The sequence below is a fragment of the Hakea prostrata genome, chromosome 5 (assembly GCF_041222555.1).
Source record: "Hakea prostrata isolate BN-2017 chromosome 5, UWA_Hpros_2, whole genome shotgun sequence".
NCBI classification, from domain to species: Eukaryota; Viridiplantae; Streptophyta; class Magnoliopsida; order Proteales; family Proteaceae; genus Hakea; species Hakea prostrata.
In genome coordinates, this window is record NC_142604.1 from 6,692,438 (window position 1) to 6,763,426 (window position 70,989).

Consider the following 70,989-nt stretch of genomic DNA (forward strand, 5'->3'; position numbering starts at 1 on the left):
TTATAGTATATTTGTAATAATTTTTTTTATTTTGAAGATAATTGATATAATTAATTGCAAATTTAAGGAACAATATGTAATTTAATTTTTCTTATGTCTGAATCCATCAATCGTTTTTTTTGACAAATTAGAGTACCAAACCGACCAAACACCGCGAACCAACCCGCCACGCGAACGCCAGCCCCCCGCCCCGCGGAGGCGAGAGACCGCCCGGCCCCGCCCCGCCCCCCACCCCCCCTCTCCCACCCCCCCCCCCCCCCCCGGCCCCCGACCGGACGCACACCCGGCGCACAGACGAGCACGCACCCCCGCGACCCCACACCACCCCCACCCGGCCCCACCCCCCGCCACCCCCGGCGGAGAAAAAAAAAAAAAAAAAAAAAAACCCCACCCCCGCCCCCCCCGAAGCCCACCGACACGACCGCGGCCCACGGGCACGGCCCACCCACACCACGGGCACCGGAAGACAGGGCCCCAGGGGGAGCGGGACACAAACAACGGGGAGGACACACGACAACCCAACAGGGACAGGGGAGCGACAGGAGGGAGGGAGGGAGGAAACCGACGGCACGCACAGAGGAGGGGGGCGGAGCCCCGGGGAGAGCCCCCAGGGGGAGTTGTCAAGGGTGGGCGGACCATGGGCGACCCACCCCGGGGCAGCAGAGGGCATTTGCCGCCTGGTTCGGTCCGAACGGCTCTGATATGTGTTTGACTTTTAGCTATCTGAATGAAGTCGTCCAAAAAAAAAAAAAATCCATCAATCGTGGCTAGTTGACATTAAAAAAGTACAGCAAACAAACAAAACCTATAATATTTATACGATGAAGACTTGGATGGATCATTCCGAAAATGCTCAATAGATAATTACCATGTGATGACATCACCAATCACTATTTACTTTTATATTTTAAAGTAAGATTTAAAACCATTTACAGACCTTATTAAAAAATAAAAACAAAGAGAAACCTAGCGGAAGTAGCTCCATGGACCATGTCAATTGCTTTATTATTAGAAACTTCCATACCTCGTTTACCCAAAAATTGAGGGAAAAAAATAAAATAAAATAAAAAATACCTCGACACAGTAAATTTTAGGAATAGAAATGAATTAAAATTTTTTTTTTAAACAAATTGTACTGATAGTCTGAAACTCAAAATTGAGGCGTTAAAGTATTGACACCCTACATTATATTTGAAAAACATAGAGTTTCCAAACTTGGATTTTCATTGAACACATTAGTCTAATTTGTCATAAAAACGTTAAATCACTATTTATATATATATTTTTTTTAAATTAAAAATTTTCTGAAGAAACAGTGACTTAACGGTTTTTAGTGACAAATTGGAATGAAAAATTCAATTTTGAGATATTTGTATTTTTCAAATATAAAGTGAGGTGTTAGTGCTTTAAGGCATCCATTATAGGGTGCCGATGCAATTTACTATTTTTGTAAAATTTGTTGATAAATGTAAATTCATTCAATTCAAAAAATTCGATGTACAAAGTCTTAAGTATAGGGAAATGATAGAGACCAAAATATCCTAGCCATAATGAGTCACACCTTGTGGACTTGAGAGTGGGCAAATACATTTTTCTCTAATAAAATTGTCTATTTCTATATATCCGAACAAAAGAGCAAGTGCTCTATTTGGGACGTTGCTTGGGTCCTGCACAATAAATGCGCAGGACCATCAAACCATTCACTTTAGGCGGTGGGGTCAGAATTTCGGTCGAAATTTTGATCTCGACCGAAATTTTGAATCCTACGGCCAAAATTTTGGCTTGATGATCCTACACATTTAATGCACATAATCCAATATTTTGTGCTCTATTTGTATAGTGTTGGTAGATGATTTCATTTTTCAATGTTAAAACTTTTGTACATGATGACCCTATGAGCCTCTCCTTATCTGCTCCTCATCAAAGTCTTTTTTAGTCCACCAAGATTTCTATGGCTCATATGATTTTTGCAAACAAATCTTTTGGATCTTTTTGTTAACTCTTGATACTTTATAGAGAATCCGGATCATCTCCCCTGATGATTATTAACCACAAATTACAGGAGGGCCTACAGAATTTTGGTGATGGATTTTTTTTAATTATTTTTTACTTATGAAACCCTTATAATTTGTGGTTGTAACACTGTTGAGGGAAAACGTCAGAAAAGATAATCTACACTTGTTTGGAGAGACTGTCCTAGAATTTTCAAAATTGAACTATACAAAAATAAATGAGATATTCAAAGTTGTAATAACTATAGGGGCATTAAATTGATGAGCCATACGATGAAATTATGGGAGAGAATAATTGAAACCTATTTGAGACAATTAACTAAGGTTACGGAGAACTAATTTGGGTTTGTGCCTGGAAGATCTACAACGGAGGCTATTTACTTAATTAGGAGACTTATGGAAAGGTATAGAGAATGTAGGAAAGAACTTCATATGATATTTATTGACCTAGAAAAAAGCTTATGATAGAGTCCCTAGAGCATTAATTTGATAAGTACTAGAGAAAAGAGTAGATATATAGATATAGTTAATGATATGTATGATGATTCGGTGACTAGTGTTAGAACAGTGGGGGGACAAAGTAATGAATTACCGATAACAGTTGGGCTACATCAATGGTCAACTTTAAGCTCGTATCTACTTGCACTGGTAATGGATGAATTAAACAAAGACATTCAAGATGAGGTCCCCTGGTGTATGCTTTTTGCGGATGATATTGTGTTGATTGATGAGACCCAAGTGGGGATTAATACCAAATTAGAATCATGGAGAGTAGCTTTTGAATCAAAAGGCTTTAAACTTAGTAGATCGAAGTCAGAATATTTAGTTTGTAACTTTAGTCATGATCGGGCAGATGATGAGGTGGCGATACTTGACGATAAAGAGATTTCTCAGAGTGATTGTTTTAGGTACATAGGTTCAATCATAAGTAAAATAGGTGATTTAGAATATGAGGTTTCCCAAATAATTAAAATAAGGTGGATGAAGTGGAGAGGTGCGTCCGGGGTCTTATGTGACCGACGTATTCCATTAAAACTTAAAGGAAAATTTTATAGGACCGTTGTTCGACCAGCTATGATGTACGATGCAGAGTGTTGGACTGTTAAAAAGAATCATATAGATAAACTCAGTGTAGCAGAAATTGATGCTAAGATGGATGAGTGGCAAAACTATGATGGATAAGATAAGAAACGGTCATATTAGAATTGGGCTGGGAATTGTTCCCATAAGTGATAAACTTAGAGAAAGTCGTTTGAGGTGGCATGACCACGCTCAACGGAGACCTAAAAATGTTCATGTACGGAGAAGTGATATAATCCATATTGAATAAAATAGAAGAGCTAAGAGTAGACCTAAGATAACCTTAGGAGAGAAGTGGTGAGAAAGGATATGTATAGCTTAGGCATTGTATCTAGCATGGCCTCTAATAGAATTTATGTAGCCGATCCCATTTAGTTGGGACAAGACTTATTGTTGTTGATGTTGAACTATACTTTTTTTAATTTCATGAAACTTAAAGGATGCACCTGAAAATTACCCATAATATAGTGACCTGGATAAGAAAAAAAAAAAAAAGAGTTTGTCATTTTTCATTCAATATGTTAATGATAATGTGGTGAGCTGCTCCCCATTCACAGTGACAGATCATACCTTTATAGTTAATAACTTAATACTATTGTTTTCTTCGGGTAAAATAATAATTAAGTACCATTCACTGAGACAAGAATATGCGGAAAGAGAAAAAGTCTGCAGGGACATTTTCGTACGGAAATTTCGGTAAAAGTGAATTTAATTAAAATAAATAACTCTAAGATGCCTTTTTCTGCCAATGGAATGACTCGAAAGAATAACCCTTTAGGCTGGCGTAACGGCTAAAATCCAAAAGCGACGTTTCAACTTTCAACTTCGAATTCGACTCATGTGGGCCAGGGTCAGGTTCAAAGTAACTACTCATTAAATTTGGGGCCCACTGGAAACTCTGATGACCAGTTCTGCCACGTGGAGACCATGTGGGACTGCGGTTGGCTAAGGCAGGAATTTGAGTTATTAGAGTTAAGACCAGAGGTGGGCCCTACAGGGGTCCTACCACCTACCCTACCACGAGTCTTTATCGAGTGCCGGTTGAAGTCTGAACCGTGCTTGGTAGGCTTAACCCCCGTCTCCTTCGTCACGCCCCTTTTTCAGTTTTCTCAGTTCATACACTCTCGCATTAAAAAGTTATCTTACAATCTTCGTCTCGATCGATCATCGCTGTCTTTCAATTCTGCTTTTTAATGCTTTCCTGTACAGTTCATTTGCTTAATCTTCACTTCTCTACTCTCTGGTTGTTCTTCACAAGTTCTTCTCAATTACTTCGTCTCTGACTTGGTCTTGGTTTCTGGATTCAATTTTCTCTTGTACAAATGGAATTTAGGGCAAACATCGATATTGAGACGAAGAAGTAATGGCAGAGAACTGTTGATTTACCTGTTGGAGGTTTTTCTAGGGTTTCAAGATGTCTGTAGCGGAGCTGAAGGAGCGGCACATAGCTGCCACAGCAGCCGTGAATGCTCTTAGAGAACGTTTGAAGCAGAAACGTCTTCTTCTTCTTGATACTGACGGTAGTTGAAGATTATTATTTTTCCAGATGAAAATCTTCAATTTTTTTTGTTTCCTTATGGTTTGTTTTTGTGACATCTCATACTTAATTCTCCTATGGTTTTGTAGTTGCCGAGTATGCAAAGACGCAGGGACGAACAGCTGTTAGCTTTGGCCCTACGGATCTTGTCTGCTGCAGAACCTTACAAGGGCACACTGGCAAGGTACCATTAATAATTCACTTTGTTCGTGTTGAGCGCTGTTATATGAAGTTTAATTTTATCGGTGTAGCTTTATAATATGAATTGGGGCGGACTCAGTGCAATGGTCGGTGGACCACAGTTATAGCCTGAGGTTAAGCCATTGAAACAGCCTCTCAGCAAAGACTGCTGTGGGTAAGGTTGCGTAGGAAAAGTGCGGCACCGGGTTCGCCACAAATTATTTCTGTACACAAAATTTAACTCAAATGAAAAGAGGTCAATAATTCGTCCTATTTTTGTTTAAATCGCTCAACTTCATCTGTCGTAATGTAGTTGTTGCCATGCTAACAATTGGTTTCTGTTTGCCAAACAGGATAAAAAGAAAGGGAAAGGGTGAAATTTCCATTCTAATTAAAATTAAATACTGCATTCTCAATTCTATCAGTTGTTTTAACTGATGCATGGTTTGATTACCTTCCTAGTGCCTGGATGTTGTGCTCTATAAAATTGCTCGTGAGAAGGGAAAAAGGGCACTTGTCTAAACTAGCTTTCCTGATAATTCACGTGTCTGCACCTGCAGCTGTAACTGCTAAAGAATTGTTGGTCCTGGTCGACCTGGTTTTGTTGCGTCTTGTGAAATGATCTTTCTGTACAATTTTTGGTTGGGGTTTTGTTCTGGCTTTTATTTGATTCCACTGGACTTTGAGTGGAATCATGGGCCAGCTGTTCAGATACCAGTGATGTTTCGACAGTTCTTACGAATATAAGTTATTTGTTTCAAGTGACATACGGCTAATTTATCATAGTGAACTACTTTATATAGTTTAACAATAGTTTTTTTTTGGGGGTTTACCTGAATTTTTCTGTGGTGGACTAATTTGGAAAAACTTCTTGGGTTTTAGGCTTAAACTGAACTTTGGTATTGCTTTTCCCAAAAAATCTGGCAGGTTTATTCATTGGACTGGACTCCAGAAAAGAATCGAATCGTCAGTGCATCACAGGATGGGAGGCTCATTGTGTGGAATGCTCTAACAAGCCAGAAAACTCATGCAATAAAACTACCTTGTGCATGGGTCATGACGTGTGCCTTCTCGCCAAGTGGACAGTCTGTTGCCTGTGGTGGACTTGATAGTGTATGTTCCATCTTCAATCTGAACTCTCCCAATGACAAGGATGGGTACCTACCAGTATCCAGGATGCTCAGTGGGCACAAGGGTTATGTATCTTCATGCCAGTTTGTGCCTGATGAGGACACTCACCTAATAACCAGTTCTGGCGATCAGACATGTGTTTTGTGGGATGTCACTACAGGCCAGAGAATTTCTGTTTTTGGAGGTGAATTTCCATCAGGGCACACAGCTGATGTTTTGAGGTACATTTTGAGAACATGAACTTCTTAGGAAGAGTAGGAATCAAGATTTAATTATGTACTCTTATGATCATCTTATCCCCACCCAACAAAGTGGAATCTTCTTGCAGGAAATCCACTCTTTACATTTGCTTGATATTAAAGTTTGTGTATACATTATGAAGTCCCCTCTTTGCATTTACTTGATATTAAAATTTGTTTGTACATTATTGGCTGGGCTTCTAGATATGCTATCAATTAGTCTTGTTTAACTTGGCAACCGAGTGAAACATGATATTAATCAATACAAGAGCTTCGTAAAGTTCGTATAAGCTTTAATCCCTGGTTACTTTTTGCATAGTTGGAGCTGCTTGGTATACAACAACAACAACAACCATAACCTTATCTCAATTCAATGGGGTGGCTACATGGATCTTCAAGGTTTAAGTAAAAGAGACAAGAGAAGTAACAACCTACTTGGTATAAGAAACCATGGAATTAAGAAGGGTAATTTACTCTGCAAGGAGGAAATTTTAATGAGTGCTTTGAGTAACAAAAGCAGGGGTGGGCCTTGGTGGAGTGGTTGGTCGACCATAGTTGTAGCTTGAGGTGAAGGTATTGAGATAGCCTCTCAGCAAAAATATCTTGGGTTAGTCTGCTTAGGAAAATTACCTGTTGGACTCTGCTTGTGCGCAAGCCTTCAGCACTTGGTCTGCCTTTATTTTGAGTAACATGAGCTACATTCGGATTAATATCATGAAAACTTGGTATTCTGTCAGGGGTTTGATGTAAGCAAAACAGAAAAATCACTTGCAGAAATACTACAGCTGATTATAGCCAGGGCAGTGGAGGATTATCTGAAGTTGTATAAGGTTTTAAATGAATTGGGATGTGTATAAGTATTTTATTGAGAACTAGAGAAGACTTACACGGTAAAGTTAATTGAGTCAGAAAATTGAGAATCAAAACTAGGGATCAAGTTGCTGGTATGTCCTATGTCGATATTTTCTTGTGGTTGAAGAAATATAACTTGGAAGAAGAGTACTGGAAGCTATTAATTTGACTTGTAACAGAGATAGGATATAAGGTTGAACAAGAGTGAAGGCTGGATTGGATTGCAGTGCAGCTAAAGGAGCTTTGGATTTTGTAGCTGTTCTATTATGATATATTCTACTTTTGGCCTGAGAAAATCATGACCATGAATGGTTAGTAGAGTTGATTGTAGAAGATTTTGGTGAAACTCAAGTCGATGAAATAAAAGTAGAGAGGAAATGATATTGATGTTGTAGCAAACTTGGGAGGCTCATAGAAAGATATATTGCTAGCAAGAAGGACCTCCATATGGTCTTTATTGACTTGGAGAGTTTTTTTTTTTTATGAAGAGAGGGTGTTGAGTAAATATGTGCATCTAAGCAATGACATGTGGGAGAGTGGCTAATGTAGTAATGTGATATGTGGGAGGCTAGAGCAAGGAATTCCTAATTATGGTTGGCTTACATCAAGGATTACCCCTTAGCCCTTCTTTGTGGAAATGTAATGTCAAAATGGATGTGCAACTACTAGGGAGGATAAAGTGAGAATGAATATATTGGATGTAGTCAACAATTAACTCTTCAAATGTCATTTGAGATGGTTTGTCCATGATGGAGTCTTGGGAATACCCCATCAAGGAGTGATTTGATTCAAATTGAAGGAGTTTAAAGAACTAGTGGCTTGCCTAAATATGACCATCAGTGAGGTATTGAAGAATGGCTTCTTTAGTCTTGGCCTTGTGCCAAGTTTGATGCCAGATAGAGCCTATTTAAGGGGAAGGGTCAACATAGTTGTCAACATGTAGCTTACCTTAGTTCTTGGGCTAACCACTTTACATTTTTAGAAAATTTTCTTTTTTCCTCCTACTTTCTTTTCCCATCGTAAGGACCTCAATTTTTGCAACGTTGTTGCCTACCCCATTTAGTTGGGTTAGGACAGAGTTGTTTGTTTGTCATAGCAAATTTAGAAGAAGAACAAAAGAGTTATTGGAAGAACTAATGCAACCTAAATTTGGTGCTATAGGGCTGCTAGAGTGAAAAAAATCTAAATTTAAAGGTGTGTGGAAATTTTCTATATACTATGAACAATTTAACACCCTATGGGAGAAGAAAATTGAAGTTCAATGATGGTAGAGATGGAGAGAATCATCACACAGCAAGCCACTAGGAAAATAAAATTTCTATTCAATCACATCTCAAGGATAATGGGTGCGCTGCAACCAATTCTAAAGGTAGGTCGGAAACTCTTTAAAGAAAAACTAGATCCATAGGGTTTTTGGGCTTTCTCCTTCTAGCAACTATGAAATCTTTTATTGAATTTATAACTCCCACCAGTTACTTGGAACCTTGGTTGATCTCAAACTTGCAGTAATTTTAAATGAAAAAGTCGGGCAGAAACGAAGTAGAAAATAGAAAAAAGAGAGGATTTGATAGATAGAAGGGGGATAGCAATGGGAGTGGTTTGTCAAAATACAAGCCAGTCAAACTTTCGGGAAAATCTTGTAGGACAGTAATAAGACTAGCCATGACTTATGGAGTGGAATGTGTGATAGTTAAGAAGAGCAATATAGATAAGATGTGTGTAATATAGAAAAGTGATACAGTGGTCTTGGCCTGGCTGGATCAACATGATCCATTTTGGAAACACAGACCAAGGGGTGGGTCTAACCAGATTTATGGTCTGGCAAAGGCAGGAATTAATAATAAAACTAGTATTACTTTATTTTAAGCGTTAAAATTATTTGGGTAGACTACGTAGAAATCATGGTAGAAGATCTCGCCACCTTGAAAAAGAGAGATCTCGACCATCTCGGTGAGATCTCGGTCGAGATATACAATTTTTTGGCGTCAACTCGGTGGCCCATCTCGGTGGGTTTTAGGGTCCCAATTGGGTTGAAACTTGGTATTTAGCTTATTTAAGGCCTTTTGAATACGTTTGTGGCCTTGGATTTGTCAGAAACAACCCTATGTATGATTTCTAAGTCTACCCATAGTGTGAAACCGAAATGTAGTAGGATTAGGGAATGCAATGTTATACAACATGTAATATAGAACCTTTAAAGCATATAAATGAAAAGCAAGTATATCAAATGCATCAACTAACTTAAATGTTATTAAAATTCCATCCATATGAGTATCACAATCTCAATTTTCAAGAATAAAATAATTATACAACCATTAGAAGTTCTATATAAGTCATTAAATCATAAATTCATAAGACAAGTAGAGAATGATTGATCTTCCTTGTTGTAGATTTGCTAAGAGTAGTTGCAAGTGAAAATTCAGCCAAAATCCACAAAAAAAGGCAAAAATTAAGAGTTCCAGCGAGATCCAGGGCGAGATACGGCGAGATACGGCGAGATATAGCGAGATATGGTGAGATATGGCGAGATCTCGAGCGAGATATCTCAACTCGCAGATCTCGACCTCCATCTCGTCTCGCCAATGTGAAAAAACGAGATATCTCGTGAGATCTCGTCGAGATCTCGCGAGATCTCCCACCATGCGTAGAATATCATATAAGTTGTTTCCTTTTCTCAGCATTAGCCTAGTATGATAGTTTCCTATTTCAGCTAGTTTCTGTTCCAGAGAAGTTTCTAAGACAAGTCTTATTGTCTATTTATTATGTAGCCTATGAGGACTTCTCAGTTTGAGTTTTTGAGTTATTGACTAATGAAGTTTAGTAGAGAAATCGTGTATGATTGTCCCCTTCCCTTTCTCCCTCCTATTCGTCTCTCTCTCAGTGCAGACCACCTCAGCAGGCCTTCTCAGGCTCTGTCTCCATAGGGATGTTGAGGAGGATGTGCAGCAAGACCTTGAAAGATATAATAAGAAATGATTGTATTAGAACTGAACTGGAAGTGTACCAATCTGGACAAGCTTTGTGAGACCTACTTGAGGTGGCTTGATCCAACAGAGACCTATAGACGCACCAATAAAGAAGAGTGACCAGATCAGTTTAATGTAGCTAAAATGCCAGTGGCAGGCTAAAAATGATTTCAACCCTTTGTCCTGTCCATTGTAGCATGTGTCACCTAGGGCATGAGGGGCATGATGACTTGATGTCATCCTCACCTTCCTCCGGCCTATGATCGGCAGTTTGTTCAGGGTTCCAAACTCAACGGTGGCAACTAAACACGAGGGTTGTGCTCGTTGCGGGCTATGGGAGAAATATTAAGAAAGGAAATGCATGCGGTGAGGCTTGGTCCTAGTATGATGGCGAATAAAGTTGCTTGGAGGACAAAGATTCGAGTTGCCGATCCCTCGTTGGGGGATGTTCAGATATGCTTGTTTGACTATTGCTTTCCGAAGTTATTGTCTTTCTACTTTCTTTAACTCCCTTTTACTCTTATGGTTTCTCTTTTTTCCTTATACTTTTTGAACCTCCTTTGGATCCATGTACCCCAGCCCCCTTTTTTTTGTTCCGGGGGGGGGGGCACAATGGAATTTTCACCCACGCTTGCCTCTCACTGCCATTAATAACATTAACCAAGCTCATTCTTTTGTCCATAGTAGAACTCTCGAGATCTCACTGAGATCTGGCGAGATATCTCTCTTGTTTCCATTTAGCGAGACAAGATGGTGTGCAAGATGAGATGATGTGCTTAGCATATAGGGTCTCAAGTCTTGACTCTCGAGTTGTAACTTTGATGATTGGATTATCATTTGAACTTTGTAATTTGAACTATGAACATGTGCTGTATACTAGATTTGTTTGAATTTTGAACATCAAGCATTAACATACGAGTATGTGATGTGTACAATAGGCTATCTTAAGGTTTCACTTCATTGTAGTTGCTTGGGGTCCAAATTTGGAGTCACATATATATTGTCTTCTTTCATAAATCCAAGGTCACCAGCGAGGCAGTGAGTTCCGATGGGCTGAAATACGGTGGACAACAAGTTTTATCTCCAAATGACCCCTAATACCCTCGAGTCGGGAAAAAAATTCCTCCAACTCCAGGAGATCTCACTAAGATCTTGAGCCAACTCTCTTTTTTGAGTCGGAAAAATGGGCCTTGATATCTAGATCTTGAACCCTGCTTTTGTCCAACTTGACTTGGCTGTTCCAGCCCTTTTTTCTTTATTTGTTGTGAACTTCAAGTTGATTACGGCATTATAGACTTTTCCTAATTAAAAGCAGTTGCAAAGTAAATCCACTTCCAACTAAATAGCTATCAAGCAAAGAGAGCTAAAATTGGAATGATATAGAGAAGATCAACATGGCCCTTGCTCAAGGATGACATGCACAAATTGAGAAATGGTCCATTTTTTTTCATTCATCCGGAAAAAAGAAAAAGAAAATCAAAGAGAGCTAAAAGTAGATACCATTCGGCTTCTAGTAAATGTGAAAAGAGATCATCGCCAGTGTGCATTTAATGTCTAAAAGCCCTTGGGGTCTGCAGCCAGATGCTTGCAGGTTGCAGCCATTCTATGTGTGCTGGAGAGGATCCAAGTTCAGTAAACCCCTATGTGGGAAACTATATTTCCCTGAATTATAGGATGATTGGAAGCTGTCATTAACCTCCGAAGGCTTCTCCTTGCGTTGGCCACGGGGCCTACCAAAATCAGGAGAAAATTTTCTCTTAGAAAGTTGTACGACGGCTCATCTTTTCCAAAACTTGATTGGGAGCATCTGGTGGAGGGCAGATTTAGCAATCCTAGTTTCTAATATAAGTCTAAAGATTGAGTTGGGTTAGGAAAGGTCTAATGACACACAACCTACAACATACATGCAGAAAATCAGAATTTAACAGCAAACAAAATGATGAATTGTCCTTAGTTCATTTTAGGTTAATTCAGCATACAAGTATAGAAGATTCATTTTAGTATTCATGGAAATTCAATAAAAGTTACATAATAGGTTGTGCCTTCCTTTGCTCTCCCACGAGTTGGAATGCTGTGACCCAGTGTTTAGTCACTTCCAAACTCTAAGAATGTATCCTTAGTTCCTCCTTGCTGTTAATTGATGGATATCCATCATGACTTCTGCTGTCTTCAACTCCAAGTGGTATTCTGATTTTCAACCAAACTGATAAATTATTTCTGAATATTTTCCTGTATTTAGTTCCATTTAAAGTTTCCATAATCCAAAAATTACCCCTTCCTTTTTGCTCTATTCCTTACTATCCTATTTTTTCATTTTTCCTAATTTGCCTTCCCTCCATTATATGTTAACTCCTCACTGTGTCCTTTTTAAATCCCAACATTATGATCCTGCCATCCTTTTATAAAGTTCCATTTATTTACAATCCTGCTATCCACTTATGGAGTTCATTTTATTTATGCATTTGCCTCTGTTACCATAAATCCACCAGATGGAGATCAAGACGATGCATTCTTCTTGGTTAGTATGTTTTCCATAAAATGCAAACAAAATTTTCTAATTTCATGATTGGTATTTGGGAACTTGGCCAATATTAGCAACAATTTCTGTGATTTGATGTCAAGCATGATACAATCATCAGATATTCAGGAGCTTGCTAATATTGACAACAATTTATATGATACAATGTCAAGCATGATTCAATCATCAGAAGATGAATCAGATATTGAAGTTAAAGTGGAAATTGACAGTGACAAACACATTGATGTACACAGACTGATAGAAATTGAGATCGAAGAACTGTTTAATTGTCCGATTTCAATAGGGCAACCCCATCATCAGATTCCTGTTGAAGAGATGTTGTTTGCTAATGACCATTAGCTGGTGGATCATGAGATGCATTGAAGCATTGCCCCATCTAAGTTGATATTCGTGGATGCTGATTGCATGCTGCTGACTCTCATTTTACAAAACTCATGGGCGAGTTTTTCTCAAGACCGGTACAGCTGATGTAGATACAATGCCTTGAGCAGACCCCAAACATAAGTGGGTTTCCAGACGAAAATGAACTGGGTCCAATTTGAGTCATGGATCTAGTAGAACATTATGAATTTATTTATCTTGGTAATAATAATGATATTGAGTCAATTTTATGAAGTAAGATATGTTTGGAAGAGTTAGAGTTTGTTAGGAAACTTGGGGAGATTATTTCCTTGTTAAATACTCCAAGTTCTCTTCAACTTCAATGAAGCCAATGACAGATCAAATCTTGGGTTTACTGAAGATATTGTATCAGAAAATATTTGTATCAGAAAATATTCTAAGTGGTTAATGACAGTCCCTAGATGCTTGAATAGAATTGTGTTCTGTTTGCATGTTAGACTTGCATTTATTAACTGTTAATTGTTGGCAAGTTACTTATTATGCTGTCTCTTGCAGTGTATCAATAAATGGAGCAAACTCTAAGATGTTTGTCTCTGGCTCATGTGATGCAACAGCGCGGTTATGGGATACCCGCATTGCAAGTCGAGCAGTCCGGACATATCATGGGCATACAGGGGATGTCAACACAGTTAAATTTTTCCCAGATGGCTACAGATTTGGGACAGGCTCTGATGATGGAACATGCAGGTTATTTGACATGAGAACTGGGCATGAACTTCAAGTCTATCAACAGCAGCATGGTGGCAATGATGTTCCTATAGTGACCTCGATAGCCTTCTCAATATCAGGGAGGCTTCTATTTGCTGGATACTCTAATGGTGACTGCTATGTATGGGATACTCTGGTGGCAAAGGTGTGTAGATCATAAACTTGAAGCCTGCATTTTACCCTGTTCATATGGGATAGTATGCTTCCTCTTAAAGACAATTGCAAATGATTTGACATCCACATGGGGGTCCTTCATTCTTCTGGTGTTCTGATGCAGTTGCCTTAGACATTAGTCCCATATTGATGCCTATTTGTGAGTTTAGAATGTCTGGAGGAGCAGCTGGCAGTCAATGGGTTCAAATGAAGCTTATGGGTTGGACTTTTTAATTATTTGCTGGAGCAGACCTAATTTGTGATTCATAAAGAGGTGGTAAAGTTAGTACCCGGGATTAGTAATTAAGTATTTGGTTTGATCATGATACTTGACAGTTTTTAATGCTTCAAGTCTATTTCCATTCTCAGCTGTCAAGGTATTGCCTAAGCATTCAGTCCCTTCTTGGGTCCAAGGCAAGTGCACCCTCTACTTGATTCAAGAAAGACAACTATCTTAAATGTCTCAGCCTAGATGACTGCTTTGGATGCCTTGGCCCAGGTGTCATGATGCAGGTGCATATCCATGGTTGGATCATCTTGGCTCAGCCCTGCAGACATTGTGAATTATGGCTCAGGTCCAAACCTGGCAGGGCTATCTAGGATTCCCCCCCCGTTAAATAGGATTTTTTAATTTTGAAAGTATGCTTAGAAAAACTGTTATTGGTGTTACTTACGTAGGGTCTAAATAAGCTTGGAACTCTATTTTTAGTCTTTCTAGAGTTTAATTCTGGTGTAGGATTAGAGTCTATGTAGAAGTTTTTAATTATTTTATTTAAATACCAAATATAATCAAATGATGCTCAGACTTGATGGATGAAAGTTTTGAGTTGTTTTATTTGCAGATTAGTGTGAAGCAAGCTTGTGTGACTTTTCTCTCCTCTATTGATGCTCTTGTTTCTCTCTCTCATCCCTGGATTCTTATCTCTTCTTTTTTTCTGAACCTTCCTCCTCCTTTGAGTTATTCAGATTTATCTTCTTTTGCTCTTGAAGTCCCCTTTGCTGGTCAATACTACCATATTCAGGATAGGCTTCTTTGAGTTGTTAACCCATAATTTTTGAACTCAGGCTTGGGATGTGAATCTCCCCATCCTAAGTGACTTTTACTCCAAAGTCCAAAGCCCCTCCTACAAGATACTTTGTTGTCACAGACTCACAGACTCTCCTGAAACTTATGAAACCTGCAACAGTCGATTGGATCAACTACTGGGAAGGCCCTACCTTTCCATTTTAACTGTTGACTGCGTGTAATTGATGGAGCTCCTCAATTCCTGGCCTTTCCCTGGAATTCGTGGCCTCTAAGAGCCTCCTTGAAAGAGTTATGCCATCAGAAGTCTCCCTTTTGTTGCTTGTGCAATGGCTAGAATTTGAATAAGACTCCCATGATTTGGGCTTTAACTTTGGCTTTCCATATTTGCTCCTCTGCTTCTATTATCCAGTATCCACTATGTCTATTTTCTTCCAATTCTTTCCCCATGCAAACAAATATGAAAGACTTCTGTATTCTAATCCACATTCACTTTCCTAAGTTAAAACAAGAAGGGGCTTACCCACTGCACTAGACTTCCAATCTGGTATATATGCAGCGTTAATCCGCTCCTGCAGAGCGGCTGCTTCCAAACTTGAACCTGTGACTTGGTCAAACTGGGCAATCTTAAGGGCTGGGCCTCATACTTCCACCTTCAAGTAATCATTGAAATTCTGGTTTATTACAAATTTGCTACTCCTTGCAACTTGGTAGTTAATATTTGGTTGGGCCCATAAGTGATCTGAATTGGGTTTTAGAACCTGGAACTGCATCATGTCACCTTGTCACTTTTGTTGACAGTTCACAAGTTGAGCATTGATTCATGTTTGTTGCTTTGTTTTTTGTTGGATATGCTTATACTATATCCTATGGCTCCTTTATTTTATTCTGGTTCTGTCATACTAGGTAATTAATAGCATAGTTATTTCATATTGCATTGATATTGGCTTCTGTATTGTATGTAAGCATAATTATATGAATTGCTATATTAGATATGTTGCATGTTGAGGGGGCCTGTGTTTTTTTTGTGTGTTTTAACGTTTTTGGGAAAAGAGAGAGGGGAGAGGGGATGATGCTGCACACCACAGCAGGTGCAATTTGTGCACTGTCTTTGGTTTCCACTTTTGGTGTTCTTCTGTATGTCAGCCTAAATTATTGTCTTGAATCTTTTTTTTTTTAATATAATCCTGTAAGGTTGACCACTGATTTTTATCTTACAATAGTAATACATTGATGCATATCTTCATTTAACTGCTGTAGTATTACCTTGTTAAGGTTTTCAGTTTGCCATGCTTGACTTCTTATCTTAGTGTCTGTTATTTTATGTCCAATTATCCTGTTTATGAAGAGAAACCTTTTTCCTAAAAATGTTAACAACAGAGAAGCAATAAACTCAAGCCATATCTCAACTAATAGGGTTAGCTATGTGAATGCTTGCCGCCTAGTCAGCTTAGTTTGAAGTCATACTAGATGCAAGGCCTAGTCTATGCATGTTTTCTGATCTGGATCACAGCTGCCTAGCAGTGTTTATATAATTTGAATACAAATAAAAAAGTACTTATGTCACCGCAATTTTCTTCAAAAAAAGTTGTGTTGACATGTTTTCTGGTATGCTCATGCAAAAATTCTGGCATTTGCCTCTGTTGAAGAAATGGTTAAGAGTTTTATTTGAGGAACGGTGTGGCATTCATATCTGGTGTGTCAGAAAGAAGCATAATGGTGGTCTCAATCTGGCATGTTAATACTTATATAATACTTTGAGCCTACTAGAGTTTTTAGCTGCATGGTGTGGGGTTGGGAGGTGGCCATACATTTCATTGATTTAAAGAGAAGAGTGTAACTGTATCTGCTAACCCATATACCATATCTATACGGCCCCGAGTTTGCATAAAGAATGGTTTTGGATTCCAGATTTTGATTTAGGCACGGTATTAGATGTTGAATTAGAATTGGGGATGTTGAATTCAAGTTTATAGATTTACTGATTGACTTAAAACCAAAGTTGGATTAGAGAAGACAATTGGTATGGATGGGATTTGATTTATCATTTGGATCAGATTTGGTTTGTTAGGATCTTTGTTGGAGCTAGGCATGATTATGACCCTGGATCCATGAAAGACCCGTCTCTCTTTCTCTGTCTGTCTGTCTCAGTCTTGCTATTTGTATCATGATACAACTTGTATTGGCTCCTACATAGATCCATTCTGGCAGAATCTTTTTCAAGCACTATAGTGGAATAGATTGATTGTGTGAAATTTGTTGAGTCTCTGTTGAATCTCTAATTCCTGAGAGAATTGATTGGGTAAAACACCCCCATTATAACTTATTTCACGTGATTAGAAGTCATACAATTCCATTTGTCAAATTGAAGAACCAAAGGCTACTTTTCTTCGGCGCCTCAAATTTGAATGCCCCCTAGAGATAGAGGCCCAAAGATAAATCTTTAAGAAATTTTAATATGTTAATTCTGTGGGGCCTTTGATGAGCTTGTTTCTTTGTTACTTTCCAAATACTACAATTAACTGCCCTAAGTCAAAGTGTCCTCCCCATTGAATAAAAGTTCTGATTATCCACTTTTCTCTCTTCTTTTTTTTTTTCTTCAAGAAACTTATCCCAATCCTCCAGTAGGAATGTCAAATAGTTTTTCCTTGCACTTTGTAAATTGAATTCCCTTACATCAAGACTTAAAACTGTGAAAAGCCTCAGTTGCAAGTATGACTCACAAACTCAGCATGACCACATAGACGAGGCATATATTGGGATCGCAGTGATGTGATATTTTAGGTTACGAACCTTTGAATTTTCACCAGTGTTGCTGTCTATAAGAAAATTTAATATCTGGATGCAGGACCCCCATCTAATCAGAATCCAGAGTAGACAATATGTATTATTTCCTAATTTTTAGCAAAATAGATCTTTGCTTGGTCGTGTGCCAAGATTCTAATTGTTTCCTTGACTCATGTCTTCGCTGCAGGTAGTTCTGGACTTGGGGTCTCTACAGAACTCTCATGAGGGCCGGATAACATGTTTAGGTTTGTCAGCTGATGGAAGTGCCTTATGTACAGGAAGTTGGGATAGAAACCTGAAGGTTTGGTTTCCACAATGCTGAGATATCTTATATGCTGTTGATAAGTTAAACCTTATTTCTGAGTAATTGATGCATTTTCACAATGTTGGACCCCTCTCACTGGCTTTTTCCCCCCTAATTGATAAGTTAAACCATTAGACTGGCTTGATGTTGTCGTGTTGTAACCATGCAAGATCTGATGGATTCCTTGCTTAGCACTTGCACAACAAAGCTATGATATTCTTACCTCTTGATGTCTAAGGTCGATCTTTTTAATCTGAGGGCTGGTTGTTTTGCCAGTGAGCATTTGGTCAGCTTGAAATTTTTTTGCTAGATAAGTCATACGTGCATCACATACTGTAGTCTCGCTTCCTGCAGATCTTTAGGCGTATTTGTAAATTTTTACATGTAAAGTTTACTTCTGCATGCATATTTTTTGACAATGTTAGCATGTGGTACCTCATGAATCTCACATACATTTTTTTTGTTTGAATTATCTTAGTTTTCTTTCTGAAATGTAATATGCAAATTTCTTAAAGTCTCTCAAAGTCCCTGCCCATGTACTTGCATCTTACTATATTTTGTGTACTTTTAGTTGGAAACAACAATCAATCTGTGGCTTAGGTATTTTCTTTTAGTTCTCCTAACTGCTAGAGAATAAAACAAGAATTGTTTTCTTTTGGCAGATATGGGCTTTTGGAGGGCATAGAAAAGTGATCTGAATTTTCTTTCCAGAAACAGGACTGCAAGAGTTCTGGATTAGCTAGAAGGTGTGCTTTTCTGCCAATCTTCCAGTCATTGTTTTCATTCTTCCAATGCATTGATTGGCTGGACTTTCTACTGTCCAGTGAGGTGCCTCTAATCTTTGAAAAACCCTTTCCCATGACATTTTCTTCATGTAACGCCTTGAACGATGGTTTGAGATATAAGAGAAGTTGGATAAAGGAGAAATCTTTAACTAGGGGAAAAAAGAGACGTTCTTATACAGAGTGTCCAACTGTTGGGGCCATTTCTTCTGTTGTACGAGTATAATGTAAATCTACTTGCTTTGATCTCTGTTTTTCGTTTTTGGCTTTGTTTTGCCTCTAATGGACCTGAAAGTGTCTTATTTTCAGTCATTTTCCATGGGACAGTTTTTGCAAGGGGAAGAAAAGGAAGGGGGGTTGGGGGATTTTTATTTGCAGCAGCCGCGGTTGGCTGCCGCCAATGGTCCAGATCCAATGGTTGGGATTTAAGGTTTCGGTCCGAATGTAAATGTAATTTTTCTTCTTTATTTTTAAAGGTTTTCAGTTTAAAAAATTTATAAAATCAAACCCTTCTCTCCATCTGCCGGACTGCCTCACGGTCGAAGATGAGGATTTGGCTAGGGAAAATCTTTCTTACCTCAAGATCTATAATCGCCAAGTGATGAGTATTTAACTTGGACCGTTCCAAGTGTTTTTTGCCTGATGAGTTGAAGATAAACCATAGAAAGATCATAGGATTGCAAGAAACAGTGAAGCTCCTGGAGATGGGTAATTGCAGGAGAAGACGACAAGGGTTTCTTTAAAGCCTCTCAGAAGAAGACTTAACAATCCGGGATTCCAGGTATCTCATAGATCTTAGAACGCTATTCACAAGATTGGTAGATGGGGGATATTTCAGGGAATTTATTACGATTGCTGCCTTGCAGTAGGGTTTGTTTTATTTATTTTAATTTATTCTTGATTGTTAGAACACTGCCCCTGAGGCTAGCATAGAAATCCTCAACAAATGGTTTTTTCTCCAATCTCCACACTTCTGAGTTTGCCAGTTTTTAATAGCTCTCGGCAAGCGACGGTGCAAATGGGAACATCGGTTCAGGTCACTCCACTATGTGGAGTATACAGCGAAAATCCTCTCTGTTATTTGCTATCCATTGATGGGTTTAACTTCCTCGTCGATGGTCTCTTTGACACCAACCTTCTTCAACCCCTTGCCTAGTAAGTACCTTCTCCATTCCTCTCTTACCTCAACTATTTTTCTTCTTCGTTTCAGTAGAGATGGAACTTGTTCAGTTCTATTCACCCGTCTCCTCTCTTCCCCCCTTGATGAATCCATTGACGAGATGTTAAAGATCGGAACTGAGGAACCAGAGAAGTAGGAGACATGTGCCATTTGTTGTTTGGCTAAGAATAGGGAGTTTTGGTAGTGGAAGATGGTGGCGAACAAGGTAGTACAGAAGTCAGTGACACCAATCCCAGAGTAGGGAGCAGAGCTGGGCAGTGCCGGTGACGTTAATCGCAAGCTTCTGACCCTTCGTCCGTCTCCAAGTCTCTCCCTCTCCCTTCGTCTGTCTCCATCTGTCTCTCGCTCTCGCTCTCCCTTGAGATGCAAACCTTTGAAGGTAAAGAAAAAAATTGAATTTACATTCAGACCTGCGCCTTCCCAACCATTGGATCTTGTTTTGTTAAGATGGTGAAATCTGGACCATTGGTGGCAGTTGCAAATAAAAATCCCCAAAAAGGAGGACTTACAAGTTGCAGAACAGGCATGCTAGCAAGCAGCTCTGGTTCTCTCTCCACCTATGGCATGACCCGATAGAGCTCCTATTCTCCTGATATTTGTGGTCAACTCAAGTTCACGTACAATAGTTTTTACTGAAAGAAAAAACAAAAAAAAACACCAGAATCTAGTTCAAGTAACCATAGTCCCAAACTCTCAATGTCATCATCAATAAACTGCATTTATTAGGCCATAAAAATATTTAAAAAAATCTGCTTAGATCCAATAAAAAAAACTGTACAAGCATTTGAAAATTGGAAGATATTTTACTGATGCAATTGAAGAAGTTGGAAAATAACATCCATTCAGAACTTTTTGCTAAACCAACAATGACACCTAATCATTGCCACTCTGTTAACACCCATGGAAGATTTCAAAATCATCATATGCTGGATTCTTTTTACTTACTCAATGTCCAACTGAAAAACAATAATAATTCAAGTGATGAAAGAAATGAAAATTGTATAAATGATAATTATTTTCAGTAAATTATTTTATGGCCAAGACGAGCACAGCCTAAAATAAATTTAATATTCCAAGTACAATTAAGAATGGGAAGCCTTTTGACGAGGGATTCATGTAGAAATCTCTACTTAAAGGAGTATACGTTAGTTCATGAGGACCCGCCCGACGAATCAATGGGCATTTCGTTCTTCATCGAATGCTCTGATCTTCTAAAACCCTCCTCAGCTTAAATCAAAGTAAACTAAAACATCATGGATCGCAAAAATATTGCAATTTTCTGTTCAAAAGAGTTGATATTTCTGCTCGACATTTGTTTTGCAGATAGATTAATCATCAGGAAATCCTAAGAATCTGTTTATGAGCTTTGAAACTGGGGTAGCATCTCCTGGTGGGTAAGGAACAAGAGAGTCCAGTGACATGCCTGCAATAGTCTGGCAGAGCATTTGGGGGCGAGCACAAAGAAGATGTTTCCTCTCTGCAAGTTCTTCAGCCAACTCACTCTGATGGTTGTCCATCAAATCCTCATTAACTACCACAATTAATGGTTTTCTCAGCCTTAATGTCTCAAATATGCTTCCTGACCCTGCAGCATTACCAGAATTACTTGACAAGGGGCTACCAAGGGTGGTTAAATCTTTTTATACTAAAAGAGCTTCAAAGTTTAGCCTTCAAGAATTATGAGAACTAATTGGTTGGATATAATGAAGAATAATTCTAGTAGATAATCAAGTTGGAGACTCGATGCTAAAATCTTAAGGTGAATTCTCATGCATAGTCTAAGCACGTAATGTTCAACACTGATGAAGTGCAATTAATCACAATTTTAGACCCATGTAGAAGTTAGAAACAACAAACATCATTTCCCCTCCAGCGTCGTAAATTTTTTGCAGGTCTGGTTTTTTTGCATTCTAAAGCTTAAGAGATTTGAATCCCAATATCATATTCCCCTCAGCATCCTAGTTTTTGCAATGTTGGTTGGTTGTGGTTTTTTCTTTTTTATATGCTTTTTAAGAGACTTGAATCCCAATATCATCCCAATATCATTTGAATATTGTACTGCAAATATGAAGCAACAGTTTGATTATAAATCTGTTCAACCGGAGCCGAGGACTCAACATCAAGCAAGACAAGCCAATTGTTCTGCTGTGCCAGTGCCATCCAAGGTAAGCATAATTGGCACCAGTTGAACAGGAAACGCAAAACCCAAAGCAAGTTTTATTGGTAAAGGCTACAGAAGCCAAAGGAGTTCAAATGAGCTTTTTGGTTTTAATGTAAAGCTCTCCAGAGGAAACAGGATCAGAGATGTTAGATTTGATGATGGGAATGGAAGAAGGCCATTCTGGATGAGAACTTCAGTAGCCCAAAGAAATTTCACTTAAATCTCTTATCATTAGGGATGGTAATCTTGGAATACCACAAGATAAACAAGAATTTTTGGGTTTAAAGAATATATTAAGCCCGATGCCTCACCTAACAGTGTTTTTTTTCTAATGGAATGGATATAGTTGATAAGAGTTTTTTGGTTTTCAGGGCTTCAAACAAAGTACAGGGTAGTGGAGTGTAATTCACCCAAATTAAGAGGATGTTTTCTAAGGTTTGAGACAAATGGAATCATTTGACTATTTCCAAAATGGAGTTAGTAGAATAAGACCAGAGTTGCCCTCCATTGCTTGGATTTACTTGGTAATGGACCTCCCATCTCAACCTAAAACGTGTATACTTGGGTCGTCCACAAATTTAATTCCTTTTAATCAGTTAGATTACGTTTTATAGGTAATGTGACCACTTAGAGTCACATGACTTAATTAGAGTTGGTTGACAACAATAGGATTTTGTTTTAGTCAGTTGTTTAGTTAGCTTTTATTCAGGAACTCTATTCAGAGAAAGAATTAAGTTGGTTATTGGTATTAGTAATTTTTTTCCTGAATTTGTAATAGGCTGATTAAGCACTTGTATATACCCATCAGTGGAAGAGGAAAAAAAAACTATTATTTGCTAAAATCAAATTTGTTTGAGCTTCTAGTTTGGAACTATTGTTGCAAGGTTTGGGACCTTCTCATTAGAAACTGATGTAGGAGAAATGATGAGGACATCAGTGAGCAGTTCCGAGTTTACCGGCGACGCCAATGTAGAGGTCATCCCACGACAGCATCTATGTGGATGGATGATGAGTTCGGAGGTTATCGGATTGCTAGGATCCGATGAGAAATATTGCTCATAAGCAGTTTGTCATGTTATTTTCTTTAGTCTTAGTGGGTTGGGTAGTAGTTTACTATTGAAATATTTTAATTTCTTGTTTGAGTCTTTATGGGCTTGGGCCTAGAGTCTATTGTGGCCCAATTTTGAATTATTTTGGGTTTGGGTTATATTTACAACTTAAGTTGGGATTATTTTGGGAATTAAACATATAGGGTTGTGAGGATCAATTTTTTTATTTAAACTTTGTATGGAATTCGTTTTTGGCAATGAATGAAGAATTAGAAAAGAAGCTCATGCTGCTCTCTCTCTCCTGGCGGAACTAGCTCTTCCCCCTCTCTCTAGGTGACCTCTCTTTCACCCTTGTTTCCCATTAGAAAAATTCCCCTTTCTCTCTTCTACAAAGACCTACTCTTTTTTTTTTCTTGAAAAAGACCTAGTTTCTTTCCTGAAAATCTTTTTTCTTCTTCCCCAAACCCCACGGTTGTTTTGTTTTTCTTGCAGAAAAAAATCTTTGTTCTTTCTTCCTACCCTACGGCAGTCTAGTTTTTCTTTTGTTAGTCTCCCTTCCCTTCTCTCTCTCATAACATACTCTCCTTCCTAGATTTGCCATTACTTCAAAATATTTTTCTCCTTTCCTAGGATTCACCACTACTTCAAAATATTTTATTTTTCTCTTATTTCTGTTCTTAAATGCTTTCTAACCCTTGTTTTGCAGCCAAGATCAGCAGGTAACGTTATCTCCCCCTAAATATTTCTCATTTATTTTTTGGTAGTAGTTTTCTTTAAAACAAAAACTTTGTAAGACTCCCTTTATATTGTTAATTGTTGAATTCCTTGTTAGAAATCTGATATTGATTAGGACTGCTCTATTTTCTTTAAGTTTCTTAATACCCTTGCATTCAATTTAGTTATGGAGCTAAGATCCCCATCCCCTTGTTTCCCTACTGATTCTTGTTTAGTTGTGCTTACTAGTAGGACTTATTGTGTTTATTTCTCTACTTTAGCTGTCTTACATGCATGATTAATCAGAATTCAAGTGCTGCAATTCCTTTCTTTCACTATCTGTCAAGAATAGGTGTTTAATTCTAAGAGTCTAATAGCCCACTTTGTAGGTTCCCTAGTTTCTAGGGTTTCTTGATTTGAATTAAACACATATTCTTGACAGATAGTAAAGAAAGGAATTGCAGCACTTGAATTCTGATTAATTATGCATGTAAGACTGCTAAAGTAGAGAAATAAACACAATAAGTCCTAATTGATAAGCACAACTAAACAAGAATCAATAAGGAGACAAGGGGATGGGGATCTTGGCACTATAACACTAAATTGAATGCAAGGGGATTAAGAAACTTAAAGAAAATAGAGTTGTCCTAATCAATATCAGATTTCTAACAAGGAATTCAGCAATTAACAATGTAAAGGGAGTCTTACAAAGTTTTTGTTTTAAAGAAAACTACTACCAAAGAATAAACGAGAAATATTTAGGGGGAGATAACGTTACCTGCTGATCCTGGCTGCAAAACAAGGGTTAGAAAGCATTTAAGAACAGAAATAAGAGAAAAATAAAATATTTTGAAGTAGTGGTGAATCCTAGGAAAGGAGAAAAATATTTTGAAGTAATGGCGAATTCTAGGAAGGAGAGTAGGGTTAGAATGGAGAACCACAGCAAGACTGTTGTACTAGAGGTGATAAAAGAGAGGAAGAGAAAGAAAAGAAACAAAGAGAAGGGAAGGGAGACTAACTAAAGAAAAACAGAGACTACCGTAGGGTAGGAAAATAAAAGGAAATAAGGGAAAGAGGGAAGAAAAAAAAAGAACAAAGATTTTTCTGCAAGAAAACAGAACAACTGTGGGGTTTGGGGAAGAAGAAAAAGATTTCCATGAAAGAAATTAGGTCTTTTTCGAGAAAAAAAGAGAGTAAGTCTTTGTAGAGGAGAGCAAGGGGGATTTTTCTAGTGGGAAACAAGGGTGAAAGGAGGAAAGATAGGTTACCTGGAGAGAGAGGGAAGACCTGGTCCAGAGAGAGAGAGAGAGAGAGGAGAGGGACAGAGAGAGCAGCGTGAGTTATTCTTTTCTAATTCTTTCATTCATTGCCAAAAACGAATTCCATACAGGGTTTAAATAAAAAAATTGATCCCTCACAACCCTACATGTTTAATTTCCAAAATAACCCCAACTTAAGTAGTAAAAATAACCCAAACCCAAAATAATTCAAAATTGGGCCAAAATAGACTCTAGGCCCAACCCATAAAGACTCAAACATGAAATTAAACTATTTCAATAGCAAACTACTATCCAACCCACTAAGACTAAGGAAAATAATATGACAAACTGCCTATGAGCAGTGTTTTTCATCGAACCATAAGATCCTAACAATCCGATAACCTCCGAACTCATCATCCATCCACATAGATGCTGTCGTGGGATGATCTCTACGTCGGCGGCGCCGGTAAACTCGGAACTTAAAGCTCAGTGATGTCCTCATTAGAAACAGACTGTAGGGCAATGCTCTAAAGGTTTGTCAAGCAAGTGAGGTTTGGAATTTAAGCTGCCAAATCATTCCCCAACCCCCAGCCTGTTGGATAGCCTTCATTACTGGTCTAAGAAGCAAGATAGTTGCCTTGGGAAGTAAACCTCTTGAGCAAGAGATCAAGCCATCAATCTCCTTTCTTTTCCTTTTTACACCATTCATGGGGATCCACCGACAGCCCACATATACCACTGGACTTCTCCAAGATTTAGCCATAGTACCCCCATATCATAACCTACATTTGATCTATCTTGCTGCTCCACCTAACCACCATAAACTTTAACTAAATCCAACAACCTTAAACCTGCAAGTGCAGATTTCTAATAACCTTTCAATCAGATTTAGGACTTTCTGAGGGAATTACTTTCGCCAAATCACCTTCTGTGATCCTAAGCACACCCTTAACTCTTGTTAAAACCCCATTGACCTGCTGTTCCTATTTTCTCTAGCAACCCTGACATTCCCATCCAAACATCAGAATTGACCGAAATTAACACCACACCTTCCCCTAGACTTGCATTGCCATTCCCTTAAGATCCCTTCCCTATCACTATGAACCCTAGGACACCCCCTCCCATCTTGAAATTGACAACCCTAGGTATGTTTTGATTTCTTAAGGATCTTGGTAAATTGGCCCTCACTCAATTGAGGCTACACAATCAGGACTGGATTTAAATATTCACAACAATACAACACCATCCAGTAGTAAATCAGATATAACACAACACAGATACAATCATATCTATCTCATACGCTATAAAAAAGTATTAATATCTTACCTGCATGGCTGATCACAAGAGATGCTGATCTTAGATAGTCTACAATGCTTGGAGAGAATGTAAAGTAGTCAACATCCAAGGACCCATCTTCTCCACAAGACTGCACCATAAGATAACAATCACACAACTTGATTCAACTATTTCAGTGTGAGTGCGCATGTGTGCGTGCATGTACACGTGTGTGTGTGTGGAGAGAGACTGTGAGAGAGAGACGTACAATCATACAAAGGAAGTCTTAAAGTGAAGGAGATAGATTACATGAAAACCTTTACTGGATAATATAAAAAACAAAATAAGGTTATTCAAGGAGAGTATGGTGTAGTTAAGAAATCAAAACATGACTATTCAGAAATTCTCTTCTAAAAGAATGTTTGGAACCTATAGTTACCACAAGGTTGTTGTTACATGAATAATCCAAATTGTTTGAGCAAATTGGCTAGTTTTCAGAAAAACCACGGATACATAACTATATTACAAAAATGAGGCAAGAAGATACTTATGAGATTCTCTTTCTGATCATTACTTAACATCCAACCATTAAAGAACCGATTGTTTGCTTAATCTGAAGAGGGGTGGGAAAATGTTTGAAAAAGTAAATGTTTCCATGAAATCTCAAAGTACAGCTTGTTTGGTTCAATAGAGTGGAAAAATGAGCAGACAATCTTCCTTAAATTAAGGAAGCTTGTTTGATGATGTGTCATGTTATTTTTCCCTCCCCATCCCTTTTCAAAGTCCCACTAAATATGATAGACTTTGTGAAGAAGTGTGGGATACAACAAAAGTGGAACCCACATTTGAAACATTTCCACAAAATCCTTTTATTTCCTTTCCTTTTCTATTTTCTCACCCCACTACATATGGGTCCCACATGTTTACTTTTCCTACCCCACTTCTGCAAACAAACGGTACCTAAATGATTATTACGGGAACATAAGCTGTGTTAATCCATCTTGTAATGTGATCTTTCAAGCATTTCAGTTATATTTGTAATTCTGTATAGTTTCAGATGACTACTTATAATTACTTTCTTTTACTATGTCAGTGCTCTCCAGTGCAATTAATCATTATTTTATTCTTCCTTCTTCTCAAGATGGATGCATGACATCATGTTGGATCTTTGGCTGGTAAATTTATCACAGCACAAATATCACTAGGCATCCACTTCAGAAGTCTTGGTGATGCATTCTTCTTCTTTGATGGCTTGCTTGGTAAGCTACCTTTCGCACCCATAGAAGCAGTCCAAGAGACATTTGTGGCTGAAGGATAAACCCAGCTATAAAGTTAATCCTGTGTAAAACATATCCTCCGTTGAGAAATTACGTACTTTTTACAACAAATTAGAGAATGATAAAACCGATTCACTATAATCTTTGGAAGAAGCAACAGGCAGTGACTACTGTAGTCGCAAGACAAAATGAGGTAATATGTGGATTGGCAGGATATAAATCACAACAATACTCTCCCCCTCTATAACATGGTCTGAGAACTCTCAAGATCTCGCAAGATATCTCTCTTTTTCCATTTAGCAAGACAAGATGGTGTGCAAGATGAGATGATATGCTTAGTACCCAGGTCACAAGTCACAATTCTCAAGTCAAAACTTTGACGATTGTATTATCATTGAACTGTGAACATGTGTAATGTATTATAGTGGTTTGAATTTTGAACTTAGACCATTAATGTATGAGTATATGATGTGAACAAGAGGCCTTCAAGGTTTTTTTCTTCAGCATAGTGGTTTCCCATTTGAGGTCCACATCTGCACTATTTTTTTCATAAATCTGAGTTCACCTGTGAGTTCAAAAGGACTGAAATAGGCTGGACAGCTAGTTTCAGCACCAAATAACCCCGAGTTCCCCTCCAGTTGGAATGTTGAGTTGGGGTAGAACAATTCCATCAACTTCGTGAGATCTTGCTGAAATCTCAAGCCAATTTTCTTTTTTGGATTGGCGAGATCTTCCTCGAGATCGAGATCACCATGCTTTCTATAGAGTCTCCATTCAGGCCAATTAGACCTTTGAATACCTTATTGTGGCTCATGGCCTAGTATTTCTGGGTTTATCACTGTAATGTGCCTCTTTTATTAGCCTACAATTTAGTACTTAAGGGGGGTATACAGGTTTAAATATATAGAAAAGATTCTGTGCAAGTCTCATGAGTGGTTAAGTAAGTTAAGTTAGTCAATCTTATCTCTTAATGTTTGGATCAGCATTTTTAAAAATTCTTTCAACTTTGGAACATTATTTTCAGATTCACCGTTATCAAGTTTAGGAATTTAGGCAGTTCCTAAATTCTGACTGTGGGACCCTCATGCATTGGGACGATCTCTCTGCAACACAGCATCTCTGCAAAAGCAGGGTTACAGCAGTGTACATTATTAGCCCTTCCCAGACCCCAAAGTAGTGGGAGCCTAGCGCACTGGGTACAATCTCTCTTTAATTTCTGAGTTGTGTTAACAACGGAAAGTTGAGAAGTTTATTAATCTATATATCCATGGCATAATATGCAAACCCAATGAAGATAATGGAATTAGTTAATTTTCTATTTAACTTTGAAGTGGAGGTCCATCACATTTGCATTTTACTAAGGAAACCATCAGTCTCTCAAAAGAGCTGAGAGAGAGAGAATGTAAAGCATAGGAAAATAAACAATGAGAGAAGAAAATTAAAAACAATTAAATATGTACCTTAGTTGGCAAATATGATCCACGACCCATTTGAATGAGAAGATGGGTATATCCTTTCTTTAACAACTCTTCTTTGACTTCCTTAGAGTCAACTGCTCTAACAAGAGCATCAAAACAAGTTGTACCCACAGTCACAAAAACTATCCCTTTCTCCTTTTCAATGCCACTATCCTCTCCCATTAATTGTTGAATTGATCTTTTCAGATATGAAACACTGCCCACATTTTACCAAAAATATACACTCAACATCATATCTTCAAAGGGATGCACAAGATCACCAAAATCCGAGCAGTAATGCGATTTTTTAACTAGTAATAAAGAAAAAATATACACATCCCATAACGAGGATTATGCAAACCAGTAAAAAGAAAGTAACTGATGGATCAAGCTAACAAACTAAAATCCACATGTATTGACATTAATGAAAACAATTAAAAAGTTTCTGATTATGGAAATATTCAGAACACTTCATTTTGCTAATTTAAGAATTGGCAAAAAAGAAAAGGAAATATAAAATTAGAGTTGGATTCAGGAATAACTAATTCATTTATCAATAAGACTTCAGGCAAACAAAATTGGACATTACTGACTTAGTTGGCTTTGCCCTGATTGACTGGTTCAACAGTCCTTATGTCTTAGTGTACCTGTTCTACATCTTACAACAGTTAGATTTTTATGCTCATTTGTATTTGGTATTTGTGCTTTTGTCTAGTTTTTAGCATCACAATAACCTATAATTGTTCTTCCACTCATTAATTGTTTCACAATAATTCAATGATATTTAGTTTCTTTATTTAATTTTCCTTGCTATTGTCTTTCAATTTACCTATGTTGTCTAAGTTGTCGTTTGAAAATTTTACTTCTAGTAGCTTGTTTCATGTGCCTTTGATTATTGTGAGTTGTTTGCTATCTTGAAAAGTGTTATCTATTCGGAGTTTTGAATCGAGTGTAGGTGGCATATCGATGTTCAAGGTTTCTGTTCTTAACTATTTTACCAGTCATGTGTTGTTTATCTGGGAGAAATAGAGAACTTTTTTTTTTTTTTTTTTTGTTTTTTGTCAAGTTGTATTATTACTGATTTGTGTTGGTAATGATGTTTCTTTCTTTGTTTATTGGAGGTTTGTTACTTGTTTATGCATCATTAACATACTAGATTTGGTTTAATATGATGCATCTATTGGATTTGTAGGTGTTTTAATTATTATTGTCTTTGTTACAACAACAAAATAAGAAGGGGAGCATCTGAGGTTGCCGAATCACATGATATTTCTATGTCAAATCCTTTAGAAGCTTCAATCCCTCAGACTCGAGATCTTTTGAACCTTTTAATAGCCAACAGGTAGAGATCCAAGGACGATGTTAGTATTGCTTCCAAACAAACCAAACGGGCCAAGATTAAAACATCAATATGTTGGACAAGTAACTGGTTTAGAATGGTTGATCCTCAAAATATTCAGATGGAGCGGGTAGAGCAGTATGCACTAAATGTGGGAAGGTATTTTTGGCTGACCCCCCAAAATAGGGACCATTGGTCTCGTCTCAACAATCATATGAAAATATGTCCTAAACAAGATAAGAATGAGATAAATCAAGGGATTGTCCCCAACCCCAAAGAGGAAAAAATGCACTTGAAGCCTGAGGAGTGAGGTTTTTCAAACTAATATGGTTGGAAGAGGTACATTGTTTTGCTTCTTGGATCATTAATGTAGAAGGGAAGCCCTCTTTGAGTAGAAAGCAAGCAAAACAAAAGAGCCAAAAAACAGAACTTTATAGTTTCTCTACCATGCCAAGAAAGCATATCTGCCAAACAAAAATAATACAGAAACCCTCAAGCCCTCCCCCAACACACTTTTCCACATTAATGGTTCTTCCTTAACACATGCATGTTTCTTTGTGAAAGTAAGAGTGAGGAAGTGTGGATCAAGACTCATCTGAGATGCCAAACTAACTGAAGTAAAGCCCACTTTGTAGCCTGAGTCTCATCAGTAGCTTTGAAGAAGGGTTAAGGTTTCTTAGGTAGAAGACTTGAGAGCTTTGATGCCCAGATACCCCTATTCTACTGGATCATCAATTGAAGGAGCCCAATCAAAAGGGTTTTCAGTACTCTGTCTTTAAATAGATGAAGTTCCAATAACATAAAATGCAGTAATTTCAGTACTCTAGCATTTGTTCTGTTTTATTCCTATCCCCAACGAATTGTAGATTTAACTTGTTAAATTTTAAAACTCATTCAAATACACTGCTAGCATCTCTAATGACTCTATTTACTATGGCAATAGCAATTTGTAACCATCACAATACTACAATAGAAGACCCCCCTTGTTGAAGTTCACAAATATCTAAAACACATGAAACTTACAAATGGGATAGAACATTTTGGTTATCAGAAAATGTACAAGCAGGTGATGGAAGTCAATAGTGTTGTCACCACAACTGAAACAAGGTTCATAGCAATGTTACCACTGCTTTAGTTTTGATGTTAGAAGAATATGTAACTAAAGAAGATTTAGAATTAACAGAATACAAGTAAATTAAGATTTTACTCAGGGGGAATGTAGGATGATACCTGAAGACATAGTTAATAATTAGCTCAAAAACAACAGATGATAATTAATATTTAGAACGAACGGGACTGCACAAATTCTGAATCCTAAACCCCATTTTCCCCCTTTCTCTTCCAATAGGGCACATTCAACCAACAAAAAACAAGGTTTCAAGTTGTCAAATTCACAATGTAAGTGAGCTTGCACTTTGTGTCGCATACCTTTACAGATCTGAACCAAAAGGCACCTGAAGTTTTCCATTAAACAAGTACAAGACAAGCTTCAGCCCCAAGGTGTTGGCTTCCAGTCTTGCAAAAGAACAGTTCTACAGTAGGAAAAGCTCAATATGATAATCAAAACTGGGTCTCACATCCAAAGCCCTACTGCCTCCTCCCTTATCAAAATGTGTTCTACTCTACATGGACCAAAGGTGCCAGGCTTCCAGTAAAAATAAGAACTGCGGGATCAATCTTTCAAGTACCTCAAAACTAAAGAATGATCAGAGTATCTCTCCTTGATAAATAACAGAACAGCTACTGACTGCATTAGATTTTTCAAGTCCATAAAGCAAGAGAATTACCAAAGCATACTCCACTCAACAAAGAACGTAAGTGTTACCGACTGCATCAGCTGTTCCAAATACCTCATACTTAATGATGCTAGGTTTCTTGACTCTCTTCACTTGTCTCAATAAACTTATAAGAAATACTGGTTTTAAGTCAGCCCCAACATAGTACATATGTTAACGAAAACTGTATGAATCATATCTAATAGCTTACGAGCTGGAATTATTGAGTTCCAGTTCTGGGGGTAACTGTAGAAATAAGATTCATTATATATGAGCGTCTCCACCACTAACGTTTATGTTTTGGTACGCTTGAGTTTAACAGGAAGATAGTTCACCCATCTTACCTTGTAAGATGAGTCAAAGAATCCGACACTGGCAATATTACAGAAAAACGGAAAATCCAAAACAAATTTTCCTGGCCAAAAGTGTCGGATATTTCACAAAGTTTCAGAACAATGTGATCAAAAGTGAACACAATGGTATTAGTTTCATAGATGGAGGAAAAGGGAAACCAGTAAAACCACCTATCTGCTTAAATGCAAGGAAAAAACTTCTCTTTCAATACATATCAAAATCATCTCTGTATCAAAAACCAGATCAAAATCAAATTTTGCTTTAACAGACGCGAAGCTTTCAGAATTTACCTTCCACGAGGAGAATCCGCCTGCAAAACGAACAGAAAAGTAGAAATTAAAACAATAACCAACCCTCATCTATTTACTACGATTTTGGTCGGAGCACAAGAAAAAATGCAGAAACATTGAAGAAGAATCGGGAAAATAGACAGTGGAAGAACTGGAAACGAGTTAGGGAGCTTGCCAATCTCAAGCAAACGAGACGAACTTAGCGGACGATACCGAGTTTTTTTTTTTTTTTTTGGGTATCTGCAGTTCGACGATACCGAGCGTAGGGTACCATTTTCTTTTTTTTTTTGGTATCTGAGTTCAAATAGCAAATTGACTGGCTATGACTAATGATAGCCTTGGCCAAAAAAAAAAAACTAATGATAGCAAAATTTATATAGGAAAGCATAGCACTCTTCAGATAATAGTAGTATAATACACGATTAGAATCTCTTTCTTTCCAATAGATGAGTATACTATCCTAGCAGGGCGTTAATGACCGTTGGATTGAGATCACGAGGTCGTATTGTGTTAATCAAAGGTGCTGTATACATGGTTGATGCAAAATAACATTTAATCTTTTCAAACAAGTACAATTTAGAAATGGTTGTCCATATAGACAGCTTTGCATGGTTGCAGACAGCAAGGAAGCTTATTTAACTCCATAGGAGTCATTTCGCATCGATTGTATTAAAAGTTCAAACCCCACCCTCTTCCCCTGTCAAACCGGGAAAACGAAATAACCAACACAATACACAAAAGAACCAGAATTCAAAGCGACAGAAAGACTGATTAGATGCAAAGCTACATTGCCAACAAATGTAAAGAGTGTAATCAGCACACTCCCTCAGAGTGTGCACCATCCTTACACAACAAAGTTCCGAAGCATCAGACTCCTGACGAGAGCTACATTTATTCTGATACTCCATTCAAACCTTACTTACAATGAGCACATTAGATTATAGATCATTCCTCCCATGGATTGGGTTTGTTCGATTCACCAAAATTAGGGAAAAAAACAACCAAAAGTACGGAGACAATGAGTACCATTATAAACCAAGAAGCAGATAATGGGTTTCACTGTGTCGAGCAAAGCAAATGGAAGGCAATCACCAGTCACCTGGCATCCCCTCAGCGCTCGTGTTCATGAGAAATAGACCTTTCTGAACGCTCATACTCTCGATCCTGGTCTCGAATTCTATCATCTTGGTCATAGCGGTGATCCTCGGGCTCCACGTGCTCATAAGACTCTGGATCATGATTGTAGTGTTTCTGGTCATCCTTCAGCCCAAAATGATCAGATGCTCCATCAACTCGGTCGTCGTCGGGTTCATATTGCCCATGTTCACGGTCAGATTCCGCACGCCCATAACCATGTCTGTGTTCAACATGATCATACCATCCACGGTCATTCTCAGACTCTGTACGATCATATTCCTTCTCAGTATCAACAAGTCGATCACGTTCATGCTTTGACTCACTACGACTACGATCACGTCGGCTATCTTGTTCATAATCCCCACGATCATAGTCCTTTTCCCGCTCTCGAGGACGATCACGAGCACGATCACGGTCACGATTACGTTCACGGTCTTGATCCCTCTCATTGTCACGGCCACGGTCTCGATCACGACGATCACGATCTCTACCACGTTCTTTCTCCTTGTCCCTATTCCTATCACGGTCTCGACGGTGTCTTTCTTCCCGTGGATCACGATCCCTTGTCCGGTCATGAGACCGCTCACGAGATCTCTCACGTTCCAAGTCTCTATCCCTCCCCCTTTCACGGGACTTCTCCCTTTCCCTGAAACACCATTTTCAAAAGCAGTTGTATAATTAAAGAATACAAAATGCATAAAAATTAATAAATTTACGGGAAAAAAAGAAGACCAAATAAAATCCCAATTCACTTTAACGTCCCATTCATTACTTAATCTGATATTTATGCCCAGTGGTCTTCATCCACTAAATGCAAAACATGATCACTCTGGTTGGCCTATCTCACAAACTACTAGTTGAAAAGTGTCACAAAGTGACCAGGGATTCCACGGTATCAAGATAAAGGTCACCCGGAATTTAATTGGGAACTGGAAAGCGCATTTTCTCATTCTCTTTTTCCTCTTCCAAATAGAAGAATTTATTGTCACAGCCAAAAGAAAAAGATAAGAATGATAGCAAGCGGATTATATCAACTCAAAGCAAGTTCAAGGCTCATCTTACCGATCAACATGACGATCCTCTCGGGACCTGGGCTCCTCTGACCGAGGAGGTCCCCCAGAAGCAATCTGCTGTGGCTCTCTGTGCAATTAAACAAGAATTAAGCACAGTATACAAGTGATAAAAGAATTTGCAAACTTAATTTATCAATGAGATGAAGGGTTTACCCAAGCAAAGAAAAAGAACCAGGAAAAGTAACTATTAAGTTGGCTGGTCAACCAACCAAAAACCCCAAATGAAATATTTCAAAATGTGGTACTATAAAGTCACTCAATTCATTCCCAAAAAAACAAAACTCCACATCCAGTCAACATAGAAATAAATCTTAAACAAGGACTACATGAATGCCTTCTCCAAGAACCAACAGCAACCCAACTGGAAATAAAACTAGAACATGATTACCACTTCTTTCTTTCCACACCCCAAAAGACGATTGTGTATTGTTCATAGAAGGAACCCTTATCTTAAGGACCTCAGTCTCTAAGAAGATGTGGATAACTAGAAGTACCAATGGTCTACAGACTCAGATAGCAGGGGGTGACAGTAATGATTTACTTCCTCCAAAAAATTGCCCACACGAGGAGTATGGTGTCCCATATGTCGAGCTTAAGCACGAATAATAGCAAGGCCATACACCATTGCATGACTAATCTTTCCACACCCCTTGGACCAAAAATCCTTTTCTACACCTTCATGGCTATTCAAACTGTGTCACCAGTTACCTTCCTCATAAAGGATAATCAATTCAGAGTACATCCACTTTCAGTTGGTTCACTCTTATGTATCAAGAATTCAGGATCACGGTTGTCAGCGTCTAGGCATCCCTAGACATGGAAGTGAAAAGAAAACCTTCCATGCTGCTTAGGTGATAACCAAGGCATCATTTTCCAGAAATGATGCCTTGACGCCTAGGTGGCACCTTGACAGCCATGATGAGGATATATTTAAAAGACCAGAAGGTATGGAACTATTTTTTGGTTACTCCTACACTATCCCTGCAAGAAAATTCACAACTGGAAATTTTCATATTTTTATTTCAAGTCTTCACTCGTATTTAACTCTTTTCCAAATCAGACCTACACCTGTGCTATGGACAATTTTGAGTTTAATAGTCCAAAGAAATACTTAAGGGAGAATATATAGAGCAGATGTCCTACCAAGCATGAACGAGTAGCTTAAACTGGTTAAGTGCCACAATAAGAATACATAGGATACATACCTCCCAGAATACTTCTGATTGACTTCTTCACCACCAACCCTGGTCGATCCAAGTCCACCACCAAGTCTGCGAGGTCTCCAATTGGGAACAGTTCTTCCACGTTCAACATCCACAAGCACTCGTTTATTATCAAGTTTTCTCCCATCAGCTTGTTTGTATGCAGCTGCGTGAGTATATTATCAGAATAAAGAAACAGAATGCACATAAAGGGAGAACTAGCACAAGCGTTTGCCAAATTACAACAAACCTTTCATATCCCGTGTGTGCATGTACTCAATGAAAGCATAGCCTCTAGGTTTGTTTGCCACTTTGTCAGTAATCATCCGAACCTATATTATAAACCAGAGTATAGTTACACAAATAAATCTTGTCTGAAGCAACAAGTAAAGAAAATAAATAAAAAGCAGGAAGTTTTAGCAACTTGGGCAACAACTCTTATCATTATAGACTAAAGCATGAAGAGGGGGGGGGAACTAAATCCTAAATGCACGGCAGACAGGCATCAGGCCTCACTAGCCGTGCTCACCTTTTAAGGTGTACAGATTCGCCACGCAGGATGCATCACCACCATTGCTAGAGTTGGCAGAGAAACCGATGAATGTGGCTGATTTACCAGTTGTCAAAAAGACATACCATCCCCTTACCAGGGAAAATTTTTTAAACTAGAAAACTAATTATAAAATAAATAATACCAGGATATCTTCTGAAACTGCTGAGATTTTTGATAGGCCTTGGAGTCAAAATCAAATTTTCAGTTGTAAGATAATGCAAACAAATCAAATATCAGAAAGAAAGGTGCTAGTACTCTGGAGTTCTACCCAACAAAGGGAAAGAATAGAATCTGACAGGTCACCTGTAGTAGCTTGAGAACAACAGACAAAAGGCATCATGCATCACTACCTTGCTTGCTCACCTTTAAGGTCTACAGCAATAATTTGCCGTGCACAATGCACCACCATTGTTGGAATTCGGATTGGAAGAAATCAAGGTAAATGCTAGTCATGAAACCAAAAATTGCTTCCCTTACCAGGTATACTGCTCCACTGAAACTGAATATGACTTAACTGGAGAAGTATGATACTACCCACACCCCTAAAAGATTTTATGGTGCTATCAAAATCATAATGATTCTTTTCAGAGGGAGGAGAAAGAAACAAATCCTTACTGCCAGTTAGAAGCAAATACGCGTGCTATTCCAGGACCCATCCATCAATACCTTGCTCACCTTTTAAGATTTACAGATACTTTTTTTCTTGGATCAGCAGAAAATCAAGATATGCAACCCAAGAGCTAGTTACAAGACCGAAAAATAGTTTCCATTACCAGGAATATTGCTCCATTGGATCTAACACAACTAACTGGAGTAGGATACTACCTATACCTCTATAAGGTTTTCTGGGTATATCAAAATCATAGATGCTACAAACCATTTAGAGGCAAAGATACTACTACTTACTCGATTATTGTTGACCCACTACCATTTAGAAGAAAGAAGCTCAACAATCCCATTTAAAACTTAAAGAGCATACAAAGAAACATGTGGTGCCAAGCATCACGGACTCTGCTTACCCCTTTAAGGTGTATACTAAACACCAATATTTTACTTGCTAATGAATATATTTATGCTCCCTTACCCAAGGGTTCATGCTTTTAAGTGAACTGCTAGCAAATCCAAGCAGGGAGGTCATGTCTTCAACCCTTGGTAAGTGCACAGAAAGGTTTGATGTAAACATTTATACTGCCCTTCCCTGAAAGCTCAAGCTTTTAGGTGGGACAGTAGTGAACAGTGCTTAGCATGGTAAAGGGGATTCTAGAAACAACATGCCAATTGGAAAAAACCTCATATAACCTCATGCTACAATTCATTAAATTTATAGCACTGGTGAAAAAAACAAAGGACAACACACAGTAGAAATCAAATTATCTGTTACTTAAATAATTTCTAGGATTCTAGTTCAGTGATAAAATGCAAATTTGACCCTACACAAATAATACTCTTGTAAATTGACAAAAATCATTATATGTCCCCTAGTCAAGAAAAAGATGTACAACATCTGTATTAGAAGTACATCCAACAACAGTAAAAACCAGAGTTGGTGTCAAATCAAAGCGTGCAGTGCTAGCATACATTTTTTTTATTTTATGAAAATGCAGTTTTTCAGCTTCCTAGAAGGAATGCAGTGAACATTCCCAGTGCCGAGCTCAGCAGAGCAAAAAACAAGTACTTGGAAAATATTCCTGATTGGGTTACTGGAAAGTGGACAAACAGGAGTCTACAAAGAAGTTTAAAGAAGAAAAAAAGCCAACCCCAGTGCACAAGGCTCCTAGGTTTAGCAGAGTCCAGAGAGGGTCGCATGCATGAAACTTTACCAGTCTCCAGAACTTAACCTTCATACAGTTTAATACTATAGGAAGTGGTAAAAATTCCCCAAAATGCTACAGCAAAGAGCCACCAAATTACTGAACCTGTTACCGAGGCCAAGAGGCAAAACCTGATCCCTCCTTGGGGATGTTCTAAAATACCTACCCGCTTGATTGGTCCATAAGCTTCAAACTCCCTTTTGATTCTGTGCTCAGTAGTCTCAAAATTCTGCGAAAGAACAAAAACCATGCTCATCATTCCAGTCCAAATAACTAAAGGATCAAACAAAAATTAAGAAGGATAGCATGAAACTACTCACAAGTCTTGCAATAAACAATGTCTTGTAAGGATCTCCAGTTACGTTAGGATCATTAGATGGATCATCTGCATAAAAAGTTCAAAAAAAAAAAAAGAATCAATAAACAATCATGTGGTTTTCTAAGATTGTCTGATTGTTTGAGATAACACAAAAAGCACCACCCACATCAGCACTTGACCGACAAGGCAGAAACAAATCTCTTTCATAGGAGTCTCTAAAATGCAGAAACAAATCTCTACAGGATAAAACTAAAAAGGGGACAGGCTCATTACATTTCTGAAGCTCCTCAGCAACCTTTGCTGCACCTTCTTCCAGACGCAGTTTGTGAACCCTTTCCCTTCTTTGAGCCTGGAGCCATCAAAATATATCAACAAGTGTATTAACAGTAACAGATCAATAAGTACTCTCCGATCAATACAACAAACCACATGAAAGTACACTGAACTAAAAATGATAGAAGTATCTAAAGAGAACACAAGAAATCCCACAGGTAGCAAAAAAATACTGTACAAGCTATTCATCCCCCCTCCCCCTCCCCAAAAACAAAAACAAAAACAAAAAAAAGAGAGATAAAAAGTACAAGCTAGGAATCCATTCTGTACTGAATGGCAGGCTATCCAATGGAACACACTAATTGTGAACCGGCTCAAATCGCTGGCTCAAAAATTTATTATGCTTTTCCCCCCAACCTAATCATGTTCCATCTCATTATTTCAAATTTCAATATGATCCATTTACATATAAGCTCAAGAATCTGCATAATAATATTAAAGGAGAAACACATTTATATAGGTTGTTCCTTAACACGGGCACAAAGGTGGTGTTGAGATCAAAACAGCCCTACAGAAGATATGTCCACCACATTAAAGACCTCAAGATGATATTGAAGCCCATGGCTATTAAAAGTCGAGGCATCTTGTGAGGCAGTACATATCATCCAAAAGACTAATTTTAAAAACCAACCATACCAGCTAGCCTGCATTGATCTGTTAACCATTACAGAAGTTCTACAAATATGTTATTTATTATTTGTACAGAAGTAAACTAGTAGGACTTATGTTTGCAGTCTTGTACACGATATATAGCCTAAGATTATATAACTTATGAAGTTTGACTCTCACTTTGATGATTAAACCACACTTCAATAGACGTAGTATTGTAAGATGTGATAGTCAACATACTTATCACCTAGTTGTAAAGAAAATATGTATATAAAAGCAAACATGATTCACCATACACATCAGATAAAAGATTAAAGAATACTAACTCATTGGCTCTTACATCCTTTTGGCAGAGGATATTAGTCACTTCTCCATTCTTGCCACTTAAAGGCATCTAGATTTTACTTGCTAGGAAACTTTAAAAATTGGCCACGTCACAAAATGCTAGAGAAAAAGTGATGCAGATCAAGCTCCAATTAAGGCTTGTTTTCCTCAATATAAGCCCAGAGTGGACATAAATAGGTTAATTCCATAGGTTTAAGTTGCAATGAGCTTCTTGGTGGATCCAAATGAGGGTATAAGGTCCCAAGTACAAAATTAGGGTAGTTGAGTAGCTTATTTTCAGTTTTTTGTCTTTTCATTGAACCACAGTTCAATTGATTAAGGATATTAGGTTGGGTCAACTTAAATAGGGGCATGCAGCAAGCTCTTTTAGCTTTTAACTAGAATTTCAAGTTTCAACAGCCTCCACACAAGTAGCAACTGGGCTGTGTTATGCTTTGTCCTTTATATTTTCCTGATGTAAATAGCATTATGTTTTAAAGCTGATAAGGCTCTACCTAAGGCCCCAAAGTGGAAGAATATAAGCAGACTTAAAGATTGATAACTAAATTGCTGTTTGCAAAGAGTTTGTCACTTGTGTGTGGTCTTCCCATCATGGGAGCCTTGCCTGGTGAGTTACCAGTAGTCTTAGAATGTATTGTGTAATATCCAAAAGAATGCTAGGTGATTCATATCCCAGTATTGTCACCTAAATCTAGCGAGTCATGTCTAAATCTCCTCCTTATCCCTTTCTTTCTCCTTTTCTATTTTCATTTTTGGAAAGCCTATCTTCCAAGAAACTACCATCCAAATTCACCCTCAGGGGAGTCAATTCAGTATGGCACCAGTATTCAGTACAGCAATGAATAATTTGCCTCATATTGATACCCAAGGTTGTCAAAGCATCCGCTGTCTTGCTTGGTGTCACCTTGGTTTTGGTTGCCCTCTATCCTCGCCATGTTGCCTTGACAACCATGCTGACACCATACTAATACCGAACAGTATAGGGATATTGTTCCAGAACCATAAACATATTTATTCTGTACAAGACGGTGAGGTTTGGTTCATTTGTGTTTCTATTTGTATTTTCACCCATATTGATACTGTACCAAATACCAACATCATATAAATACATCAAGCAGTACGATTCATTTGGTAAACAGTATGCAGTATAAGTTGACACATATTGCCATATTCACCATTAGCATCTTTCCAGATTCAACCCACAGACCCTACACTCTCCCCATACTCCATTCAAGTTTTAGCAAACATCAGACCACTGGAAGGAACCCCAAATCCAAGAACTTGGATAAGCATTGATCCATCCAGTGGATTTCCCCCAAATTTCAAAGACCATCTCCACCTCTCCCATCTAGGTTCAATCCTTGTTTGATCCCATCCAACCCGTGCTCACCAAACCATCAAGCTGGAAATTCTCCCTATAATTTGGTGGTGTTGAAGAAACCATTGTTAACCTGTCCACTTTATTCAAACTTGAAACTCCGTCTCTTTCAACAATCCCGCACACAGCCTCTCCAAATCTGGGATCAAACAGACAAATAGGAGGGCCATTTGAGATTTCCCCTTTTCAGCCCTAAGCACCATAACCAAAATTTCAGGAAACCCTACTTTTCACCCAATTAGAGTTGCTCACCAAACCAATTGAGGCTACATCAAGTCGCCATGTTGACTTGTCCCTAATTCTGACGTCCCCCTCGAACATGTAGGGTCCCCTAGATGCAGCAACAACCATCCTGTGGTTCCAGGACTTGTTGGATACTTGTTCCGAAGTTTGGTAACTATTTAATCCTTATTCAATTAGTAAAACCTGGCTCCAAATGCTAGAGTATGTTTCAACTACAAGAATTCCTCCATCTAACCCCCAAATTCTGTTTTCCCAAGTTCAATGTTTTAAAACTAGGATCAGGTATCAAAGGACTATGTGACTTATTTTAATCCAACACATCAGCGCCCATGATCTTAACACAATAAGACCGCCAAAACAACAAACCATCCCCCATAAAAAAGTACTAGGAAGATTTCATAGATTCCATTTCAAGTCCAGTAGGGTTTAACACTTATCCATTGCCAGTTCAACAGCCAGTAGGACTTAACAACTATCCAGGATCAATGATGAATCAGAGTGAATGTTTTAGTTGCTTGGATCCCTGACAAGCTTTTCAAATGAAGTCTCCCTAAAATGGAGATTTCTAACTTCTCCCAGACCATCCTTGACAAAATAACCTTTCATAACGAAAGGTCAAATAAATAAAATAATATAAAAAACCCATCATATCAGATTAGCAAGGATAAAACCTTCTCTGAGTTTGACCAATTATAAGTAAGGGTGTACACAAAAGCGACAACTGTGATTCAGTGTCAGATCCAATACATAAATGAATACACAAAAGCAGGAAGTCAGATTTAAAAAAATGGGGAAGAAGAAGAAATAAAAGAAAGAATAACTGAAGCAAATTCAACAAACAGAGAGTGTCTTACCGATGTTTCACCCTCTTTCACAGGTGGAGCATATTCGGGGTCTCCAGGTTCAGCAAAATTACTCACGAATTGAGCCATTCCTTTTTTTCACAAAAAAAAAAAGGAGAAGAGAAAAGAAAAAGGAAGCGCTTCAGACAACAATAAACCCATTCATAAAACAAGAAAAGAATCAAACCTCCAGGTGAAGGTACCTGTGTATGATGGACATTTCCTCTTCTCAGGAGGGGGTTTATATTCTAACGGAGGTCGGGGCTCAAAAAGCTTCAGAAGGTTTGTTGTAAGACCTGTAGGATGACCCTGCCCCATCTGCATGGACAACGTGAATAAATAGATTAAAAGTTCATTCCCTAGACAGTTCTAGATCTTCGTTCTATACATAAACAAATACGCATAAGTAACTAAACTAAAGCACGAAATTATCCAAAGTGTTAAATGTCATAGAAATACTGAACACCTGCAACACCAATAGAGATTTGAATAACTCAAAATCAATAAAATATACAGTCATGTTCGATGTACAGATTTAATGATCAGAAACATTATTTTCCAGCTGAATCGAATTACAACAATCTCAGATGCTTCTTATGCTACAGATGGGGTCATCATAAAAAAATTCATGAAAAAATGTGTAGGGAAGAAAATCCCAAGGTGAAACTAGGTTAACAATGAGATGTGGAATGAAACTACAAAAGAGAACTTTGCAGATCACTAAATCCAAACCGAAAGACAAATAAAGTAGGAAAAACATACAAGTTTAAGTTGGAGAACGTTCGCGCGATTATGAGCTTTGGGGCGGGCCTGCATCGAATTGTCTCTACCGCGCATGAAAGGATCATTGAGGTCTCCCATTTTTCAGAGACCAGATCAGGAAAAGCTTGCAAGTTTCAGGATCTTCAACTATGACGACCAGAGAAGAAACCCTTCGATCGTTCGCCGCTCTTTCTCCTTCCCTTGCCAGAGGGTCGGGAAATAAATGGAAAGCTTCTGAGGGTTTTATTTGAGGTATTTATAGCAAATTTTTGTTAAGACTGCGTCGAATGGCGCAAATACGAATTTTGAGTTCTGAAAGCTCTTTCTTTTCTGTTTTTTTTTTTTTTTTTTTTTTTTTTTAAGAAAGAAGTGAGTACTAAAGTAGGGATATGAACGATAAGGCTGCGTTTGTTTGCTGGAATAAAAATCCGCTGGAAAAAAAGGGGTGGGAAATTCTTGAAAAATGGGTAGATTTTTTACTTTTTCCTTAAATCCAAAATGCTAGATTATTTGGTTGCTTGGGTGGAAAAATTAAAGATAAATTTTCTTGAATTTTGGGCCTTTATGGTGGAAATCCTCGTTATTCGTTGGATCCGATCCGGAATCGTCCGCAACCGGATTCGGATATTTGCTTATCGGATCGGAAATCCGGACTAAAGAAACATTTTCCTTTAAAAATAGATGATAATGGGAACGGAATCGGATTCGGTAATCGGAAATTAGAAATTTATTATAAAAAAGTAAAAAATGGACAATTATTAATCAATAATGGGGATAAAATTTGAACCTGATTGGTTCGGTGCCTCTCTATTTTTGCCGGATCGGATTCGGCGATAGCGGATTGAATCGGATTCGGATTTCGCCACGCCTATTTGGAACAAAAAAATAATAATAATAAATAACTAAAAAAAATTTGAACCTGATTGGTAAAAAAAAGTTATTCTTATTTTTTGCCACGATTTTATGATTTTAATAATATAAATTAAAATTTATGAAAATTTCAGCTTTCATAAATATTTTCGACACAACAAAACAATCAGTTATTGTGTTTGTTTCTTGAAGCAAAAATTCAACATAGTTGGTTTTAAGTGAAACAGTTTTCTAAGGACATTTATGAAATTTGGCATCTTAAACATAACAACTTGCCAAAATCCTTTTAATATTTTGTTAGAGCTCTTCCATCTATGGAATATGAGGACGAGAATTTGAGTTGGAGTTGAATTTATAAGGGATAATTACTATTGGTCTCTGTACTTTGATTTTTTTACTACTGTATCCCTTGTACTTTTCAAAATTATTAATCCAACTTTTAATTTTGTTTATAATTACTATTGACCCCTACCTTTAAGTTCCATTAGTTTATTGATGATGTGGCACATTTATATTTTTCTCAAAAACCCCAAAATACCCTTATACTTATTTACCATTTTGTCAAGTTACAGTAGTACCCTTAATTAACTATGGAGAAAAAAGTAACTATAATCTGTTTTATTCTAAGAAAAAACCACAAAATAAATAAAAAATAATTGAATAAAACTCAAATAGAAATTGAAGATGAAGGAAACTCGAATTCAACTCAAATTGAAAACTGAATATCACCTAAAATATTTTCAAAATAAATGAAGTTTAGTAAAGGTGGGAAGCCAAATCGAATTTGGATTTTGCCAATTTCTTTAATTCAAAATAACTAAAGCTTATTGAATGCGGGAAACCAAATTAGATTTGGATTTTACCCATTTCCTTAATTCAAAATAAATGAAAGTGGGAAACAAAATTGGATTTGGATTTTGTCAATTTCATTAATTCAAAATAAATGAACTTTAGGTAAAATTGACATTTAATCTTGTTTTTATAAATGGGTAGCATCGTCTTTTGATTATTAATTTTAAAGAATGGCAAATTAGACATTATATATTCAAACTTAACGGCTACTTAACACCGTTATAAGGAAGGGGACAATAGTAATTTCGTAAAGAACAGGGTTTTATTATAATTATCCCAATTTATAATTAGAGTTGAAGAGCAGTATGAAAAATTCAAATGGCTATGAATATTGATTAAATTTTACTTTCAAAACACTTAAAATTGTTCTTTATATTTATATAAGTAAAAACACTTTTTTTTTTTTATTATATATATACTTTCTAGTATTGTGATTTTTTAATACTGGAAATATAATGCATGTAAGGGTCGAACCCAAGACCTTTCCACTAAGAAGTATGGAACTATCAAACTAGTTTTTTATATTTTAAGGTTTGATAGTTGATGGTAAATGAGAAATAAAAGATAATTTTCTGAGTAAATTTGGGATTAAACAAATTCCACCTCTTAAATAAAAGGGTGGGGTTCGAAATTTCGAATGATGAACCACGCCCACCACATAAAAAAGAGTTCAGGTACTTACGGAATCCCAATTAAAAATAAAACACACTTTCTCATTTAAATTTTGTCAAGTTTTGATTATTTGAGTTATAAAAAGTAATGGACTCTTTCCAACACTTATTCTATACACAAATCTAATTTTGCTAAATGATAATATTTCTTTGAGAATATCATGTTAAAATCATGGGGCGCAATTTTGGAATTTGAAGGCCTTAGACTAAATAAGTAAATAGTATGAAGATGGAAAATCTAGTGTATTGATCGCGATCAGACAAATAATCAAGTGGTGAAACATGATGAGAAAGAGATTATTTTAGGTACTTTGACTCAATTGTAAGTACATAAGGCGATTTACGGACTTAAACAAAGATGTCTCACAAATAATTATATACATTTTTAATTTTGTCCTTCATTTATATTAGCATCCTCATTTATACAATATTGAGTTTATCTATATAATACTTTTTAACAATTGAACACTCTACACCATACATTGTCGTTGATTGTACCTTAGTCTTATAGAATTTCTCCTTTGAATTTTAAAGGTATAAGTCAATCAAACATGACATTAGACTTACACTTTTTCATTTCATATATATATATAAAAGCCAAGAAATCACCATAATAGAGTTGGTCTGCGAGTAAATCCAGTAAGTGTAAGCTACAAGAAAATTGATTGAAGTGATATAACCATATCCAATGGAGACCTTTAAATGCCCTTGTAGGCTTGTACCAAAAAGCGATTTGATCTCAATCGAGTTAGAACTATAGTTAACATAAACTAAGAAGAAGTGGTGAGAAAATATATACATAGCTTAGGCTTTGTATCTAGTATGACCACAAATAAAATTCATTAGAAGATAATAATCTATGTAGCCAACCCCATTTAGTTGGATAAGATTTATAATTATTGTTGTTATAGCATTTCTTTTTAGGGTAGGAGGTAGCTCAAAACATTTCCTGCACTTCCCAAACAAAATTCAAAATATAAAAAGAAAAATTCTCTCATGTACGTTATCATACCAAAATGCATGAAACGTTCATAATTCCAAAATACATGAAATGTTTGTCAATTAATTCACACAAAATAGACGTTCATCAATTCCAAAATACATGAAATGTTTATCAATTAATTCACACAAAATAATAGTTCGTTTCCCTTTTTCTTCTCCACCCATGTCACCTATAATTTTTTTTTAAAATATTTTTTCAAGTTAAAAAAAAAAATCTTAAATAAAAGTTCATGTAAATTTTCAAGGTAAAAGTAAATAAAAACAAACCGAACTAGGCTTAAAGGGTGCCCTAACCGACCCTAACCCAATCTAAGAATTTCAATACTGGCTAGTGGCTACCCTGTGGACTGAAGAGCCCAGCCCAGGCCTTGTTGGGCTCAAGGCTTTCTGAGGTCTGCTGAAGGACCAGCCCAGTTCTTGTTTGGCTCAAAGCACGGTGAGGTTGCTGAACAGCCCAGCCCTGTTACAACCCTCAACCCCACTGCGCTACCAGAACTTTATCAGGTTCACTTCTTCAATTTCTGACAATAAATGGACCATCTATATCCTTTTAGATGGACACATGTCCATTAATCACATCCAAAGGTTGAGTTAGTATTTTGAATAAAGAAATTTTTTATTTCAATTTAATCTGAACCTTTGCATGACTGAAGGACACGTGTCCTTCATCCAGAGGGAAATAGATGGTCAACTTCTGTCAGAAATGGACATGATAAAATTCCCTGCCCCCAACCTTTCATTTTCCCCAGAGGGGTGCAGCAACAGAAGAGCAGATCTGAACAGAACTGAGAGTAAAAGCATAGTCTTGTTCTCAGTAATATGTTCAAGAGCTCTTAGGGAAGGGAATGTGATTACAACACCTCAAATTTTATTGAGACCAAATACAAGAGATTTCTCTCAGACACAAAAGCCATTCTTCTCACCAGAAGCCTATAGCTTCAGCATTGGATCCTCAATACTCTTTGATTCTTTCCCCCGGCCACCATCCCCATAACAGGAGGAACTACAATTATGCTGAAGCAGAAAAATAAATGAATGGCATTCAAGATACAACAAGCATATTGGAAACAAAAGAAAATTGCTCATGTGATGGAAAGGGTTGCAGAAACAGACCCTTGCAATAGAATTAATATTTGTCCACCGAGCAGTATTCAATTGTTCAAGATATTGAGCTATGTAAAGAGCATAAAACCTGAATAGACCAATGAATTCTAACCCTTAATTCCCTTTAGCTTGGATTGTCTTACTCTTCTGAAAACCTGCAAAACAGTCCAATTCCCTGTTTGAAGTATACTTCTTCCTCTGACGCCAATTAGCTCTGCTACATACAAAACCGAATGTGAGACCTCTGGTGCCATAAACATAATAGCAAATAAGAAGACCCCAAAATTCAAGCTGAGAAACAAGTTGTATCTTCAGCCACTGGCTATAATCTCGTGGATGGCATCACTGACAGCTATATCTTCAGATCTAACTGCCAGCTTCATGGCAACCTGCTTGGGCCCATCAATCCCAAATGACAAACGCACAAGAACCTTGACATTGCTTATATACATGCCAGACAACAAACATGTATGTGATCTTGAGTTGCTTGGGACCACTTCAGTGCCCTGCATGGTACAAACAAATAAACCTTTCAGCAGACTGAACATTTCCCTTTTTGTTTTTCCTTTGGCAAGAGGTATCAGTATCCAACCACATCTACACTAAGTAAGTATTTTTTATGGTAAATGGATAAAAGAAAACCAACCTTGACACATTTTATACTTGGTTTGCCATTAACAGAAAAAAAATATATTAAGTGAACCCATTCACTAGCAAGTGGCAACTCATGCATGTACTAAAAAAGAACCATCTTGGAAAAGTAGCACCTCTTAAATGATCAATGGAGCATGGACCAAAAGCAAATATGCATATTCCATCCAAGTAATCCTACACTTGAGCATTTGAAGATCCATAAGATCCCTGAAATGGATAATGATTTGATCTTGTCCAATGACTATCTTTCTGTCATATAATCCCTTTTTCATGTGAGTGGTTTCCTTTTTATTGAGCATCAGGAAAGCAGAGTAGAAGTTGGTTGTACTTGTACGTGGGTGAAAATGGGTGACAAACCAAGGTTTGCAACATGGAGTCCACAATGTTCACATATTATGCACATGAAGATGCCAAAATCCAAGGTGTTACTTGCTTTTGTTCCCATAGGACACTATCATAAACTGGTAACAATACTTACCTCACATGGCTGCAACCCAAGAATGCTGATGACAGCATTCACAGCCTCAGCCAGGCTCTCCCTTGCTCCAAGGCCATACTCATCAACACGTTCATTATCTGGGCCCATACTTTCCCAGGCATTCCTAAAATTGGAGACCCCCACTTTCAACATATAATCTGCATGCACGACCTCAAGGTCCTCCAGCTGATACTCATCTTCAACACCATCTTCCTCTGCTTCACCAGTACTAGTATCAACCTGACAAAAGGCAAAAGACATGGTAACGATTGAGTATAGCGGTTTCAAAACTGAACTGTAGATTTTATTTTGTTTTCCTTCTAATTTCTTCAATCTTTTTCCTTTTTCAAAGATTGATTTACATGAAATATCTCAAACTCAGTTCCATAAGGTGCACTGTTCAGGGAATCGAAAATGTTAGAAACAGACTGAGATGCCAAATAAAAAAACAGAGGAGGAACCATGAAATGCACTGGATCATCAATCCATCTAAGTTGATATTTGTAAAGGCAGATCGAATGGTTTGTTACGCTCATTTTTCAAAACTCATCCATGGGGTCGATACTCACGTTTTTCATAACTTGTGGATGAGTTTTGAAACACAATGGGGGAAATTGATGCAAATATGCCACCTTTGACCAAACCACACCCGGTTCGCATCTGGATAGCAATGAATCAGGTCCAGCATGAGTTTTGAGTCTAGTAGCTGGGGGACTAATTTTTTTCGATTCTATTTATTTTAAAAGTTAACTGCTTAGATAGTTGGCTACTAATTCCTTTAAACCTTTTGTTCTCTTATTTGAATTAGTCTCCTACTTAGATGTGTAGTTTTAGGGTTTTTTTTAGTTTTCTTTATACATTATGTAATCTCCAGTTGTTACAGATTGGAGAATGAATTGAGTTTATGGTCTGAAAGCCTGTATGGCTGTGTGCATGTGCACCGGCCATAGATCTGTAGACAGATGCTTACCAACCAAAAAACATTTGTTTTTTTATTAAATAGAGGAGCAGAAACAAGAAATAGCAAGTAGAAGTTGCACCTCTTTGACCACAAATTTTAACATATTAGAGAACTTCCCCACAGCAGGGGATCCAACTGGCTTCTCAAATGCTATGAATGTCTGCCCCGGTGAATCATATGGTAATGATCTCAAAGGCTTGGAAGTAACTTCAGAAAATTCCTCTGCATCACTGGCATCCATTAAAACAGTGACCTAGGAACAAATGAGTAACACAGTTAAGTTATAATGTAACTACCAACTGAGATTATATATAAACACTGGGTAAAACTGGTCATTTACATTTTCCAGAAGTTGTTCTGGTATGGTGTTTGTGCAGTTGAACTGAAACACCACATTCCCATCATAAATGTGCTTTACAACATTAACTGCATATTCTGTCTCAGGTTCTGTCAGTTCCACAGGTGCTGATGACTGAGAAAAAAGCAAAAGAATAGTTCAGCAATCAATATAAACATATGAATCACCAAAAATGCATTCCAAATTCTACAAATAATAGGGGGGGGAAAAACCTTGAAAAGCTGTCCAAAGCCGGAAAACTCAGGAATAGATGATAGCAGTTTTTCATAAGCATCAATGGTTGATATTGGGACAACTGGGGGAGCATCCAAACCAGCAGGCTTTTTACCAGGGGCTTTCTTTTCAGCAAGAGGCTGCGGCTTGATCTCCTTAGGTACAGCATCAATATCAAATGGTTCTTCTGAAGGTTCCTATATCAATGTGTCATAAATTGAGGCAATAAAGCTCCTTCAGAAATCCTTTCCTCTTCTTCCCACATTCTTTACATTGGTAAGGATGACATTATGAAAATAATCAGCAAAGAACACATACTGTGCAAGAAAACTACTTACATAGTTCTTTAAACTTATCTCCAAGTTTCCCAGTGGAACATCCAATAATCCAAAGAGAAATTCTTTAACATCACTGTCAGTTTTACCAACAGACTCATCACCTTCTAGGGTATTTAGATAGAGTGTCGCCCTGTCACGAACCTGCATAAAGATTGGCAGACGAAAACTCTTAGCCATTATAATGAATATAAAACAAGACTGCAGCCATAAAAAGAGCAACAAGAGTATGGGAAAAAGGCACCAAAGTATTAAATAGTTTAATCTGAAATGCTTCCAAGGAAGTTTAACACTATAAACACAAACACAGACTGATCAAAAGGGAACTGAACATATTGCACAAAAAATGAACCCACGTCAAATGGTCTTCAGCCTTCACTTCCAGTGGAACAGGATGAAGAGTGGATTATAACCCCAAAGGGGTAGTTGAGTTGGCAAGGGACAATTGCCTAAGGAAGCATGATGTCCTGCGTTTAACTCTTTATACCCTTGGGTCACGAACATGAGAGATGTTTAGTGCTCTACACTGCTTTCAGTGAAAGTTGAATGCATGCAACTCCAATATGACCCAGTCGATGCAATTATGGGGTCAATATGGATCAGCAGGACTAGTCAGGACAAAGGCCTAGATTCCCGTCATTACCAGGTCCCAAAGCCCCCTCCACCCCACACCCCCCAAAAAAAAAAAAAATAATAATAAATAAAGAATAAAGGAAGGCAAGGTGGATTGTAAAATAAAGTGAGCAAGCCCATGACTTGTCAAGGTGAAAAAAGAATACTGCAATGGGAGATTATATTATAACAGTTGTATAATAAAACACAAGTTACTAGATCTGAAGATGAAAAGACTGTTAAAGTTGTTATGGAATTTTTTTTTAGTAGGATACAATATAAGATACTCTTACATATGGAGAATTCTTAAACAAGAGTAAAAGTATAAGAATGTGTCACGTTTAAGAGGGGAAAAATGAACAGTTGTAGCCTATCCCTTCCCTGAATGAGGGAAGTAGGTTACGGAAACTAAAATTCGGTACATAAATAAATTTGAGATTTAACTTGGATGAATCATTTTTGTTTTCATTATAAAAAATTCCATTCAAGTTCATTAATCACTAATTAATGACACCAAGCATATTAAAAAAATATGAAGAGGATAATAGCTTCTACCAATTCAGTCTCATTACGAAAGAAAAAGGTAAAGAATATATTACCTCCTTACATTTCTAAGAAGCATGAATACTAACAGAAAGCTAGAGCAGACCAATGAGCACATATATGAAGGAAGAATGAGGTTCTATATTATATAAATACTATTGGGTCATTAACTCCAGCTCGACTCAACTCAATTAAGCTTTTCCCAACCAAATGGAGTTGCTAAAGATCTACGTAGCCAAACCCATTGGAGGTATTGATTAAGAGAGTTAAATTACAGAAGCAGCAACTATGATAATCAGCCCAAAGCATAACGCAGCAAAATAAAGTCACTAAACATTACCAGAAGAAATGGCCAACTAAGCATGAATCATATTGCTACTTTCTGGAACAACATTGCATTCAGATATATATAAAACCTATTTCTAGTCTCAGCACAATATACACTTGAATTAACACAAAATGTCTAAGGCAAGCCCAGTGCCAAAGACTCTCCCACAAGCAGAGTCCAATGGGGTAATTTTCCTACACAACATTACCCAGCAACTTATCCCAAGAGGCTGTTTTGATGCCTTGACCTCAGGCTACAACCGTAGTCCACCAACCATTGTGCCAAGGCCTGCCCCTTGACCAACATAACAAGTCTGCATTCCAAAATTACATAACAGAAGTTCCAACACATAGATTTCCAAATCACGTCTATATCTAACAACTTCAATTGTTAAATTAAATTTCAAGCACCAGAAATTTAGAATGCTTCACATACTAAAGTGACACTCTACCTCATCATCACTGTCAAAGAGGCAGCGTCTCAACAGAACAAATATTCGAGGCTGCAACAATTAGTCCAGGAAGAATCAAAATCGAAATCAAGAAGAAAAAAAATTCAATAGAAACTGAAACCATTAAAAAAAGAGATTTACCCTCAATGATTCAACCATCGCACCAAACTTTGCCAATGTACTCACAGCGTTAGCCCGAACAGTAGCATTTTCAAGAATCACACGGTTATAAATATACCTTATGTATTTGCTGGGATCAGATGTCTTTGGCCCCTCATTTCCCAGAAAATGAAGTATCTGAGAAAACAGAAGGGAATAAGCAAACAGATAGAAAAGTAGAGAAAACAACTTCAAGCATCTCATAGATTGAACCAGAAAAATTAAATTGAGAAAATATCCACCTGAGAAGACAGATAAGTGAATTCACAGTCCTCAATAAATTCACAAAGATGAAACAATCCACTTTCTTTAGCATCAGGAATATCTCTTATTAGGATAACAATTGCATCCACAATTGCCTTCTTATACTCAAAACCACCTTCTTCTCTGAGAATGTTGCTCAAGAAGTTCATCCTAGAAATAACAGGGGATGGAAACATTAATCCAGTACAAATTTCAATGATTTGCAGCGTACGATATTAAAAATTTGAGGTCACTCACAATGTTCGATACTTAAGCGGGAACTTAAGGCACAATGATCGAATGGCTTCCACAACAACAATCTTGAACTCATCAGCAATATCAGACATAAAATTCATTATCTGTTTCATCAGACGTTCTACACTTGACTCATTTCCTGTCTTCAAGAGAGTTGTGATAGCAAGTGTAGCAATGCTTCTATTTTGATCTGAAATTAAGGTTTCCATGTCAATATTGCAATTCGTAACTGCCATGGGATGAGTCATTGCAACCTGCATAAAATAGAAAACTAATAAATAATCCATATAGTTAGGAGAAGCAGCATATAGTGATCAAGTTCATCACAATGATATCAAGTCCATGCTTAAAACTGGAAATGGCAGGTACCAAACATCCTGAAAATGATAATTCAACATCGAGTTTGGCAAATAATAGCAAAAAATTTAGCTAAAGCCACAAACTCAGATAGAGGGGGAAAAAAACCCAAAGAAATTCTAGTTATTTAACATCAGTCTTTATAACAAACAAGGATCAAGATCTCAGTTTTGAGGCAGGTTTCAGCCAGCCAGAAACCAATATATGGCCAAGACGTGTTGAAATCAGGGATTTTGGGGGTAAAAGTTGACATTTGATGCACCGCTCAAAATCGGTTGAAAACATCGAAACTACCTGAACTTGCAGAAACTGCTGAAATTGGTCATACCTTGGCATTTATTGGTCGAAACTACTGAAATTTCCAAAGTATTGTCAAAACTTGGCGACACTTGGATTTCGAAAACTGACCGTTGGCTTAGTACCAAGATTTAACTGAAATTTTGGCCCATTTCGATCGAAACTTGAACCATGTCTACCAAGCATAAAAATGGTACGAAAAATAATTGAGAAAAAACCAACTGAAGTTCTAGTTATGTTAACATCAGTATTTCAGTAAAAATATGAAAAATTAATTCAACAAAGATATCACAAGCCGAATATATTGTCCACAGAACAAACCCTTCAAGACTGCAAGTCTCCAATGTGTTTCTATAAATTGGATAGTTCAATGGTCAACACTGCACTGCAAGACCCATGCCTACATTAGGAGTTCGATTGTTTTTCCAATAACCTTTTTGTCGTTCAATAAATATCACCACAAGGCAAAATGGATGAAATTCTAGCAATGGGCATCGAAGGAAAGTAAACTCATAGTGCAAATGACCAATTCATCTGAAGTTGTGCACACATAGCCCCTCCCCCCCAAAAAAATAAAAAAGAGACAGAGACATAAAATGAGATCCCAAAAATTAACTACATATATTTTTTCTTAGTCCACAGCAGAGGAAGGGATGCAGGCCAAACCTACAGTCAACCCACAAATAGGAAATAGGGATTAAAAAAGGAAGATCCTAATTTATTGGGTCCTGGGACAAATCCAAACATATGGACAAAAGAAAATAAAGGGAAAAGAAGTGATAAAGATAAATGTTTGGTTTGCTTCTATAATAACTAATGGGGATTGGAAAAGTGAAGAATGAAAGGAAATGACGAACAGGAGAAGTTGGGAGACCTGACAGGAATCAGATTGGTCCCCGGGGGAGGCACAAGAAATATGAGATAAGGGAAAAAGTGAGAGAGCCACGAATGGGAGGGGATGAGCAGAGAGTGCACATGAACTCAATTCATGCTTGTCTAATCTCTTTTCTACTGCACAATTACATGGTATAAGAAAGGGAACCAACACAATCCTATTCTAACTATAAAACTGATGCTATATCTCTTAGACTTGGAACTAAATTCGTAACTATAACTCTACCACAATTCCATCAACGACAATAAAAGAATCATAAAATAGACCAAACTCCTAATGGTTCCAATTAGAAAATAGACCATAAAGTAAAATATCTGACTAAATCAAAAACTTGATTGAGCTCTGTTCATCAATGTTTGGATACTCAGGTGGATTTGGGTTGGTCCAAGGCTGTCCTGCATCTATAATGTACCTTTACAAAGGTCATGAAGGTCTAAGTTTCTGTTTGAAAATTCTCTAGTCCCATTTAATTATTCTAGTAATATTCAAATATTTAAGGAAACAAAACTAATTTCCATTTCTTCTCAACAACTGAGAAGGTTTTGCAACATTCAAGATATAAATCTTGACTTATCCAAATGCTAAAAGCAATGCTACAAACTAGGAAAAGGAAAAGCATGGTACAGTGGACTAGGTGGTTGCATTGCAACATGAACAAGTGGAGTGGAGAGTTGTTGATGTTCCCGTATCATCCAATCTTAGATCCAAAGGATCATATTCGAAAGAATGAGGACCATGGAACTTAGAATCTTGACTTGTACAAATGCTAAAAGCAATGCTACAAGCTAGGAAAAGGAAAAGCATAGAACAGTGGAATAGGTGGTTGTATTGCAACATGAACAAGTGGAGTGGAGAGTTGTTGATGTTCCCATACCATCCAAGCTTAGATCCAAGGGATCATATTCAAAAGAATTAACAACCATAGAACCTAGTATCTATTAAAAAAAATTAAATAAAAAATAAAAGAAGATACGAATAAGGGGAAATTGATAGAGCTAGATTGGATGACAGAGTGACAGAGTGTGTGTCACGGGATATTAGCAAGTAGATAAACCAGAGGTTGCAAGGAGATAAGGAAAGAAAAGTATTGAGATTAGAACTATTAAAACAATCAATGGAGGGAGGGAGGGAGGAAAGGCAATAAAATAGAAGAGTAAGGGAGAAAAGGAGAGAGAGAGAGAGAGAGAGATAATAGGACAAACAATACCGAGAATGAAGAAGCACAGGACATGCTAGAAACCTTCATTTTTAAATAACCAGAAATTGAATATTTGCCCCCAACTTTAAAAGTATAAGACTGATATTACCCTGATCACAAAAATCATTCTCACATGTAGGGACAGGTCTGGAACATCCATAGAGACTTCAATATCCTCCCATAAAAATGGCATTTCTATTCTGTTTTTCAAAGAAATTACATTACAGAGAGAGTACTTATTATAAAAGAAACAAATATTAGCACCTCTCTGACAAATGAAATAATAGATTATACAGGGTTTTGATTTTGTTGACAAGATGATATGCTAGCACATCAAAAGTCCCTACTCTTGGATGCCACAGCCTGTTGTTCATCTATACAATGTTCTCAAGTTGTAAAGTATTGCACTAATGGTGGAAACTTTTCAAGTGGCAATGATGCAAAGAAAAAATATATCCCTGCATCTGACAAGGATGTTGTCAACCTTTGATCTTTAAGAGATGAATCAGACAAAGGTTACTGCTTCCATCTTGAAGAGTTCAGTAAATAGATGCTGTAAATGAATGAAGATAACATGTTCAAGCTATGAGAGCACCTAGACAGTCAGTCCTCAATTCCATAGTATAATTTATTTTTCTATTAAACAGGATGAATTGAACCTATTACCCCCAAAAAACAGGAAGAATTCAACCAACATGGTGGACAACCCAAAATCTGGGATCCACATAAAGACCCTATAAGTAGCAAAACATAACCTGGTTGACTAGACGGAAGTTTAACAACAAAAGAAAATCACCAAACAATCTCCAGAGAAGGCCACAAAATTACCAATGAAAATTAGTATACTTTTCTTTTTCAAGAATGTCTAAAACAGCTTATTTTGAACCCAAAACCACTCATAGATATTAATCCAAAATCAACTCAAAAGAGGGGAAGGCCGGAGGGGATGGGGAAGAAATGCAGAGTGCATTTGGTTTCTGGCTTATAGAGATTAGAGAGTAAAGTTGAATAAGAAACCTTATTTAGGGTGCGAACAGCAGCAAAACGAAGCACTGGTTTGGAAGAACTCAAGAATAGTTGTAGAACTGTGATAGCAGGAGTCAATTCTCGACTGGTCACACCACTCAGCATTGTTATCGCTCTAGCAGCTTCAAAAATCACCATTTCAGCCTTGTGTCGCAAACAACTTTCAAGAAAATCATAAAAAGGACGCTCTCCAGTCTGGGAGTTCTGGCCTGACTCCCGTATTACCTGGCATCAGCATTCGTTTCACACTGATTGATAAGTACAGGACCGAAAGAAATTACTCATTGTAATGTTTGATAGATCCCCTATGATATATGGTAAGCACAATTCAATTTTCAGCAAAGAGGTGCACCTGACTAGTATAACGAATCAGAAGGCACTGAGCCAAAGGTGAGCGAACTGTTCCCCTTGTCAAGCTTGAAACTAACTTGCTAACAGCTAATCGATCATTTTGCCGTATCTGCAGGTTGACAATTCACATAGATGATCAACATTTTAAGCACTTTTGAATCCAAATATTTAACTTGAAAGCATTTGAAGTTAGCTTGAAGCTATAGGACATACTTCCTTGGCAATCATTTGAAGAAAAACAAAGATCCTTAGATTTCTCTATGCAAAAACAACTAAGTTATATTTTGGATGTTTCATGTAATTATGTTTGTAGTATTTTAGATAACTGTTACTAAGTGCAGGAGCATGGTCCTCCACTAAACAAATAGATTCAGTAACCTCGTGCCATAAGATAAATACAATGAAAAATAAGAACAAACCAAGGCATCCATACAATACAGTAATACACAACAGATCCACAACAGTAGATTGAAGAGCAAGCGAAATACTTAAATGGCAAAAAACGAGGTAAGGGAGATATCAAGGTCCCTATTAACCAAGATAATTAGGAGTTTACCTCAACCATGAATCCACACAGCTTAAAAGAAGAAGAAGAAGAAGATGAAGCTCACTTGCTTAAAAGTTCATTAATAATCATAATTCCAATATAGAGCCAGTCGATGCAGGAAGAATGGCTGGGACTTGGTAGTTTTATTTTCTTTTCATTCTGGTTGGATTTGTTCGAGTCATTAATTTTTTCAGTTTAAATGGTCATGTGACTATTTAATTGGTTATGTTCAGCTTCCAACATAAGATAGTAGTTTGTTGCTATTTATTGGATTTACTTTGGGGCGTCATGCTAGGGATAAAGAGAAATAGTATGTTTTGGAGCCCTGTTTTCATTTACGACTTCTTCATATCAATAGAGAAAATTAGATATACACCCCATAGATTTGCAAACAATTACATTTACACCCCCCGGAATTTATTCTTTTACAAATGAAGCCCTGTAGCTGACACCAATAATTTTAAATAGAAAAAGCCATATTTACCCTTGTTGAATCTTTTGATAAATGAGAAAAATATAATAAAAATAACTTATCAAGCCCTTCAAGACTTTGAGAAATCTTTAATTCGATAGGGCTTGTTGAGCACCAGAAGGAACCCCATCCCTGCTGGGGCTGCGTGAAAGGGAAATGGGAAATTGTCTAGCTTAAAATTTTAGTTTCAGTTGCTCAAGCTCAACCATCCTCATGTTCCTTTCCAAGAACAAAACAATCTAAATTGAAGTAAATAATGGGTCACGTAATCCTAACATGACTTATATCAAACACCATCATAGGGTAAATGGAAGAGACGAACATTGGTACCTGCCATTGGTAATTTCATTCTCCCTAGTGACCTGAAGTAGGGTCTCTGGTTGACCTGCTCGAGCTTCTTCTGCTGAAAGTACTCCTGAAGCTCCTTAGCCATCTTCCATTGAAACTCCAAAGTAATTCCATTAGGATCTGATACCTGGGAGTCCTCAGCCATGGGGCTGGCTTTGTAAGAGATGGAGATGGAGGGGCAGGTTTGACAGGATCAGAGGGTTGTCTCAAAGGAGGGGCAACTGGTCTTCTGAGAGGTCCTTCAGCTTTTGAATTCCTTATGTTAATAGAAGCCTTAGTAACAAAAAAATTTGAAGGAAGAAGATAATGAAGAGTAGGGTGTTGTTGCTGAGGATGAACTCCATTTTGACATAGGGGATTGAAGAAGAAGCTATAGATAGTTTTCTCCCTTTAATGGCATACCGATATCATATTGCAACACATTGCTCAGCATGGAGGAAGAGAAGAAAGAAGAGGAAGAAGAAAGCTAGCAGCTGTGGATAGCTTTTGTTCCTTGTTTCTTTCTTCTTTTCTTTTTTCGGGTTTGAGATAAAGAATGGCAATATGATATTTTCAAAAATACAGTAGATGTTGACTCATCACTTAAACCTATTCTAACAACAGGGGTTCAGTTGACACATAGTTTGAAGCATAAAGGGTGCAAACATAATAGAATAAATTTCAGGGGGGTAAAAATGCAACTGTTTGCAAATCCAGGGGGTGAATATCTAATTTGCTCATATCAGTTAGATAGGGGGCTAACAAGCCCAACAAGGAGTTGAATACAATTTATTTTGAGTGTGGCTGGTCTGCTACTTTGGGAAGCTGGGATTCCCAACTGATCCTCTCCTTCTCCTTCCCTCTTTGAATCAGGTCTGAACACCCCAATCTTCTTCCTTCTAATATCCCGATCCTCTTCTCTTTTTTTCTTACTTAATCAAGCTGCTGTTCTCACTCTCTTAATGCCCTGCCCCCCTTCTTCCTTCTAAAATGTTGATATTCTGCTCATCTCTTTTTGCCCAGTTAATTTTGCTGCTATTGTCACTCTCTTAATACAAGCAACTATCCTGTTTCTGAAAAAAGTTTGGGATTGTTATTCTATTCATATCACCTGTGTTAACTATTCACTAGGTCCAAAACTTGGTCATTATACTTCTGGCATTTCTCTTTGGTAGGTTCTGTCCATACTTATTAGTTCTAACTTCTAAAAACCTGCTCTATTTTTCCAAAATTTTCCTCCATCTCTATTACACCATTCTAGCCTGATTAAACAATATACCGCCAACTAGTACTGTTCACTACGCCGGGTGATTCTTTTCATAGGAAGTGACAACCTAATTTACGAAGCTAGTCTACCTCAGAATTATCTCCTTGAATTACTTAATCTCGGTTTTCAGTTAAGGTGAATTGGGGAAACGTGTGGACTGTCAAACAATGTCTAGATGTCTCAGACAAGGTTGTTTCTAACCAAGTTTGTGTATTATTGCAGAAGAGGATCTTACAATAGGTATAAACTTATGCTTGAAGCCAAATGAAACCCTTCTAAAGAAGCCCTCATACTTGCCAACCAATCAGCAACCTACTTTACGCAGATGACACTATTCTCTTCACCAATGGAAGTAAGAAGTCTACCACTGCACTCAAACCATTCTTGGAAAGGTATGAAAAAGCATCTGGGCAAAAATTCAGCAATGAAAAGAATTCTTTCATCCTTTCGGAGAAGACTTTTGGGTGGGCATAAGTGAACCCAAAAAGGTTTCTGAACTTCAGGTTCCATATCAAATTTGTATCAGAACCAAGTTTCTGGCAGTCACTGACCATGACAGGTCATATTACCAATACTGATCACACAAGCTACACCAGAACCCCAAGAATCAACAAAAGAGTGAAGCCAAGCTTGAGGCCAGGCTTGAGAGAGACGAGGCAAAGTACAACATGTTCATCAAAGAGATTTGGAGGACCCACACTAGGAGAACCACAACAACTTGAAGCAGAAATGTTTGCACCACCTCCTCAGTTTCATACAAAAAGATATAAATAAAAGACATCAACGCCAAGGCATCACACCACAATTTTATGGCATCAAAGTTGAGTGTGGAAAGGCCAAAGGAATCTCCTGATTGGCATACCACGATTGAAAGGATTGACAAGAAAAGGTGTGAACTCATCCCCACCACATTTCTTGAGTAGCCATGTTCACGGTAGGATGATGCAGTAAACTTGAAGCCTATCATGAGACTTGGTCCCCTTACCTAGTGGAAGTTCCTGGAGCAGATTCACAATGAGAAATGTGCTCCACCTAATAGCAAGATGGTATTGTTTCACAAATTACTCCATTTTAGAAAGGCAAAGAGAATTTGGATACCTACACTAGAGTTCCATAAAATTACCTTTGAAGTTTGGAACTTTGGAGTACCAACTGCAGGGGACCAATGCAGAGCAGGTTATGTGATATATTAGCCGGCTAGGATCTGACATCTGAATATCTGATTAGAGTTGGTTAACACTGACTTTAGGTCTCTTGATGTGGCAACAACTTTATACAAAGACAACTGAAGAAAGTACAGTTATCAAGAGAATGTGCTCAAAAAGTCCTTTTGGCTTCTAAATTTCCACCACTGACTGAAGAAAAGAAAGATGGAATTTAAAAAAGATAATGATTGGTTGAAGAACATTGTGTGTCATGGTTAGGGGAAGAAGTGCTACTGTAGCAACAAATGCAAGTCTTGTCCCATAAATTTAGAGAAATATGAGAAATTGAGAACAATGGAGTAAATTTATACCCTCATCCTTTAAGGTATGATGATTCAATAGAAGTTCACCCTGCTAGTCTACTATCATTCGCAAATGGCTTAGTTGGTAAAGCTCCTTCAGACAAAAGGGTATTCTCCTGCACTATGTTAGTTCTACAGATGTCCATACATTTTGTTGATGCTGAAACAGAAGCCGAACTTCATCTCTGCTGAATTTGTACAAGCATCACAAACTTCAACAAAAACAACTCTTTCAAGAAAATTTACGTGTCATGGTTCTACAGCTCAAGCAGAGGTCACTACAGTAGGTTGGGTAAAGCTACAATTTCAGTCATACAACCGCACATGCCTTGTATAGTCACCTAATTGTGCATTTTGATATTCTACAAGGAAGACCATAGTTGTCAAGGCAAAAGGTGAACCAAGGTGTTAGCGAAGTTTAAAATACAAGGCCAAACCAACTAGGCAGACAAGGAGACCACCTAGACAACCAAGGCACTCAGGTCAATCAAAGTGCCTACACGCCAAGCAACTATGAGGGATACCCTTGGCAACAACATGCTGGTATTCTCTACACTGGTGCATGGAACACCATTAAAGTAAAGCAAAAAGAGTGTGTGTTTCTATCAATGCTTCATCCATTGAAGGAAATGCTGCAGTATCAACAATTTCCACACCCAAGTATCAACCTCCCATGAAATTGCCTAATCATCTACCAAGAGATATACGCAAACACAGCATCAAAATAATTACAGAGGTATCCTGGGTTTGCAAGCTAACTCAAGAGAGTCGTACTCTTTAGAGAACAAAAGAGTTGATGCAGGAACATGGCTAGAAAAACACTATAAAAAAAGATATAAAAAAAAATTGTTGCGGAGATATGCTATTATAGAAGCAGGACAAACCTGTTGACATTATCAATAAACGAATTGAACACCGACAGTTTCATACAGTATAAATGGCCATGTGTCTCATTCACAGTCAAATCTGGCATAAGATAACTAGACACATTTGAGCATACTTACTACCTTCAAATGCTATGCATTCAACCATGTACCCTCTAACAATACACACAAATATGATAAACAATTGAACCACCAAGAGAGTCATCATGTTCTTTGAAGCATCATTTGTAGGATTTCATAATAATAACCACTTGATATTCTATATATGGATCCATACAAGACATATTTAGGAGAAAAGAACGCAACCTACCTGATGCAGAAGAGCCAAAGCATGGAACTGTACAAGTGCAGCCCTTGATTGAACAGCTTCCTGCACCTCATTACTCCACCGCCTGACAATCTCTGGGTTCGTCTGTTTGGATAACATGCATGAGAAGATGAACCTAACAACCACAAATAAATAACCAATACCTACAGACAACGTGCAGTACCTGAAGTAAGTGAATTCCACTAACAAGAGCAGAACTGGCAACAACAGTATTCTTGTCAACAATTGCTTGCTTCAGGTATCTTTCAATTTGAGTGAGAAGAGTACCATCAGTAATTCTACAAAGAACCCGGATGGCATTGGCCCTATACATGTCAGACTTGCTATTCATATCCTTCATCAGTGAGCTGGTGACAATAATAACCTTGGCCAAAGATCATCATTACAAGTTAGCATCAAATCTTACACTGGTGAAGAAATGTAAAAAGAAAAGTGGATTTGCAACCTCATCAGCCGAGGGGGAAAGCTCCTTGATTATCAAGTAAACCATTCTTCTCAAACCAGTGTCTTTTGACTGGAAAAGCTTCGTGACAGCAAAGAATACTTCGGTCGCCTCAATCTATAAATAACATAGGAAGCCCATATTATGAAAAAGAGATCACATCCACCTAGAGAGGGCAAACAGCAACAAATAAAGAAATAAAACGGAAAGATACCCATGTTAAGAAATCTGACCTTTGTGAAAATTTCTCCTTGGTTAAGTAAATAAAGAAGTTTTGTTATAACCTGGTAAAGATGTAACATCACAGAACCTGATCAGCTTAATCCATGAAAAAGGAAACTAAGTAATTGCATAACAAAAAGCAAGAACCTGTGAACATCTCCTGGAATCAAGTTGAGGATCGTTGAAAACCCTAGCTTCTTGAAGGACAGCACTCTTCTCAATCCCAATAAAGGGAGAATATTCCGCTGATAATAAGTCAAACAAACTTAATGTAAAAAAAAAAAAAAACTATCTTCTGAAGCACAAGATTGACATACTCCAAGCAGTATAATCATAAACTCAATCTGAAACAGCGGATAAATTAAAAATTACGTCTACAGTCACCTACATTGCAACCAATCATCGCAAAGTCACGAAACCAAACCATTTAGAAAAATGTAAAATAAAAATTTTCACTAAATCTAGTTACAGAAAAACATGATTGTATTCAGGTTATATGCATTTGTCCATAACGAAAACAGATAGCACAGCAAAAATAAAAGAACCACCGGAAAAACGGCGGATCTAAGAGCTAAATACACAAACCGAAAAAGTTAAACCTCAATTGTCAATTTATTTTGGCATAACCTCAGTTTTCATTGAGAATTCATCACAATGAGGATAAAGTACGGATCGACATTGGAAACTCATAAGTCATAACACACAATCTAGATCAATCATGAGATTTTAAAATTTGAGGTTCCCGATGCCTACCTTCATCGTCTTGATCATCGTCTTTCTTAGCATATGGATGTTGAGACATGGCGAAATCAAAAGAACTCTGCAGAGATCTGTGCGAGTTCGTTGGCAATGAAATGGAGGGAAAGCTGAAGAACCTATGTCGCTCGCAAGCAACTGAAGTTGAAGGTTGAATTGATTCTTAATTCGTCCCTATTGATGCATCACTACACCGCTATTTGTTTTTTTTTTCCTTTTAATTAAATGACAAAATTGACCTTGTAAATGGCGAAATTGACCTTACATATCATTTTCGTAAACATTTTTTTTGTTTGGTAAAAATTTGCGTAAAGATGAAGCATTTAAGGTTTTGCTGGGAGACGGAGAGAGAGGGGAAAGGAAATCGTTTATTGAGACTTGTGATCAACCACACGTCACCTTGAATTGTCGAATAAATCATACACCTGGTCTACAGAATGAACGGTTTGGATTAATCACTTCAGTAAAAATGATTTTTTTTTTGATAAAAAGTGTTTTGAATTAGAAATTGGAAAGAAAAGAGATATTACATCTTCTAAAAACGTTTCCACGAGTATCTTCTAAAATTAGTTTGGACAAGCCACGCAAGAGATTACAAGGGTCTAAGACGGTTTTCAAATATACCATAGCAAAGCTAGCAAGAAAATCAGCACACATGTTAGATTAATGGACATGATGGAGGAACACAACCCTGAAATGTTAGATTAATGGACATGATGGAGGAACACAACCCTGTGAAATCTCTGTTTGATCTCTTGAATATCATCAAAAATATCCTACACCGCCCCAAGAATGCTTAGCGATTCTGCAACGATTCGAATAGATTGGGAGTTAAATTGAATTCGCAAATACACACCATGGTGATCCATGAAGAATTGCTTTTAATTCCATGTTTAGAATATTAGCTTTTAAAAATGATTTGGTCCCACTGATGCATCACTGCACCGTTAGATGTCTATCAAATTTCGTCTTTTCTAAACTGCCGAGATATCAGACAATGTAGACGATTAGACGCCTTGTTATTTTTTCCTTTTAGTGAATGACAAAATTAACCTTTACATATGATTTTTGTAAATATAAAGCATAAGGTTTTGCCAGGAGACAAAGGGTTTTTTCCTTTTTTTTTTTTTTTTTTGAAAACCAGGAGATGAGAGTTCACGTAGAGCATATAAAGAGAGAGAGAGAGGAAAGTTGAAACCGTTGATTGAGACTTTCGATCTCAACTTTCGATCAACCACACGTCACGTTGAATTGTCAAAGAAACCAAACGCCTCTGGTCTACAAAACGAACTGCTTGGATTGATCAGCTCACGGCACACACGGTGTATGCACAACCACCTTATAAAAGTGGTGCCGACATATGAAAAGTACCCTGCACCAAAAAAAAACTGATACGTATAAAGTACTTTTTATTTTATTTTACTAAATAAAGGTGTCAATTCACTATAGTATCAGTAAATCGTGGTGCGCGCAAGCTGGCTCGGATGAACCTCAGTTCAAAAAAAAATATCAGTATAGTATCAATATTTTATACAGTATACACAAACTTACCTTATGCCTTTAATTGAATATCAATAGTACAAGTTTGTAATTTTTTTCATTATTATACCATATTTTTCGGTACAAAAGGGTTCTCATATTCGATTCCGTATTGGTGCGTTATGGTTAATTTTTTTAATCATTTTCTTTATGTCATTACGGTATCATTTATTAAATGGTACAATTATATCAATACTGACACTATACCATTTTATTTTTTTTGTATCAACCATTAGTATAAATTTAGATCCAAGGCATGCAACAGTCTCAAAACAAATGATACAAAGGTTCCTTTGCTTTGTTTTTTGCTATTTTTGGTATAGTTTAATTTATGATTATTTGATCTATAAGCAGAAATAAATGTACTTGAAATGATTTATAACCCTTGTTTTTCATTAATATCAGAAATTTGTAAATAGATCAAGGGCTAAATCAAGAAAATCTAGAATGACCCCTAAAGTCCTAAACTCCTTGTCCATTAAACAGAAAATTCAAAATTCAAAATTCTTCACGAATAATAGAAACTAGATAGGCCTCAATATATAGTTACACACGAATTAGCAATACATATGCATATGGTATACGAAGATAGATTCTGAAACTCCCACAATAATCATTTTCACTTATGAAGAAATTCTTTGAAATAAAACAATGTAGAAATGTAATAGTGATCCTCTTTAAAAGTTGATAGAAAGGAACAATGTTTTCTCATCTCTTTAAGCATAGGAGTTTTAAAGTGCTCATGGGGGTGCATGAATATGGCTCAAGTTACTGATCGCCATCACCATCACTGTGAAAATTGAGGTTGTTTGTTGCTCAATTTTCATAAATTTGTACGTCTAATGCCCATTTCTCTTGAGTCACCACTTGAAGATGAGGGGTGTCCAAACTCTGTGCTTCCTAGATCTCGACTTGCTGCTGCTACCACCTTCCTAGACCTCTTGGTTTCTCCATTATATAAACCTGGATCATAGTCTGAGCCACTGTTTGAGCTAAAAGCAGGGCTTTGTGCAGTTCTTATGGCCTCGTTCATATCATCCAATGAATAATCACCTTCCAATGCACGCACAATCTGCTCAAAAAGAAGATGTAAATAATCGAGAGCCATTAGCAGGGCCGGAGCTTAGATTTAATATTGGGGAGGGCACAAAGTATTGATATTTTACACAAAGCACAATGACTTTTCTACTTGTTGTCTTTACGGTTACAAATTTTATCCAATCGGTTGGGGGGGGGGAAATCAATATTTCATACATTAACACATAGAAGGCGGGTCAGAGACGAAGTGTGAATATTTCACACACATGGAATGACAGTCAAATAAGAAATTTCAAGGGGAAGAGGGAAAATTCATAAAATTGGAGGGGAGGGGGGGAGCGCCATGGTCTCCAACCGTAGGGTGGGTAAATCTAGACTAATACCCTGTCCATTTCTCTTGTAGATTTGTGACATGTGTCCCAACATCATATCAAAAGGTTGAGGTCTATTTACAAGTCACATCATTTTTTTTTAATTTAATCACAATTCTTTGATGTGACTTATAAATGGAATCAACCATTTGATTTGATATTGGGACATATGTCATACATCTACAAGGAAATGGATGGTCCTTGTCGGATAATCTTCTGGGTAGATCTATCTCTGGCCATTGCTCATATGTTAGTTTATCATTTGTCAATTAACAATTCATGGGTTGTGATCTAATGATATAATGAACTTTGTAAGCAAATCAATCTACTTTAAAGCCTAACATTTCTGAAAATAATAGTTGAAAGCAACAGACTGAGTATTCCAAACTCAATACCGAAAGTGTTAGCAGCCATGGTTAAATCTGAAACCTTAGCACATAACACAATTTTAATTACCTGGCTCATCTTTGGACGTCTCTTTGCAGAATGACGAATGCTTGCAGCTGCACAAGCTACCATCTGATTCATTTCATGTCGATCATAATTGTTCTCCAAGCGTGGATCTACTAACTCATCAAAGTTCCCATCTTGCAAACCTCGTGTCATAAGAGGCCTAGCCTGCTCTCACATATGCAAAAGATCTAATACGTAAGCTATTAGGTAGAAAAAGGTTTTCTGTTGTGCATAACAGTGCCCCTATTATAGAAATTAAAATTAAATAGAAAGGTATAGAGGACTCTTTTTTTTTTTAGATATATAATTAAAAATTAGCATTTTTATTTCGGTCTTCTATTATAGGTGCATTGTTGTGCATGGCGGAGGATTTTTTTTTTCTTCCAGCTATAACTTCCTTTAATCAGTTATTTAGGCATTGAGTAGAGAAACAAACCCAATCTGCTAGACTATCTTCCATGTATGAGTTTGTAGTGTCCACTGGTGGTTTTCCTGTAATTAATTCCAACAACATGATACCAAAGGAGAAAACATCAGATTTCTCAGTTAGCTTTCCACTCGATGCATACTCTGGTGCCAAGTACCTGCCAATATTGCCATGTAAATGAAAATTCTCATCAGAAAAAAAAATTTCCAGTTTTTTTTTTTTTGGTGTTATTTAGCATCTAAATAGATTAGTTCATCACTCTTACCCGAAGGTTCCCATAACACGTGTGGAGACATGAGTGTAATTATCGGAGGATAGCTTAGCTAGTCCAAAATCTGCCACCTGCATCAATATTATGTGAATTAGCTCAAGAAAACCCATGAGCTCTTCAAGTCCAGATTTTCTATCCATCAGGGTGATGGGTAGAGGTCTAGCTATGCTTCTCTTATGTTTCTTTACCATACAATTGGGGTGAGGTCTATGTGCGATTTACTAGGAAACCTATATTTCATTCATTTCATCAGCATTTAGAGATGGGTCCCACTTATTGTGTGGTGGGGAATTGTGAGAGCAGCACAGACCTTTACCCGTGAGTTTAGATCACCTTTCCATCACGGGAGAACAATGTATTCCCCGAATACTTTTAAACCACACAAAATGGTAGGGTTCACTTATAAATATTGAAAAGAAAAAAAATCTCAATGGGGTCCTACGTGGGGTCCACTTCCCCTGTGTGATTCAAAAGCATCAAGGGAGCACATTATTCTACCCTAGCGGGAAGCTGATCCAGACTCTTTACCCGTCAAGGTAGAACATCCATACTCAAACTTCATTTGGGTAAGTTCTTTTTCCCCTTTTTTTTTTTTTTTTTTTTTTTTTTTTTCCAGTTCAAACTCTTTTGGGTAAGTTACACATATGAAGATGAACAATCACATACCATGGCTTCATAATTATCATCCAACAGAATATTAGCAGCTTTAATGTCACGATGGATAATGCGAGGATGGCCTGTAAGTAGTCAAATTATTAGAGAGAATTGTCTACCAAACAAAATTATTAGAAAGCATTCCCTTCTTAGACATAGAAATAGAGAGAGATCACATACAATCTTCATGAAGATATGCAAGTCCTTTGGCTGCTCCCAATGCAATCCGAATCCTTGATGCCCAATCCATGACAGGGCAGCCAGGTCCTAAAATCAAAAATTTTAAAAATTTAAGAATGTATGTGATGATTTGATAAATAAATAGTGGGTTGGAAGAGCAGAAGGTAGAGGAAGAGCAAACCATGAAGGTGGAACTCTAATGTCTTGTTGGTGACAAACTCATAAACCAACATCCTTTGCCCACCAGCTATACAATAGCCAACCAGTGATACAAGGTGACGATGATGGACACGGCTGATGATATCGACCTCTGCTTGGAATTCACGTTCTCCTTGCCCACTGCCTGTCTTGAGGCTTTTCACCGCAACAATCTTGCCATTAGCCAATACTCCCTTGTGCACATAACCAAATCCACCTTGACCCAATAAGTTTTCTTGAGAGAACCCATTTGTAGCAGATGCTAGTTCATCATAGCTGAATGTGCTCTTATTGAATCCAAGGGCAATGTTTGGAGATGGTGGTGGCAGAGGAGGATGGTGTGGGCCTGAGAAATTGGAGCTCATTTCGCTACTAAGCATTCCTGGTGGTGGTGGTGGTGCATGCCAACCTCCTCCTCCTCCCATTCCTGTTGGTGGTGGTGGTGGCATCATTCCATGTTCCATTGATTGTTGCCAATTTTGATTTTGATTTTGACCACTAGTATCATAATATTTATTGCCTCCTATGTAGAACAGAGTAAAATATTAGAAACTTAGAAACTGAATGAAATAATTAATTCATACTAGGAGAAATTGTGTTTGGATCACCTCCCCGTTAGGGCAAAGGTGTTTTTAAATCACAAAATAAAGTTGGGGCTCACGTGAAATCCATTAGTGGTCCCACGTCTGATTCATTTTGCTAGTATTCACAGGTGGGTCTCACTATCATGCTTGGAGCAGCTCTGCTCCCAGCTGCACATGATCCAGATCCAATTTGGGGTCCAGAGTAAATCTGGATTATTGAATAAACACTTCATTCAACGGTCCAGATTTGCTCTGGACCCCAAATTAAATATGGGTGGTAGACTGCTGGGAGCAACGCTACTCCTAAGCAAAATGTGTCTCACTCCTATTGTTCTGGTGGAGAAGCGTCATGGTAGAACCTACCTCTCCCTTCACGGGGAGGTGATCCAGACTTGGAGAGATTAAGGTCAAATACCTTTGCCTCCTAGTTGACCAGATTCTGCATAATACTGCATCGGATCATGTGGTCTTCTCTTCTTCTTCCTCTTGCAGCATACTATGATCATAGCCATGATAATCAGTAATGCTAACACACCACATGAGACTCCTATGACAATGGGGAGTTTGTCACTGCTGGAAGAGGAGCTTGAACTTGAAGATGGCGGTGGTGGAGGTGAATTTCCATTGGATGGAGGTGGTGGAGGTGGCGGTGGCGGTGGTGGTGGTGGCGAATTGCTTCCATCTGAAGGTGGTGGAGGAGGGGATGATGATGAACTAGGGGGTGGTGGGGACTTGGAAGAGGAGGATGGGGGTGGTGGGGACTTTGAAGAGGAGGATGGGGGTGGTGGGGACTTGGAAGAGGAGGATGGGGGTGGAGGTGATGACGATTTTGGAGGTGGTGGTGAACTTGATGATGAAGGAGGGGGAGGTGATTCA

The 70,989-nt window shown here is 37.6% G+C and overlaps 5 protein-coding genes and 1 non-coding gene across 10 annotated transcripts in view; 2 read left to right on the forward strand and 4 right to left on the reverse strand.

Annotated features, from left to right (window-relative positions):
* The first annotated feature begins 4,137 nt into the window (after positions 1 to 4,137).
* On the forward strand, positions 4,138 to 19,501 carry AGB1 (GTP binding protein beta 1). Its single transcript, XM_089156381.1, has 6 exons — positions 4,138 to 4,612; positions 4,719 to 4,813; positions 5,737 to 6,161; positions 13,434 to 13,791; positions 17,798 to 17,911; positions 18,577 to 19,501. Exons 1-6 carry the CDS (start codon positions 4,507 to 4,509, stop codon positions 18,610 to 18,612), a joined length of 1,134 nt encoding a protein of 377 aa, XP_089012507.1. The 5' UTR covers positions 4,138 to 4,506; the 3' UTR covers positions 18,613 to 19,501.
* LOC149014721 (U6 spliceosomal RNA) lies at positions 11,340 to 11,444 on the forward strand. Its single transcript, XR_016173840.1, has one exon. It is a non-coding gene; the product is annotated as a U6 spliceosomal RNA (small nuclear RNA).
* Positions 19,502 to 20,855: 1,354 nt separating the features above from the next.
* LOC149014722 (uncharacterized) lies at positions 20,856 to 33,102 on the reverse strand. 4 transcript variants are annotated; one of them, XM_089156383.1, is made up of 5 exons: positions 33,002 to 33,102; positions 32,827 to 32,846; positions 29,072 to 29,285; positions 26,386 to 26,485; positions 20,856 to 21,461 (listed from the first exon to the last, which is right to left on the reverse strand). In XM_089156383.1, the coding sequence occupies exons 3-5, from the start codon at positions 29,249 to 29,251 to the stop codon at positions 21,205 to 21,207; spliced, it is 537 nt and encodes a 178-aa protein (XP_089012509.1). In that variant the 5' UTR covers positions 29,252 to 29,285; positions 32,827 to 32,846; positions 33,002 to 33,102; the 3' UTR covers positions 20,856 to 21,204. The 4 variants fall into 4 exon arrangements, with proteins under 4 accessions (XP_089012509.1, XP_089012508.1, XP_089012511.1 ...); XM_089156382.1 differs by having other exon boundaries at positions 32,827 to 33,101; XM_089156385.1 differs by lacking the exons at positions 32,827 to 32,846; positions 33,002 to 33,102 and adding an exon at positions 31,836 to 32,820.
* Positions 33,103 to 33,528: 426 nt separating this feature from the next.
* Positions 33,529 to 43,689, reverse strand: LOC149014723 (uncharacterized). The gene is made up of 10 exons (XM_089155409.1): positions 43,434 to 43,689; positions 42,875 to 42,989; positions 42,684 to 42,763; positions 39,195 to 39,270; positions 38,923 to 38,987; positions 38,769 to 38,831; positions 36,489 to 36,570; positions 36,242 to 36,404; positions 35,026 to 35,103; positions 33,529 to 34,609 (listed from the first exon to the last, which is right to left on the reverse strand). Exons 1-10 carry the CDS (start codon positions 43,530 to 43,532, stop codon positions 33,937 to 33,939), a joined length of 1,494 nt encoding a protein of 497 aa, XP_089011535.1. The 5' UTR covers positions 43,533 to 43,689; the 3' UTR covers positions 33,529 to 33,936.
* A 3,801-nt stretch (positions 43,690 to 47,490) lies between these two features.
* LOC149014724 (coatomer gamma-2 subunit, putative / gamma-2 coat protein, putative / gamma-2 COP) lies at positions 47,491 to 64,561 on the reverse strand. Of its 2 annotated transcripts, none has more exons than XM_089154991.1 (18): positions 64,396 to 64,561; positions 63,790 to 63,884; positions 63,654 to 63,704; positions 63,424 to 63,537; positions 63,142 to 63,342; positions 62,961 to 63,062; positions 57,648 to 57,755; positions 57,287 to 57,520; positions 53,526 to 53,776; positions 53,267 to 53,438; positions 53,007 to 53,162; positions 52,866 to 52,916; positions 50,935 to 51,075; positions 50,596 to 50,793; positions 50,366 to 50,497; positions 50,105 to 50,278; positions 49,065 to 49,304; positions 47,491 to 48,438 (listed from the first exon to the last, which is right to left on the reverse strand). In XM_089154991.1, the coding sequence occupies exons 1-18, from the start codon at positions 64,442 to 64,444 to the stop codon at positions 48,244 to 48,246; spliced, it is 2,664 nt and encodes an 887-aa protein (XP_089011117.1). In that variant the 5' UTR covers positions 64,445 to 64,561; the 3' UTR covers positions 47,491 to 48,243. The 2 variants fall into 2 exon arrangements, with proteins under 2 accessions (XP_089011117.1, XP_089011116.1); XM_089154990.1 differs by having other exon boundaries at positions 63,790 to 63,887.
* Positions 64,562 to 66,760: 2,199 nt separating this feature from the next.
* The window catches only part of PERK5 (Protein kinase superfamily protein), a 4,932-nt gene continuing 703 nt past the window's right edge, over positions 66,761 to 70,989 (reverse strand). Inside the window, exons 2-9 of the mRNA XM_089155320.1 lie at positions 70,529 to 70,989; positions 69,513 to 70,049; positions 69,332 to 69,418; positions 69,164 to 69,234; positions 68,492 to 68,568; positions 68,236 to 68,383; positions 67,803 to 67,964; positions 66,761 to 67,009 (exon numbers count right to left, since the gene is read on the reverse strand). The exon at positions 70,529 to 70,989 is cut by the window's right edge and continues 190 nt beyond it. Of these exons, the coding sequence (XP_089011446.1) occupies positions 66,761 to 67,009; positions 67,803 to 67,964; positions 68,236 to 68,383; positions 68,492 to 68,568; positions 69,164 to 69,234; positions 69,332 to 69,418; positions 69,513 to 70,049; positions 70,529 to 70,989 (1,792 nt within the window). The remainder of the gene's footprint in view (positions 67,010 to 67,802; positions 67,965 to 68,235; positions 68,384 to 68,491; positions 68,569 to 69,163; positions 69,235 to 69,331; positions 69,419 to 69,512; positions 70,050 to 70,528) is intronic.

Coding starts and splice junctions, on each gene's coding strand:
- AGB1 (XM_089156381.1), top strand. CDS start 4,507: ATGTCTGTAGCGGAGCTGAAGGAGCGGCACATAGCTGCCACAGCAGCC. Junction 4,613..4,718: donor TCTTCTTCTTGATACTGACG/GTAGTTGAAGAT, acceptor ATGGTTTTGTAG/TTGCCGAGTATGCAAAGACG. Junction 4,814..5,736: donor TACAAGGGCACACTGGCAAG/GTACCATTAATA, acceptor AAAATCTGGCAG/GTTTATTCATTGGACTGGAC.
- LOC149014722 (XM_089156383.1), bottom strand. CDS start 29,251: ATGGGAGAGGATAGTGGCATTGAAAAGGAGAAAGGGATAGTTTTTGTG. Junction 26,486..29,071: donor GATCATATTTGCCAACTAAG/GTACATATTTAA, acceptor CTTATGGTGCAG/TCTTGTGGAGAAGATGGGTC. Junction 21,462..26,385: donor TCTTGTGATCAGCCATGCAG/GTAAGATATTAA, acceptor GTAATGCTGCAG/GGTCAGGAAGCATATTTGAG.
- LOC149014723 (XM_089155409.1), bottom strand. CDS start 43,532: ATGGGAGACCTCAATGATCCTTTCATGCGCGGTAGAGACAATTCGATG. Junction 36,571..38,768: donor CTTATGGACCAATCAAGCGG/GTAGGTATTTTA, acceptor TTTATAATATAG/GTTCGGATGATTACTGACAA. Junction 36,405..36,488: donor GCACACACGGGATATGAAAG/GTTTGTTGTAAT, acceptor ATACTCACGCAG/CTGCATACAAACAAGCTGAT.
- LOC149014724 (XM_089154990.1), bottom strand. CDS start 64,444: ATGTCTCAACATCCATATGCTAAGAAAGACGATGATCAAGACGATGAA. Junction 52,917..53,006: donor CGATGGTTGAATCATTGAGG/GTAAATCTCTTT, acceptor TAATTGTTGCAG/CCTCGAATATTTGTTCTGTT. Junction 48,439..49,064: donor TTGGGTTGCAGCCATGTGAG/GTAAGTATTGTT, acceptor TGTACCATGCAG/GGCACTGAAGTGGTCCCAAG.